The sequence below is a fragment of the Equus przewalskii genome, chromosome 8 (genome assembly GCF_037783145.1).
Source record: "Equus przewalskii isolate Varuska chromosome 8, EquPr2, whole genome shotgun sequence".
NCBI lineage: Eukaryota > Metazoa > Chordata > Mammalia > Perissodactyla > Equidae > Equus > Equus przewalskii.
Window position 1 is genome coordinate 54,676,911 of NC_091838.1, and position 72,089 is coordinate 54,748,999.

General features: G+C 37.5%; 1 protein-coding gene and 1 pseudogene across 2 annotated transcripts in view; one reads left to right on the top strand and one right to left on the bottom strand.

Annotated features, from left to right (window-relative positions):
- Positions 1–10,355: 10,355 nt before the first annotated feature.
- Positions 10,356–40,192, top strand: LOC103550452 (large ribosomal subunit protein uL13m pseudogene; annotated as a pseudogene).
- Positions 40,193–69,511: 29,319 nt separating this feature from the next.
- The window catches only part of TMEM74 (transmembrane protein 74), an 8,734-nt gene continuing 6,156 nt past the window's right edge, over positions 69,512–72,089 (bottom strand). For both annotated transcript variants that reach the window (XM_008519324.2, XM_008519322.2), the window contains exon 2: positions 69,512–72,089. This exon is cut by the window's right edge. The gene's annotated coding sequence lies outside the window, so the exon portion shown is untranslated.

Sequence of the window (72,089 nt, forward strand, 5' to 3'; positions counted from 1 at the left end):
TCAAGAGCAAAGTTCAAATTAATTTTCTTACATCAGCAAATTGCTCTAAATCACATCACATTTTAGTTAGTTTCCTATTTGGATCATTATTTTCATGCACATGTGAGAAGTTTTTGCTGGAGTTCCCAATTGTTTTCTTCCCATTGGCCAAAGAGGTAATTAGCTTTATTATGTTATTAAAATTTTCTGGATTTTAAAATGAAATTCTCTAGTGGGATATATTTTTATCCTGAAAATATGATTCCTAGAGCCTTCTGACCTTCTGTGGAAATGCAAATTTATTCATTTATAAGTGCATGACCATCATTCTGAGATTTATTTTCACTGTATTACTATTTTGGTTCCACTCCTGTTATTTCTTTTTAACTTTTTTATGACTTTCTCCTTCTTGCATCCCTGATTTTACTCTGCCTAGGTATATCCTCAGGATATTTTTTTTTTTTCAGAAAATGATGAATGGGATGTAAATTCTTCAGTGCATGCACATCTGAAAATTGCTTGGTTTTATTCATACCTGGCTGATAAAATTGGCTAGTAAAAAATTTCTGGATTCCAAAACATTTTGTCATATCTCTAAATGTATTTTTCCTTTGGCTTCTGGCATCCATTACCACTGATGGGACCATCTGATACTAATCTTATTCATCTTCTTTTATAAGTAAACTTTTATAAGGAATTTTACCCTAAAAGTTTTAAAATTTCACCAGGATGTGAACAAGTGTGTGTCTTTTTCCTTCTTTCCATTTATTCTCCTTGACCTTTAGTGGGACTTTCAATTTGAAGACTAAAAATTGTCTTTAATTCAGGAAAATTTTCTCTTATTTTTCCCTACCATTCATTACCTCTTTCCCCACCCCACGTCTTTTGGAAGTCCTCCTAGAAGGATGTTTTAAGGAGCAAGCAAGATAGCTTGAGACCCTCACAATTAACCAAAACAAACAAACAAAAAACTGCCTTATTCTAGATCTATTGTATAGATCTGAATTTCTCTTAGGATCTGCTCTATCTCTTTTTCCCAACTACAAGACCAACATCTTGGAGCCTGCCTAGGAAAATTTTTGAGGTTCTAACTGGGGTCAAAAGTTCTAGCTAACTACTAGACTGGAGGGGAGAGAGGCCAACTGGTCCAAAGTGTTCTTAGTTAAACCCTTTAGTGATTGATTCAAATTCCAAACAGAGCTTGGAGCCTAGAGCTCTATTTGGGGCTCTTCAAAGAAGATGGCTCCCTAGTGCACCGTAGCTCTGTAGTTTCCTTTGCTGTTGACTTTCCATTAATATGATCCATTGAAATTCTATCTGTGAGAAATGTATAAAAATCTCTAGTATGTACATGATATACTCACTCATTTTCAGTGCTGCCATGGATTTATTATTTTTATTATACTTTTTACTGAAATTTCAGAGTAATCTTGAGAACAAGGAGAGGCAAACAATATGCTCAATCTGCCATACTGAATCAGACATCAACACATGACAATCAGATGCATGGTTTTGTATAGTAATTTTAATATTGGGCTTTTTCAAAACTACATCAAAATCATTAAATTTGTCAGTATTTAAATTAGTAAGTAATATGTTCAAGACATACCTTCTGTCTGATCCCTGAGCTTTCCCTCAAGCTTCACAGGAACAGAAATTGAGTAATAGTGTGTCAAGACCTTCTGCTTTGTTGATTAACAAGAGCATAATCCTTGTTGAAACAAGTGATCAATTTCTTGGAGACAGAATTTGAATGGAATTATAAAGAGATAACCACACAACAGTGTGGTTAGTGCTATGATAAAACCAGAGCATTGCTTTTTCTGTATCATTTCCCTTCTTCACTTCCACAAATCCCCAAAATTTCTTTGCCTTTGAGGCATGTCCAGAACACTATTCTTCCTCTGCCAATCAAGTTATTCTTACTTTCTAGATTCTTATCTATCAAATCCTCTGTTTTCAGCTTTTTAAGACCTATCTGAAATCCCAAATTCTTCATAAAGTTTTCCTTAGTTAATTAGAAAAATAGCTAAAATTTTTTATCATGATGAGAATAATTTTTATTTTATTCTTTTAAAAAATAGCTTTAATGAGATATAATTTATATACCATACAATTTACCTATTAAAGTGTACAATTCAGTGGCTTTTAGTATATTCATAGAATTATGTATCCATTACCACAGTCAATTTTAGAACATTTTTATCACCTCAGAAAGAAACCCTGTACCCTTTAGGTATCACTTCCCTATTCTCCCATCCCTCCCACCACCAGCCCTAAGCAAGCACTAATTTACTGTCTGTCTCTATAGAGTTCCCTATTCTGAACTTTCACGTGAATAGAATCATATAACACATGGATTTTTGTGACTGACTTCTTTCACTTAGCATGCTCTTTTCAAGGTGCATCCAACTTGTAGCATCTATCAGTACTTTATTCCCTTTTCTGGCCAAATGATAGCCCATTGTATGTATATTTTGCATTTTAATTATCCATTCATCCATTGATGGACATTTGCGTTGTTTCTACCTTTTGCCTATTATGAATAATGTTGCTATAAACATTCATGTATAAGTGTTTGCATGGACATATGTTTTCATTTTTCTAGGAGTAGAATTGCTTGGTCATATGGTATCTTTGTTTAAATGTTTAAGAAACTGCTAGATTGTTTTTCAAAGCAGCTGTACCATTTTACTTTCTCACTACTAGTGTACCAAGATTCTGTTTTACCGCATCGTTACCAACTCTTGTCATCTGACTTTCTGATTCTAGGCACCTTACTCTGTGTGAGGTGATATCTCATTGTGGTTTTGATTTGCATTTCCCTGATGATTAATGACGTGAGCATCTTTTTATGTGCTTATTGGCCATTTGTTTATCTTCCTTGGATAAATGTCTATTCAGATCTTTGCCCATTTTTAAATTTGGTTGTCTTTTTACGATTGAGTTGTAAGAGTTCTTTATGTATTCTAGATACAAATCTCTTATCAGATATATGATTTGCAAATATTTTCCCCCATTCTGTGAGTTGTCCTTTCACTTTGGCATCCTTTGAAATACAAAAATTTTAAATTTTGGTAAAGACGAGGTTGTCTATTTTTGTTGTTGTTGCTTATGCTTTCAGTGTTATAACTAGAATTATTTTCCAAATCTAGCGTCATGAAGATTTATCTCTATATTTTCTTCTAAGGGTTTTATAGTTTTAGCTCTTATATTTAGGTCATTGTTGCATTTCAAGCTAATTTTTGTATATAGTGTGAGGTAAGGGTTCAACTTCATTCTTTTACATGTCACTATCTAGTTGTCCTAGCACCATTTGTTGAAAAGACTATTCTCTTCATATTGAATATTCTTGACACCCTTGTTGAAAATCTGTTGACCATAGATTCTATTGATTCCATTTTATTCTTTACTCCACAATATATATTTATCTCTTTGCTTGAATATAGTTTATTTCTGGAGAATACTAAAATTCTCTGTAACATTTAGCCAGGCAGATAATCTGGAAATCAGTTAGTTATTGCTGTGTAACAACCAACACAAATTCTCAGTTGCATAAGCATGTATTTAGTTTATGCATCTGGGGGTTGACTTGGGATTGTCTAATCTAGGCTGGGTCTGACTAGGACAACCTGCATAGGGCAGATCTTCTGCAAGTCTCTCTCATTTTCTATCTGGGACTAGTGTGCCAAACTGGGCATGCTTTTCTCACGGTGACAGCAGGAGCTCCAGGTAACAAGCACAACTGCATAAATACATTTCAAGATTCTCCTGTGTCATGTCTGCCAACATTTCATTAACCAAAACAAGTCACATGGTCAGGTCTAACATCAAAGCAGTAGGGAAGTATATTTCTCCCATGGAATTGAGGGAGAGGAAGTGAATATCAAGCAATAATTCAGGCTATCACAATGCCTCCCATTATGCAAAACTTGTTCTAGGAAAGAAATTGAAAACTCCAAACTTCTGTGTTAGTTACCCCTTGCAAAATTCTCTTATTATTTCTAGGAATTTTCTTTTCTCTCTTCCACAGAGTTTTCAGAATTCCTAGTCATGTCATCTATAAATAATTACAGCTTACCATGTTCTCTCCAATCTTCATGTCTTTTATTTATTTTTCTTGTTGTATTACCTGGGTTAGAATATTCTAGTTCAGTGCTGAATGGAAGCAATAAGATCAGGCATCCTTGCCTTCACATTTCACCATTAAATGTGATTTGGCCGTAGATTTTCTTTTATACATTTTATCATATTCAAGAAGTTTTCCACTATTTCAAGTTTGTGGAGAGCTTTTATCATGAATGGGTGTTAAATTTTGTCAAATGCTCTTTCTGCAACTTTTGAAATGATGATTTATTTTTCTTTTCAGTTCTCCTGAGATGATAAAGTATATTGGTTGATTTTCTTACAGCTTTATTGAGGTGTAATTGACATACAATAAACTTGACATATTTGAAGTGCACAATTTGATAAGTTATGGCATTGGTATACATTGTGAAATCATCATTGTGATCAAAATACTGAACATTTCTATTGCTTCGAAAAATTTCTTGGTGGCCATTGTAATTCTTCCTTCTTGTTTTGCCTTTTCCCTCACCCTGTCCCCAGGCAACCACTGACAATGGTTACCACTAGTTTTCACTTCCTAGAAATTTATACAAATGGAAGCATATGGTAAGACTATTTTTTTGTCTGACACTTTTCACTCAACATACTTATTCTGAGATTCCTCAATGTATAACATATAACAATTCATTGTTATGGAACATGATTTTGGCATTGAATCTAACCAATCTTTGCTAGGTCAAATATGTTTTCTCCTTTGTATTATACTAGATGTTTTATAGGTTTAGATTTTACATTTATATATATCATCAATTTTGAGTTATGGTGGACATTTGTGATTATATTAGGCCTACCTTGATAATCCAAAATAATCTCCCCATCTCAAAATCCTTAATGTAATCACATCTGCAAACTCCCCTTTTCTCTGTAAGGTAAAATATTCACAGGTTCTGGGGATTAGGACACGGGCATATTTTCAGAGTGGGGGGTGGTTATTATTCTGCCTACCACAGATGGATTCTCGTAAACAATTATCCTTGGGTTTTTCATGTGATACAAGTGACCTCCATGTTGCTCTAAAATGGCCTCATATGGTGGACAGCCTGGGGATGAGGCGAGAAAGACTAAAGATGTAAAGCTCTACTACCCAAAGCTCAGTCAATTTGTAGTGGAGACAGCTCCAGCCTTGGAGTAACCAGGATTTGGATGTGAATCCCCAGTTTCTCCATTATTCACTCTGTGACGTTGGACAGGCTAATTTACCCTCTATCTTCAAGTTTTTCACTTAAAAATACCTAGCTTATCTAATAGGGTTAATTTGAGGACTAAAGAGACAAGGTAAGTTAAAATGTCTAGACAGCACCTGGCACATAAAATGTATAATAATTTACATTTCTCCCAGAAAACTTTGCTTCCATTAGGCTGTATTTTTCTGAACAAAAACAATGCTTTATTTATTCCTGATGCTTATGTTATTGGTTTATGTGCACTGAAAACATTCATCTTCATATTACTATCACGGCTGAGAGCACATTAGTAGAGAAGTTAAGAGTTGTAGAGTTCTAAATCTTGCTGTCAGTATGCGCTAGCTGTGTGAGATCAGCTCATTTGTTTACACCTCGGGTTCTTATCTCCTGAATGAGGGGAGTAACAGGACCTCCCTACCTCAGTGTTGCTGTGAGGATAATGGAGGCATATGTAAACTGCTCATCACAGGACTGAGCCCGTGGGCATCCCTTGGCTGTCTTGGGTAGGCTTTGAGGCGCAGTAATTAATTTGGCCCCTAGAGGGAGCTCCGTGTGAGTGAGAATCCTGTGAAGCAGGCAGCAATGTGGTGCTTCTTTCCTTGGATTCTGTTTTTAGCAAAACTGATTAAGCGGTGATTTAAATCGCACAGATTCACAACCATGTGACATTATACACGAATTTTTAAAATTTTGAAGCAGAACATTAATTTAGGTTCATTCTAGGTTAACAATAATTTGAACTATTTCACAAAATGCTCTTAATGTCCTTGGCAAGATCAGAGCATTTAAATAATCTCACATACCAGAGCATCATTCAGTGGCTGACCAAGATTGTAAATCCCCTAATTCATAAAATATATTTTTGGCATATATTATATATATATATATATATATATATATATATATGTAATGATTACACTAAAATAGGCAAGGCAGCAATCATTTTGAATCTTTCAAACCATAACCTTTCAAAGAAATTAATTCTTCCTGTGACAAAGATTGCTAAGGCAATAAACTATAAATGGCTTTCACGGAAGCAAATCCAAATAGAAGAGTTACAATTAACATCAACACTCCAGATAACCCAGAGCAGCCCTAAACTTATTTTCAGCTTATTGAAAAAATGAAAATATGAAACAAGAAAGATGTCACACTCAACGCTAGAACCAGAATGCAATATTAATAAGTTTAAAAGAAGATGCATTAAAGGAGAGATTAATGTGAAGCTTACTCCTCATGTGGCAAGAAATAAGATAATGTAGTTTAAAAACGTTTCTCCTAAGAAATTATTAAATTCAATTTTTGAAGCAACTAAATAGGAACCATCTTAAAGTGAAGGAAGGAATTTCCTGTTTTAGACACTGTGAAACTATTTCACTGTGAACTTACTTTTGCAACAATACAGCTGATTTTCTTTAGCGTGGTGAAGCAGGTCTGAGCCAGAGCCCCACAGTAGGACTAGCTGTTTCCCTAACACACTTTGCACTTTCAAAGTCTCCATGATTTGCTTTGTGATTCCTTCCAGGGAAGGTTCCATTCTTTCTACCCTTGTTTGCTGCTCTTTGAGTAGAGCTCAAATATCTCATTTTCTCAATAATCCTCCCTAAACAAGCTTTCCACCCCTCTCTACTGCATGCAGATGTTTATTTCCTCATCATGTTTCCCAAAACACATGTTCTAGTCCAGTTATTGGTTTACAGTCTTGTCTCCATGCCTGAATTCTGAACTTTGTGTGAGCAGAGACTCTGCCTTATTTACTTCAGTATCTTCAGAACCTTCCAGGGTTCCCAGGACATATTATGAAGTGAAGTTGGACTTTTGTAGGGTTAGGTACACACAGTGCTATGTATTCCTGGGCAACTTTAAGTCTGTGAGATGAGAGCAGTAGTGATAATGATGGTGATTTAAGTACTTCGGGAGCCTGATATACAAAATTAAGAGACCATTATATCCTTTCCTTTCTTTCCAGAAACAAAAAACTTACTCATTATTATGTTCATTACAAGAAAATCCAATTTCTTTTCAAAATGAGTGCTTAATGTTTTAGACAAAAGCAGAACAAGATAAAATTACTTACACTTACTCAAGCCTCTCATTAGGTGTACTCAGGGAAATCTTAAGTACAGAGAAAATAGATCTTCATGATGTATTTGGAGGTGTGCTGGGCAAACTCCAGTTCCTACAACTTCCTCTTACCCCTCCCATTTGCTATCTGGTCTCCCCACAGAAGCCAGAGCAATTTCTTTTTCGAAGAGAAGAAATCAGACCATATCATTTACCTGCTTAAGACTCTCTGATGGCTTCCCAATCCACTAAGAATAAAACTCAGACTCTTTTCTTTGGCCTCCAGGTCCCACTGGGTCTGGCCTCTACTGACCACTCTCGTCATTTCTCACTGTGTTTTGTTTTATTCACAAGCTACAGTCTCATTCCTTTCTTCTCTTACTTGAAGGCACCCAGTTTAGTCCCACTTTCAGCCTTTGAAGAACCCTCTTCTCTCCTGGAGAGCTTTTCCCTCACCTCTTTTAAGAGACTTGCTATCTTGTTTGGATCCAGATTAAAGACACTTCCTAAGCCATCCCTGAGCGCCTAATCTAAATGGATTCTCAGATCTTCTAAGGATGTCATCTTTTTTATCTTTATTTGTAGCATTTAGCACCACTTAGCTATTTGTTTATTTTTCTATCCCTCTCCACTAGCTGGGACAATCCTTAAAAACAGAAACTTTGTTCGTTTCTCTTTCCCAGACTCCCCAAAAGGCAAATAGGGGCTCAAAAGCATTTCTTAAACAAAAGAATGTTCTACAAGGAATCAATTTCCCACAGCAACAATTCCTCAGTCCTCTTCATGTTTCCCCCTGGTATTCTTTTAAAATATTTCCCAAGGGAGTTGGAATTAAGAACACATTCAGCTAAGTTATCTTCAATGTTTAGAAAATTAGTAGATTAATTGAAAGGATCAGCATCTTGAGAAGCAAATGTTGAAAACACTCCTGATTTTGAGATATCCGAAGACAGGTGTGTCCATTCGGCTAGAACCGAGCAGACATGGACTATAGCAACTCTTCTAAGGAGTCTAGCTAACAATGAGACCAAAGAAAAGGTGAGAGAGAAGTTGGGCCAGGAGAAGTTTTTTCTTTTTTCTTTAAAATGGAAGAAGTAATTACATGTCTTTAAAAATGATGTAGTGGCAAAGATCATATTAATTAGTCGGAACATGTGTTATTGTAGAAATTTGAGAATTATTTTTTCATATTTAAGGTGCTATAAATTACCCAGAGGTAATATAGCATCTCCAAGAGGAGATGCTAATATGTAATTAGTGTCATAATCAGAGTGAAGTTGTTAGATATTTATGAAGGGAGGGATCAGAAAAGGATTTTGGTACAGTGTCTGATAACAAGCGAAAAATGCACTGGGTAAGTTTGGAGTATAATACATAATACGCTACTGTATTTATCCTGGATGTAGTGGGCCGTTTTAATTGGGCCTGGTTCATGGGGCTCCAACAGTGAGAGCCTGGGAAAAATCCCTTCGCTGCCTAGGTTTCTTCATTTTTAATATGACAAGAATATGTTATCATTTCTAAGAGTCTCTAACAGGCCTGAAAACTCTATAACTAATTGGAGCATTGCAGGTTTCAGAAGTAAAATGCACTGAAAGCAGGAGGAAAGTGCACAAAAGAGACAAGTGAAGGTAAAATTCATCTACTTCGCATCTCTGACTGGATGGCCTTATGTGCCACTCGGAAAGTGCATTACTTCTTTCTAAGTAGAGTAAATCAGTTAACAAATAGCACCGACAGGGCATGCCTAGCAATTTAAGATTGCAAAACGTTTCCTGGTGGAATACATTTTATAGATAGAAGGCACCTGAAAAATTATGTGATGTAGCTTTTTTTAAAAACTGTGGAATCCAAGTATTGTGAGATGTTAGTAGGTATTATGTAACAAATGAGTTCTGTGGCCAAATAAGTGTGGAAAACATTGCACACTATATTTGGTTGGGAGATTCTCAGATCTCATCAGTATATTAAAGGCCTTGAGAAATTCTTCAGTAAACAAACCCAATTAACTTTGAATATATATTTTATTCATTCAAGAAATATTTATTATGTACCTACTATGTGCAAAGCTCTGTCAGAGGTACTTGGGATAGATCAGTGCCAAAATAGACCAAGAATCTTGTCCTCATGAGGCTTGCATGTTGGAAGCTTGAGGTGAGGAATAAACAATAAACATAAGGATAAGTAATTTATAAAATATGATAGAAATGATAAATGCTATAAAAAATTAGAGGCATGTAAGGGGAATTAAGAGAGTTCGTGCAGGGATGGGAACAGACTTCATTCAGTATCTCATGTGGTGGTCAAGAAAGCCCTCATTGAGAAGATGACATTTGAACAAAGACTTGACAGAGGTAAGGGAATTATACAAGTAGATACTTGGGAGAATAGCATTTCAGTCAGAGAGAACAACCAAGGCTAAGGCAAGAGCAGGTCTGATGTTCAAACAAAAGTGAGGGGGCCATTGTGACTGAAGAAAAATGATCAAAAGGGACAGTCACAGGTGAAGAGATGAGAGAGGATAGCTCCTGGAGTTTTTTGCAGGCCATTGAAGGCTTTCGGCTTTTTCTCTAAGTGAAATGGGTAGCTACTGAAAGGTTTTGACCATAGAAATAACTTGAACATATGTAAGCTGTAAAAAGATCATTTTGGCTGCTGTGTTGAGAATAGACTATAGAGTTGCAAGGACAGAAACAAGGAAACTCATTAGGGGTCCATTGCAGTAATCCACGTGAGGGATCATTGTGATCTTGACTAGGAGGATAGCAGTCAAGACGGTGCAAGTGGTGCAACTTTTTTGCATGTAGAACCAAAAGAATTAGCAGATTACATGGGGAGTATGAAAGAGAGAGAGAAGTGTCAAAGATATCTTCCAGGATTTCAGCCTGAGGAACTCAAAGGATGGAGTTCTCATCAACTGAGTTGTGAAGGCTGTATGTAAAGCTAGTTTTTCAGGGAAAGATCAGGAATTTGGTTTTGGGTTTGTGATCTTTCATAGACATGGAACCTGGAGATGCTGGGAAGGCAGTCAGATGTATCAGTCAGAAGTTCAGGAGGGAGAGCTTAACTGGAGATACAAATCTGGAAGCAATCAACATGTCAATTATATTTGAAGACATGAAACTTGAAGAGGTCATCAAGATTGTGTCAGTAAAAAACAGAAATGAGTGGAAGAGTAAACCTTGGAGCCTCCAATATCAAGAGGCTGGGGAGAAGGGGACAAACCAGCAGAGGAGACTGAGAAGCAGCCAAGGAGATAGCTAAACCAGGAGAATATGGTGTCCTGGTGGACAAACGATGACACTCGCTCAAGCAGGTCACAGTGGCAATTGCGTCAAATGCTTCTAACAGGCCAAGTAACATAAGGATTGAGAATTAAACGTTGGATTTAGCAATGTGGAATCATCGGTGACCTTGACAAGTGTAATTTTGGAAGAATGATGGAGTCAAAACCCTTATGAAGTGGGTTTAGGAAAAAACTGGAAGAGGGCTAATTGGACATAAGTATAGCAATTCTTCCAAGGAGTTTTGTTGCAAATGGCATCAAAGAGAAGGTAGGAGGGAAGTAGGGCCAAGGGAAGTTTTTTTATTTTCCCTTTAAGATGTAAGAAAGACTCGTATACTTGTATTCTTATGACAATGATCCAGAAGAGTGAGAAACTGATGATGGAGAAGAGGGGGGACTTGCTACACAATTTTCCTATAGGCACAAGTAAGGTTCTGGCTTTAGATGGCAGCACACAGTTCATTTATGGTAACAGGTAGGAAGGCAGAGTTCGTGGGGGCAGATATTGGTAGGTAAGTGGAAGGGGTAGTGGGAGTCTATAAAAGTCCTCTTCTGATCACAGAACCCTTTTCTCTTCCTCCTCAGCCCCAACACAATACTTCTCACATAGCCAGGTGCACCAGTATGCCAGAGAACACTGGGAAACACTGTTTCATTGCCCCTCCTTCACTTTACCATAAACTATATCCAGAGGGATAATATGGCTAGTCCTAGCTTATGTATATGATTAATGTTAGTAACATTTCCTTTTTTTTTACAGATAAACTACTTGAGCACTAAATAATCTAATCACTTCCAATTCTTCTCCTAAAGTAGTTGGTGTAACCTATATTGATATCATCATTCACAGACCATTTCTCAGTACCTGATACATATAGACTCTCAATAAGTATTTGCTGAACAAATGAATTCATTAAGAACTCACGTGCTTTTCCAAACAAAGAGGAGGCCAAAATATGGCAATTCACTTATTTCACTCATTACAGTAAGAGCAATTAAACTTTTTAAGTTCCAAATTATTTAGAAATGGGAGAATTATACAGTCACTGCATCATTGTGTTAATTTTCTATTGCTGCTGTAACAATTTGCTAAAACTTTAGCAACTTAAAACAAAACCTATTTATTATGTCATAGTTTTTTGTGTCAGAAGTCTGACACCAGGGCCCAGCCCGGTGGCGCAGAGGTTAAGTTTGCATGTTCCGCTTCAGCAGCCTGGGGTTTACTGGTTCAGATCCTGAGTGCAGACCTACACACCACTTGTCAAGCCATGCTGTGGCAGGCATCCCACATATAAAGTAGAGGAAGATGGGCACAGATGTTAGCTCAGGGCCAGTCTTCCTCAGCAAAAAGAGGAGGAATGGCAGCAGACGTTAGCTTAAGGCTAATCTTCCAAAAAAAAAAAACAAGAAAAGAAGTCTGACACATATCTTACTGGGCTAAAATCAAGTTGTCTACATGGCTGCCTTCCTAACTGAAGGCTCTGTGGAAGAAACCACTTCCAAACTCATTCAGGTCACTGGCTTAATTCGGTTCCTTGGGTTCATAAAACTGAGGTTCCTGTTTCTTTGCAGGTGTCAGACAGGGGCTGGTTTTTGCTCCCAGAGCTGCCCAGGTGCCTTCGCTATGCTTTGCATGTGGCCTTCTCCAGCAATGGTGAGTTGAGTCTTTCTAACACTTTGAATGTCTCTGACTTCAGCCAAATTAAGTTCTTTGCTTTTAACGGTTCATGTGACTAGATTCAGCCAAAGTGGATAATAACTTATAATCTCCCTGTAACTTCAGTCACTTCTGCAAAGCCCCTTTGCCATGTGATTTATTCACAAATTCCAGGGATTAGGGCATGGACGTCTTTCAGGGGGAGCATTCTGCCTACCAAAATCTTTTGTCTAAAAGATTTAAGGTATTTTCCAAAAGATATTCCTATGAAATTATGCTTTGTCATGAGATGAGATTACAGATATTATCCCACTTAAAGAATCAAAAAGAGGCAAAAAATTTAATTAATTTCCTAAATATCATTCTTATCCTCTTCCTTTTCACTTCCACTTTATTCCATTCAATTCCAAAAACTTTGGTCAAATAACTTCTGTGTGCCAGTTGCAGTGGATATAAAGATGGAAGACATTTTCTTAGCTCTTAAGGAACTCACAGCTTACTTGGGGGAATCTCACAAACACAGTTTGCAGCAAAAGAGTGTAGTAAATGAACATTATTGGACAAAGAAATTGAGTTAGAACTGCTTAAAGTTACCTTATACCCCTTAAAGCCCCCTAATGCCATATAGAACCACAGGAATACTTCCAAAGCATCTAGATTTTCAAGGAGCCCCAGCAGTCTCTAAAAAATGTTTCTCTCCTTCACCTGTATCTTCAACTGCCTGAACAAAAATCTTTTGGGGCATTGCCTTCTGACTAAAAAAGAAAACATTTCAGGTTTGGCATGAGCCTGCTAGTCTTTCTAAAACTTAACTTTACAAAGTCAAATAAACGCCGTAAAAATCAAGGCTCCCAGTCATGATCAATAGAGTGGGGGCGGGGAGTCAAGCTGGCAGGCTGGGCTGGGGCCTGCGTATATGTCTGAATCCCCCTGGGATGCTCTTTGACCCTTTGGCAATCGCTCTTGCTGTGCATTGTAGTAGACTGCTGAAGCACTCATTGGCAAGGCTCTGAAGATTTAAACGGTAGCAATTTGTTATATAGACCCTGGCGTTGTCCTTCACAGACCAAAAAATGACTCAGTCTTTTATTAACACAATCAAGACAACTGGCTCCCCGATTGTCTTGCTTTTTGTTCCACTTTTGGATACCAATATTTCAAAGAAAATGTGGTTTCCCCAGCTCAGATAAAGTTCTTTTATACTGTGCATTGAATAATTCATTCATGTGTTCATTTATTCCTTCCTTTCGTTGTGCACCTCCAGAATGTCAAACTGGGTAAGCTTTAGCTTTAAGTGTATGCAGACTTCCTCAATTTTTTTATGGAATAAAAAACTTAGTTAGCTTTAGCACATACAGTTAACTTAACCATCAGTCTGTAGGGATAAAAGGAAAGCAGGTGTACCATTCGTATTTTTGAGCATCCAGTGAGGCCCTGATCGGTCCAAACAGACATCAGTCAGAGGTCTTGGGCAGCATCCTGGAGACATCTTGCTATACCTGGTATGGCATTAACTTTTTAGTTTTTGGAAACTGGGTAGATTGAGAGGGTCTTAGGTATCAGAGGAAAGGTCATATTACCAATTGGCAGGAAAATATTTAGATATTTATACAATTAGTATGGCCATACTAGTCATGAGAGCTAAATACCCATCCTGAGGGAGAGGGTGTTTGTGAATTAACAGTTGAGTTTCCTATGGGCAAATCTTTGCATAGTTTATTTGTTTTGTCCCATTCACTTCTTTAAAACTCATCTTAGAGAAATTTTTCCCAAATCTCCCTCTTTTTTAGAGTCACCCGGTGAACTTTATCTGTTTATTTATTTATTTATTTTGGTGGGGGAGATTGGCCCTGAGCTAACATCTCTTACCAATCTTCCACTTTTTTGCTTGAGGAAGAGTGGCCCTGAACTAATATCTGTGCCCATCTTTCTCTATTTTGTATTTGGGTCACTGCCTTGGCATGGCTTGATGAGTGGCATAGGTCTATGCTGGGGGTCCGAACCCACGAATTCAGAGCCATGGGAGGGGAGCCCCCTGGACCTAACCACTAGGCAATAGGGCTGGCCCCAAGCTTTATTTTTAATTTTAATTGTTTTTAAAAATTATTTAAAATAATATGTGCACATGGTGAAAAAAAAATCAAACTGTATAGAGAGCTAGAACATGAGAAGTAAATCTCTTGTCCTATGCGTCTGCGTGTAGAATCGCACCCCAGAAGAATTCACTTTTCACTGTTTCACTATTCAGTCCTTCAGTGGTTGCCTCCATAGCTAAACACAATAGTTTTATTTCTATGATTCTTAATAATTTTAAATAACCTTCATTTAATTTGGAGACCTTTTAAAAACACATAGACCACCAGGACCCGCCTTCCTAGAGTTTGATTCAGTAGTCTATGTTGGGCTTGGGAATCTGAAATTTTGAAAAGTTCTGATATGATCCATTTGTTCAGCCAGAGTTGAAACTAATTTATCAGAGAAAGTAGGGGATGGATAATAATATAACCATGTGTTATTATAAAGATCTTTGCTCAACCAGCACGGCCATGCTTGATGGAATTTTAGAACCTGCAAATTTCTATTCACTCAGAAAACATCTTACCTTGCTTTTCTCATCTTTTTCTATTTTCACATTTTTTTCATTCCTTTTCTAAATCTGTTTGCCTTACTATAAGCCTCATTTTTGTGTCCTAGAGCAGATCTGTTAACCCTAGATTCCCTGCTTTTCTATCCAGATGTAGGGAGTTGAATAAATTTCTGTGTTACATCATTGTCCAAAGAAAATGGACCTGATGAAAGATCATTAGAGTGGTAGACAGCAGAGTTCTCAAAAAAGATGTTCAGAATTTTCTGGGAAATTCTCCTGATCAATTAATAGGATACATGTTCTCAATAGCTGGAAACTCAGCATATTGATTTAACATAGCAACTTATATTTAGCAAAAATTACTCATCGTACTCAGGAGCATAAAATCTCTATGCTCATTTCTGCCTGCCAAAGCATTTAATGCCGCTCCAGTTGTTTATAATAAGGTTGGTGCTGAGTTTTCAAATAAAAATTTCTTCTACAGGATGCACTCAATCACTGGGAGTATTAGGTGATAGAGAGTACAAATACACACTCAAAATAGGGCATGGCATCTGTTAGGTTCTGCTTGCTAATAATTTTCTGTTCTTATGCTAAGCCTCTGAGTATTACCAATATACTTAACACAGGGAGCCAGCCTTGTGCTCTGGGTGAATGGAGCAACCAGGTTAGTTTGGTGTGTCATATAAAAACTGTTCTTAGTTGTATCATGTCTCAATATTTTGAAGTGTTGTTTTGTAGAAGATTTTAAGTTTAATCATTATTTCCTGCAGAAGGAATTGCTCTTCTCAATTTTTACAAAAATATCTATAGATATTCTGAGAATCTACACCAACCAAAACCAGAAGAAGGAAAGTATAAGGGAAAAAAACAATTTTTTTTTTATCCTAAATCAACTTGTTTCAGAATTTACCAGCAGATTTTTCTGATCCCCAGGATGTAGAGGCATAGACTTAGAATTTGATACTTTCCTCCCAGCTGCCTTAACTCCCATTCCTAACTCCTGTACATAGCGCTTCTAAGCTCCACCAGTTTTTCCTCTCAAATATGTTAGACAATGAATAATTAGAAGTTAAAACATTTTTAAATATCATTTACAATAGTGTTGAAACCATTACTACTAATGTATTAATTTAACAAAAGTTGCACAAAATATTGCTTTACTGAAAACTACAAAACAGCGCTGAGAGAAAAGGTAAAAGACCTAAGCAGGAGAAAGAAATACTATATTTATTGATTGGAAGACTCAATATTCCATTCTCCCCCCAATTTTATATATATATATGTGTGTGTGTATTCAATATAATCACAAATTATCTAAATTCCCTGTGGGCTTTTAAAGAATATAGACAAACTGATTTTAAAATGTATTTGGAAATGCAAAGAACTTAGAACGTCCAAAATATCTTTTAACAAAATTAGACATACCTGACTTCAAGATATGTTTTAAACCTACAGTAGTAAAGACAGTGTGGTATGAGTAAAATAACCGACAAATTAAAATATAGAATCTAGAAATAGACTTGCACATGTATGATCAAATAATTTTCAACAAAAGCATCAAAGCAATTCAATGAGAAGAGGAAAATCTTTTCACAAATGGTGCAAGAAAAACTGAATATCCAAATTAGAAAACACTTCAATTACTACCTCAATCCGTACTCAAAAATTAATTTGAAATGCATCATAGATTTATAAGTAAACGTTAAAATTATAAAACTTGTAGAGTAAAAGACAGTAAAATATTTTCATGAACATGGAGTAGGCTAAGATTTTGAGAAAGGATAAAGAAACCATACATTGGATTTAATTGTAATCACAAACTTTTGTTCATCAAAAGACACTGTTAAGAAAATAAACAGATTAGGGGAAAATATTTATAACAAGTACATTTGACAAAGGGCTTATAGTCAAAGTATATAAAGAATTCATATAATTCAGTAATAATAAGGCATATCATTGCATAAAAATTGGACAAAATATTTGAGCAAACACTTCACAAAAAATGCGAACGACTAATAAGCACATTAAAAACTGCCCAACATCAGTAATCCTCAGGGAAACGCAAATTAAAACACATTGACAAAAGATTGACAATACCTCAGCGTTTAGAGGATATGGAGCATCTGGAATTCTCTTACAGGTTGGTGGGGGTACAAAATGGTACAACTACTTTGGAAAATAGTTTGGCGATTTCTTAAAAAGTTAAACATATATGTACTCTATGACTCAGCTACACTCCTTGTTATTTACCTAAGAGAACTGGAAACATCCATCCACAGACTTGTTCTTGAATGTTTAGAACTACTATATTCGTAATAGCCCCAAATTGGAAACAACCCAGGCATGTATCAACAGGAGAACAATGATTACATAAACCAGATATATTCATACAATGGAACAACAATAAAAAGAAATGAACTACTGATACATACAACAACATGGCTAAATATCGAAAAACTCCACTTAAGATTTGTGCATTTCATTGAATGTAAAGTAGAACTTAATGAAAAATTTTGAAAATGCCTTCCAGATTTATCCATTGTGGCTTATTGACTTAATAACCAGGGAGTTTTTTAAATGCAGGACTGTGTTTTATTTATGTTGATATCCCAGTGAATGGCCCAGTGCACGGCACATTTTGTGCCTTAACAGAGTCCAGGCACGAGCCAGTTGCTGAAAAAAAAGATCTAGCTTTGCCATTCCACAGATATCAAGCATTATCTAGTCTGTTCATTCCAGAACTTCAAGCTACTTCAAAACCAGTGAATCTCTTCATTCTTCTCCTCCGTGTCATCCTTTGGCACCATTCAAAATACGAGTTACTTCAAGTATTTGTCTCATTTATCATCATCTCTGTTAAGTTCAATGTTTCCTCCCCTTTCCCCTACTCCAACTCATCTTTCTATTATTTTCCTCTGTGCTAAATTCTTTATAGCCTTTGGAACTTTTTTTGTTCCAAAAAAGAAGCAAGGAGAGAAAAAAGCTAAGGAAAGAAGAGAGAAAATCCTCCTGAAGGAGCCTGAATTTTTCACCAAATGCTCTAGGTTCATCCTTGCATTAATTGAAGCAGGGGACATTTGAGACCTTGAAGCTCTCTCAAGTGGAGGGTGTTTATTATCCCACTCTCACACCTGTGTAAGTTACCATGCATTCTTATTACTTCTGATTGACATCGAAACTATATGTTTTTTAAAAAGTTTTAACAAAGACAAACAACAAACACCATCTCTTTGTAGCTCAATGACATATAGTTCACTGCCACCCTTTCTGCTTATCACTGACGTCTGTTGAAATCCTAGTGACTCTCCTACATTCACTAAGGATTCTGGCATCTGACTCACTCTGTCTCTTTTAATCCCATATCATCCTATGTCAATGTCTATGTAGATGTCTCATTCCATATCTTAGTTTTCAAGTTCCTTGACCTTCATTTCCATCCCAGTTTAGCAGCCCACTTCCATGTCTTCATCATGGTCCCATTTATTGCCTACTTCTTTTTTATTAACAGTTTTATTGAGATATAATTCACATACCACAAAATTTACCCATTTAAAGTGTACAATTTATTTTTGGTTTATTCACAGGCAAGCGCAACCATCACAACAAGTCAATTTTAGAATATTTTCATCACCTTAAGAAGCAAACTTGTATGCTTTAGCTATCATGCTTCTGTACCCCCATTCCCCAACCCCTCAGCCATGAGCAATCACTAATCTACTTTCTGTCTATATAGATTTTCCTATTCTGAACTTTCCTGTGAGTGGAATCATGTAGTATTGAGACTGGCTTCTTTTTCTTTAAGCATAATGTTTTCAAGGTTTATACATGCTGTAGCGTGTATCAGTACTTCATTCCTTTTTATGGCCAAATAATATTCCATTTTATAGATATACCACATTTTGTTTATCCATTTGTCCATTGGTGGACATTTGCATTGTTTCCACCTTTTGGCTAATGTGAATAACGTTGCTATAAATATTCATGTACAAGTTTCTGTATGGACATATATTTTCATTTCTCTTGGGTATCTTCCTAGGAGTGGAATTGCTGGGTCATATGGTATCTTTATGTATTGCCTACCTCTTAATATCCAATGTGTCACTCTCTGACCACAAATCAGGCTTTGTCATTTTTCTGTTCTCTGCACACCTACTCTGCAACTATATAAAGATACAATTTCATTTTTCCCCAAACTATGTGATCTCTTCTAACTTTATTCTCTTACCTATATACCCCAGGGCCTATCACTTGAATCATTCACTTGACACAATTCTCAAATCTCTTGCCTTGTTTTCTTTCTGTTATCGCACAATATGAAGCCCTAGCTTTGAGTTAATCTAAGCATTTTCTGCTCTTAACAACTTCCTAGTTCAGCATCATTAAAAATTCCTAATCTATAACCTCAGCTGGGCTTTTGATGCTGTCTGTCAGTGCTTTCATTTGTCCTAAGTCAACATGCTATTTTGTTTCCCGTAACAGCTACTTCAAACTTTGACATCTTTTCTCAAACACCTATATGATCAACCTGTACTCATCCCTCCAAGCTCTTTCATTCCTTTTCTAGCCCTCTCCCCACATTCACTCTGCTCCACATCAGCCCCCTCCTTGTTTCTAATCACTCAAAGTATGTTCCCTCTTCAGGGTCTTTGCTCTTGCTGTTCGTTATGACTGGGAAACTTGTCTCCTTGTTGTTTGCAGTCTCGCTCCGTAACTTCATTCAGGTCTTTTCTCAAATGTCAACTTATGAGAGAGGCTTGTTTTTCTAACCTAACTAAATTAGTATCATCTTCCAACAACCCTCTTATCATTACTGTCTGTCTATTTCCCTGCTTTATTTTTCTTCTTAGCTCTTATCTCCACCTGACATTTTTTTTTTTATTCATTTATTTGTTGTCTGCTTTCCCCACTAGGATGTAAGTTCCATGAGATTAAGGCATTTGTCTGCTTACGGTCACTCATGTATTTCAGCAGAGGGAAAAACCTGGATATAGGAAGGAGTCAATAAATTTTGTGGAATAAATGAATTTTATAGAAACCTCCTATTATTCCACTTTCTTCCTCTCTCAGAAGATTACTGTCTCCCTCTACTCTCATTATCCATCCAATCTCTTCCATATGTACCTGAACTTTCTTCTTACTGTTCACAGTAGAATAGATGTCCCGCTCCTGTCAAAGAGAACCCTTCCACCTATGTTCTTTATCTCATCTTTGCCTTTTAATCTGGCAAATTCTATAATTTATTCCCTATTTTTCATATATCCTTAACCTCTCCTCTGCTGCCACTGCCTCTTTTCTTGGAGCCAGTAAGCACACTTGAATATGTTCTACTTTTAAACACTAACAAACAAAACCCACCACCAACTAAAATAATCTTCTCTAGAACCCACATTCCCCTTTTATGCTACTTTTTTTATATCTATATTTTCATTCACATCCAAGCTCCATGAGAAAGAATTCTATTCATATTATTTCCACTTTCTCGTTGCTCATGTCACTCCTCAACCCACAGTAGCCTGAATTCTTCTCTAATTACTGTACCAAGATTGCTTTTATATTAAGATTGCCCATGATCTTCATAAGGTCAAAATCAATAGACAGTGTGTTTCTCTTTCCTAAGAACTCTTCTGGGGCAGTTGACTTGTTGAGCATATCCATCTTCTTGATACACGCTTTCCTCTGTTATCGTGACACATTTTTCCTGCTCTTTCTGATTGTTTTTTCTCATTCTCTAACACAGGCTCAGCTTCCTCAATTTATCCGTTAAATGTTGATGTTTCCTAGGATTTCAGATGCATCCCTGACTCTGTCCAGTCACACTAGCCTTCTTTCAGTTTCAAAAAATGCAAACTCATCTTTTCCCTGTGCCTTTAAATTTGCTATCTTCTCTGCCTGGAACACTTCTCTTTTGTCCCTTTACTTGGCTGACTTCTTGTCCTTTAATTCTCACCTTGAGTATGACTATATCCATCAGGGTCCTTATAGGAAACATATGACATACTAAAAAGGGAGTCATTAAAGAAAATTTAAGAAAAATAGCATTTATAAAGGTATGGACAGGATTAAGGGAAAGGTACAAGGATGATAAAACACTCTAGGACTGGTAACAGCAGGATGCTGGCCATCAGAAGGAAGCACAGGCTACCAGAACTGGGTGGTGGTTAATGCTTTAGAAGAAGGCTGCCTGACAGAAGCTGTGTCCTTCAGAAATGCAGCCATTGTTAAACCGTGGTCAAACAAAAAGTCAGAAGGAAGAATAAGTACCCCGACTTGTGCTTTCCTCCACTCTTTAACTGGCTGAAACTATCAGAAGCCGGAGGTAAAAGGAGCTTGGTTGATGTTGCCTCTGTAAGTCATCCTCCAAGACTGAGAATGATGAAGAGTGGAATTGTAGGGCCAAGCAGTCAATACCCAGAACAGTTTATCCCCTTTCCTCCTCAGCATCCACTGTTGTCCTTTGTCAAGATGAAACTCCGTGCTATAACACAGGGGAACAGAAAGTTCTATCAGCTAACATGTCATTTTGGGGTGATGCCAATTCAGTCAGAATCCTACCTGAAACTTAAAATATTAGCACCAGTGTACTTCATATAAGGTAGCAGTAAAAAGGGTAGAGAGAATCAATTAATTAAAATAAAAATAAGCCCTACAGGGGCTGGTCTGGTGGCATAGCGGTTAAGTTCGCGCACTCCACTTTGGTGGCCCAGGGTTCACAGGTTCGGATCCCAGGTGTGGACCAACACACTGCTTATCCAGCCATGCTGTGGCAGTGTCACATATACAAAGCAGAGGAAGATTGGCATGGATGTTAGCTCAGGGCCAATCTCCCTCACAAATAAAATAAAATAAAATAAAATAAATAAACCCTACAGTCCCTGATTCTGCAGCTAGTCATAAGGACTACATATTTATATCTTTCTTCCTCCACCAATCTTTCTATGTTCCCCTGTCTCTTGGCACCTTGGCTGTTTTTATTTCCCCCTTTTTGCTGCTCCATACCTTCTTTGCCTCAGTGTACAAGTCTTTATTGATTGGTACAGTTTTTCTTAAACCAGTACCATTGGGCAAGAGAGTACTGAGAAATAGCTCAGTAAACCCCTGAATACCAGTCTTCTTTGCCCTTGCTGTGTAGCACTGATCCAATTTTCCCAGAAAATAAGTATCAATTATTCTGGCCAATATAATTTTCTCCTTCTTTGTCTGTTGGCTCAGAGTTTGAAAAATACAAAATAGTGAGGTGGCAGTTCCAACTCCCACCTTAATGGAAAAATGACTATATTCCTTGGTGGAAGCACTTCTCCAGGAGGCACTCAGATCTCCAACTCCAGATCCCAAGGTCATAGACAGGGGCCTCTCCTACCTCCATCTCTTTTCCCAGATCCATAATTTCTGGCTTTTCGTAAGATGTCCCCACATATTTACCACTGGTTTAAGTCATATAACAAATTCTACAGGACAGCAGCTCAGCCTTGAAGAATATTGGCTCCAAGCTCTCACCATATATAAGTTTTTCACTGGCTATTTCACTTATTCTATCAATTCAGCTACTTATTGGTTAAAATACTCTGTAAAACCAGTGAATTCTGTAGCTGTGAGCTCACTTCATCATTTCTTTTGCCAGCAAATTTGATCTGAAATGGCGTCCTAATGTAAATGATATAGTGATAAATAAAACTTTTTATTAAGATCACATTTTCACAGATGATGGTGTTGACAGAAGTACTGCAGTCAGAAAAGGGTAATCTGTACCAGAATGTCTACCTATTCCTGAGGGGACAGATAGCTTCACCCTGCTCACCACCTGATGATGGAAGGGCTCTCCAAAGTAATTCACGTGGCACTGGTGCTTGGGTGGTACCCCAGGGAATGGGCCAAGTGAAGCTCAGCACCTGCCTTTGCTGTTGGCTGGTCCAGTACTCACCTTTGTTGAGGGGAAGCCCATCTTGAGCTCATGAAGAGCTGCCACTCTTACCATCATGGCATCCTTTGCACATGGGCCCATTGAGTAAGCACTGAGATCGTATAGAAAGAGGCCAGCACACCAGGTAGACCCATTCATAAACCAGGCCCACAATTTGTGCTTCTTTGTTTTTGACCAGAGGGAACTGCCCATGAAGACATGGGTGTGGTGATGTTGTAGGAACAGATACCATGGGACTCTGAGTCATCTACTCATGAAGTTGACTTGTGTGTTTCACACACTGCTGAGCATGTTAAATTTTATGTTTCAATGGATTAGATAACAGTTCATGATGGGCAGTGTGGGTCACATATTCACTTGGTGTCTCGTTATCAGGTGTTCAGTCTTTTAGGGCCCAGTAGCAAATCTAGGTGTTACTTTTCAAATAGAAAATGGTGGTTAGAAGCAGGCTTGGCCTTCCCCCCAAGTTGTAGAGATTTATTCTGTGATTATTCTACTCACTAGTGCTAGCAGTTCCATTCAGGATCTCTTCTCCCATAGACACTTCTGATACCATTGGGTTACTGCTCATAAGATCCAAGTGGCAGGGCAGTTTGTAACACATCGAGAACCTGCTGGAAAGCCTTTTCTTATTCCAAGTCCCACCCAGAGTGGCAATGTTATGGGTCACCTGATAAGTGGGTTTGAAAAGCACACCAAGTATGTTAAATGTTGCCTCCTAAATCCAAAGAGTCCAGGTAATGTGCCTCCTTCTTGGTGGTGAGATGTGAGAAAGAGCAACTTGCAACTTGTCTCTCACATTAGAGGGCATATCTGGATGTGCCCACAGATCACTAGACCTAGATATTTCACTTATGTGCAGGCCCCTGAAGTCTTACACTTGTTTCCCACATTCTGCTTGGCTTCTATTTCATCAGGCATGTAGGGTGCTTACTATTCTGCTCAATGTGTCCAAGTGCATAATATTACCAATATAATGGACCAGCATGATATTCTGGGGGAAATTAAGATGAAGAAGGGGCATCTGGATGCTATATAACATAGAGCAGGCATAGTGACATAAACCTAAGATAAGATAAGGAAGGTCTACCACAGTCCCTGCCACATGAAGAAATGCCATCATTGTCATAGATTTTTGTGTTCAAAACACTCATATTACTATTCTACCCTTGAGTTTTAATTTCGATAATTTTGCCCTCCTTATCTGATTATTTAGTGATCACCACTTTGACTCTACCAGTTCAAGATCCCAATATTCCTACTGAAATCCAAGAGCCCAATTTCTTTGAGGCATCCCTCAATGCCATCTCTGGATTACAATTAACACAGAGTTTTTCGAAGATACTAATATCCCTACTTGCCATTTCTTAATGTGTTGATGAGGGAAATATCTTCTGATCTTGTATCCTAGGGGATATGGCTAAGGTTGCTACACAGTTGGCACATAATAGGTTAATTTCCATTCTTCTCAGCCTTTTAGACTCCCTCTATCTAAAATATGCCAGGGAAATGTCAGCATTGCTCCATCACTTGTTGCAGCCATGATGGAGTCCAGGCTTCAATTAATCAATCTAGTTGAAGAAGCCACATGCCACTTCCACGTGCCTGAGCTTCCAAATTAAATTCTGAATCCTAAAAATGTGCTCCCATGTCAGTAAATCAGCCTGATATCATCTTATGATTTGACTACCAAGGTCTAAATCACTTAGAATCTAGTCCAATACATGTTCTCAGAATTCTGCTTACATGAGTTAGGAAGATTCCGCCACTCCTTCAGTCCTTGAATTTCTCCAACTGTGCGATGCTGGACCTGGAGGCAATGAGGAGTAGTGAGTGTGCATCCTGAAAAGAGACAGCATGTCCTTGTAAGCCTCTCCCAGGCCTGGCCAATTAAAATCCTCCGGGTATGATCCTTCATGAGCTTTTCTCTTTCACCCTCTGGATGTTGCCACCTAGGGTTTCCTTGGAGCTATGCATTGAGTAGCAGAGCTTCCATTGGTCTCTAAAAGACTGCTTGGAAAGAACCCCATGCCACCCTACCTTACCCTCCACCAGCAACCTGGCACCACCAGTGGACCGTTAACATAAGATAGTAACTCTTTTGTGTTTGATCCATTTTATATTTGAGAACTGCTTTTTATAACAGTTTGCTTACCTTAAATTATACAAGGCTTTTTTTACTTTCTTTTTTCTTTTTACTTGAAGTGTGGCTTGTAAATTATTTTAAGAATGGAAAATTACATGATTCTTAGAATTAATGTCATAGATAGTCTCTTCTCCCTGATGGTACTCCTACATAAATTTGTAGATATGACAACTTTAGTGATAATTAGACATTAGTCTGCATGCCACTCTTAGAATGTTATTTCTTCTTTCCCATTAAAGAAGCTACATTCTCACTGTTTTATAAAAGCTGCAATTTTCATCTCCAGGAAAATCTAAAACATATACATAAAACCTTTAATCTAAGAAAAATATCAAGTTGATAAGCAAAATGATCTGAGCAGCTACCAAAAGGGATCTTGATGCAGGACAAATGTCTTCATTGTTTTAAATATTTAGCAGTTAAATAACCTTGAAATTTTTGGCCTTGCAAAACTTTCACCAGACCCCTGCTTACCATACATATCGTTTGTCATGCAGGTAGGTACACTATTGGGCTATGTGAATAGAACCTTGAGTTACTTTTCTAGAAGAAATGATAAATCTACCTTGATAATCACACTCATTATAAACAAGGACATAAATTTGTAAATGACCTGATTGTAACATAGGCCAATTTATTCTTTATAGAATTCAATATCATACTTCATTACAGATGCCCTGTGGTCAGATTATTTCTGAAAACATATGCTTAATTCTATAAAGTAGAATAGAAACATTAGTAGTTTATTAAAAGCCCCTTAGACCTCCTGCGTATTTTCTTTGAAGTGTCTACTGTATAAGGCAGAGTGGTACAGTAGGAAATATGCTGACCTGAATGTCAGAAAGCTGGGGGTTCGTATCCTGGCTCTGCGACTTACTTTATATGAACTCCTGAGTAAATTACTGAGGCCTTAAATTACTTAAGCCTCATTTTTTCTCAACCTCCAAATGAAAACTTCTTAGGGTACTGATGAGCAGCTAATATGTATAAAGTGCCTGGTACATAGTTCCTTCTTGTCCCTTTATTTCCTTTGGCTCTAGCCTGATTCTTCTTGATTGAATTAACATGATTTCTCAGTGACTTGCATATCAAATCAACTTGGCAGAATTATCATGTGCTCCAGATACGATATCACTCAGAATATTTGTCCTTTGGATCTGGTTCATGCATTATTTAAAAAGCAAGCATAATTTGTTTATGAAATTAAATGTGTGGAATCTAAATATTAAAATATATTCAAATTCATCATTTTACATCAAAGGCAGTCTGACTTTGAAATTCTCTTCTAACATTGGCAGAGGACACTAAGCTACACTCACCTCTTGGGACCAGTAAAGACAGGCGTCTCTTGTCTGGGCTAAGCGTGGATCCCTGTAGGTATAAATCGATAAAATTTCAATACAATCCACTACAATACAATACAGAACAAATTCAATAGAGGAGGAATTTTCTGAATAGTATTTACTCAAAGCAATGTTCTTCATATTTGTAAGAGGATATGAAAGTATTTAGAAGCCAACTTAGGGTAGAGGAGGCTGATGTATGCTAATCTACCACACACCTCTACTTTCTCATTTTCCCTTCAGTCCTCAATTCCCTGTAAACTGGTTTTGGTACTCTCTGTTTTGCCAAAACCATTCTTGATAAGTAGCACATAGTCTCCAAATTAATAACTACTACGAGCACTGTTCAGTTCTTATTGCGTTGTATCCACAGCTGCATTTCAAACTAAATGTAATTATTTAAAGTTTCCCGTCATCATTTTAATAAACTTCCCTCTCTGTTTTTACTATTTCTTTAACTGATTTCTCTTGATGTGTTTCGGAGTCTCTCCCCTACACTCAGCTACTTTTCACCAGAGGTTTCACCTTCAGCCCAATAGTCTTCTAAATGTATGTGCTCTTTCTTGAGATGACTCTAGTTTGACCCACAGCCTGTGGGACTACTCTATAGGTGTATTCAGTCCTTCCTCGCTACTGAAGCTTAATATATGTTTGTAAATGGATCTTAGCTGTATATCTCCACTTAGGATGTATGTTAGGGGTCTGTATCAGACAGCTGTTAGAGTTTCTGCCGGGTTCAGAACGCCTTCTTTCTAAGCACGGCTCCTGACACACTGTTGTGGCAGATCTTGCTTGTGGTCTCCTTAATCTCCATTTCTTCTTCTATCCTACTAATAGAACTTTCATTTTATTTGGGGTGTCAGTGTGCCCAGCTAGTAAATTAAATGTCAAAACTTGACCAATGAGACAGAAATGACATCTTCTATGGATTCTAGAGAGTTTTGCTTTTCCTAATATAGGAAACACCTCTTCTTTTTTTTTGCAAGGAAGATTGGTCCTGAGCTAACATCTGTTACCAATCTTCCTAAAGATTATTGCTGAGCTAACATCTGTGCCAATCTTCCTCCATTTTATGTGGGATGCCATCACAGTGTGGCTCGATGAGCAGTGCTAGGTCTATGCCTGGGATCCAAACCTGCGAACCCTAGGCTGCTGAAGCAGAGTGTGTGAACTTAACCACTACATCACCAGGCCGGCCCCTCTTCTTTCTTTTCTTTTACCTGGAATGCAAATGAAAGCTGAAGGAGGAACAGCCATTTTGCTACAATGAGGTAGCCTTAAAGATGAGATCCACAAACTGAGAGTGGTAGACAAGACAGACAGAAGCAGCTGGAAACACTGTTGACACTGGAGCTTCTGAACCACCTCTGGACTCTTGTATTATTTAGAATTAATTTCAGCTGTGAGCAAAATAATAGTGGCATAACAAGATAGACATTCATTTCTCTTTCATGTAAATTACGTCCAGGGATGGCTGATTCCTTAGCCGTTAGGCACTCAGACTCCTTAAAAAATTTTGTTGCTTATGACTTTGAGAATAAGAAGGCAGCTAGGCCATATAATCCAGTTTTTATATCCACATTTAATTCATGAGCAATAAGAAGGACATAATGTCTCCCTTTAAAAATACTTTCTAAAAGTCACATAGGACACTTCTATTTGCATCCCTCAGCCAGAAATTAGTATATAGTCCCACTTAGCTGCATGGTAGCTATGTGTTCAGCTAAAAATCATTAATGCCATGGCAAAGGAAGAAGGTGACGGGAATTGGAGGCAGTAACTAGCTGTCTCGGCCCCAACTGCTTATCTTCGAATTCTTGCTATGTCAAAAAAATAACTTCACAATTGATTAAACTTTTAAAATTAGGATTCCCTTACATGAATCCAAATGCAATCTGTAATTGAATCAGAATTTGGATTCTAAGAGGGTGCTAAGAGTAATAGAAGATAAAATATGGAATCGACTAAAGGAAGAAAGTAGGGCACTGGACAATATGGACTCGTGTTGCATACTAGAAAACTGGTGATGATTGTTCTGTGGAATTAGGTCAAACTGTTGTCTGTTGTATTTTAGACCATAAGACTTCTGAGGCTATAGTATTAGGAAAAATGGTAGGGCAATTCAGTCTATTAGAGTGTATGAGTTACTTGTTGTCACTATCATCAGACCATTCTACAAGCAAAGATGGAAGAGTTGTTTTAATGATCTATTGCAGTGTAATAAACTACTTCAATACTATCTGATTCAAAACAGTAATTATTATCTCTTTGGTTCTTATCGGCTGACGGGGCTCAGCTGTGTTATTTTCTTGTAAGATCTCTCATGTGATTTCATGTCAGATGGTGAATGGGGCTGGAGCTATCTGAAGTGTTGACTGATCTGGACATCCAAGAGTCTTTCTTCCCTTACATGTCTGATGCTTTAGCTAGCATGTCTGGGAGAACTGGGAAGCTGGGATCTCTCTCTCTGCATGCAGCCTCTCCTCATGGGTAAAGTGAGTTTCCTCACAGCATGATCATCTCAAGGTGGTCATGCTTCTTACATAGTTGTTAGCTTTCCCCAGACTGAGTATATGAGAAACCGAGCTGTAAGCTACTAGACTTCTTATAATCTAGCCTTGAAAAGCATGCAGCATCACTTCTGCCACATTCTATGGTCAAAGGTGAATTACAGGGCCAACCTAGATCCAACGAGTGAGGACTACACAAGTTTATGAATACCAAGAAGCATGATTCATTAGAGTTGGAGTACTATCTTTGAAGAGAATACAAACTTGCTAAGAGAGTTGCTTTATGCCTGTGTTCTGAGATCTAAATTGGATAGTAAATTTGGATACTGAAAAATTGTGAAAATCAATTGTTTTTGTATTCTAAACAAAAGAAATTTTAATCACGGCTGTGAGAGCCTTAGCGAGAGCAAAGACTGACCCAAGTAACTTTTCTTGAGAGTCCTCTATCAAAGAAAGCTTTTTAGGTCAGCAACATGGCAGAGCGAGCTATCCCCTTTATATCTCCCCCTTCAAACTACAACTAAATGGACATTCATTGATCAATGGAGGATACCCACATAGCACAACAGGATACCTGAAAGACCCACACAGCTATACATCTGAGGGTGGATGACTACCCCCAGGGAGGTGGTGGAGATAGGTGAGCACTCTCTGGACCCCCAGTAGCCCTGTGCACGGAGCAACTGCTCTCCTGGCTGGCGTGAGTGCCCATAGTACTGCTATGGCCCCAAAGGTGGGAGTGCATCTTGGAACAACTGTGGGAGCAGGCAGTGGTCGACCTGAGCCCCCATGTGATCACTTTCCTGTCCAGCAGGAGAGCCTGCAATGCTGCTGCAGTCCCAAAGAGTGGCCCAGGCTTGGAGCCTGTGAGGAAACCCCACCCACCAAGTATAGAGGCCGGTGCAACCTTAAGAAGAGGCATCAGCACATCTACACATCCAGGTGAATGCTCTCCCAGCTGGCCAAGCATCCATAATACCCCACAACTTCCAGCAGATGGGGCGGGATCAGAAATACAGCTCTTGATTCTCCCCAGTGGTAACAGGTGGAATCTTCAACCTGATAACACCACAAATGCCCTGGAAAAAGATTAGTTCATTAAACACCACGAGAAACTGCAGCAACAATTCAGAGCAGAAGGAGAATGACAATTCTCCAGAAACCAACTCTGAAGTCACAGAAATTTACAATCTAAATGACAGAGAACTCAAAATAGCTGTCACGAAGAAACTCATCAGGTTATAAGAAAACTCAGAAAGATAGTTCAGTGAGCTCAGGAATAAAATTAGTGAGAATAAGGGATACTTCACCAAAGAGATTAAAACTATAAAAAAAAGCAGAAATTCTGGATATGAAGAACACAACAAATGAAATAAAAAAATAATCTAGAATCCTCAAAGAAAGCTTTTGATTTTGAAGGAAAAGATGGAGTTAATGCTGTTGCCATCCAAACAAAGACTTGTTTTAAATTGCTTCAAGATAGCTGCAATAGACTAAGGACTACCAGGATGTGCAGAGCAGAGGCCAGTTGGTTAAAGAAAGGACTCTTCAGGTTCAAAGACTATATGTCAGCAAGATCATTAGTTCTCATTTTACATACTTAGAACTGATAGACTGGAAGCCTACTAAGTTTTTGAGGAAATCATTTGTCAAAGAAACTCAAGGCCTTGTAGGCATCAACCTGTGATTTTTGAACCCCCAAGGTCATCCCTTGCAAAGGATTGACAGCTCCTGGGATAGGCATTTTACTCAGAGCTATGGACCAGTGATTGCTATAGTTTCTTATTCTCCATTTCTCCAAATAGAAGAGATTTGAAAAATTTATTTTATTTTTGTTTATTTTATTTTTGTGAGGAAGATTGGCCCTGAGCTAAACATCTGTGGCTAATCTTCCTCTTTTTGCTTCAGGAAGATTGTCGCTGAGCTAACATCTGTGCCAATCTTCCTCTATTTTACATGGGATGCTGCCACAGCATAGCTTGATGAGCTGTGCTAGGTCTGCACCCGAGATCTGAACCTGCAAACCTCAGGCCACCAAAGCAGAGCCTGCAGACTTAACCACTATGTCACTGGGCCAGCCCTATTTTTGTTTCGCTTTAATCATGATCTTTCTACCCACTCTTTACTTGGGGCAGAAAGCTTCTCTTTATGTTATAAGTAGCTGGCCCATGAGGAGTCATATCTGGAACCTGTTAGACAGAGGAGTGCACATTAGCCAGAAATTCTTAAATTTGAGTGAGATGCAATAACTGGCTGAGACTTTGAAGTTAGTTCCCTTAGGAAGAGGCTGTACGTGATCTATGCATGGGAAAAAAGGTGTTTAGGGTGTGGGGTGGACATCGTGGTAGCCATTGCTTATTGCCTACTCCATATTCATTTTCTTCTTTCTTCTTCCTTACCAGTAGTACCCCAATATTGTTGTGTGGAACTATGGATACTTTCACTACTGGTTAGGGTATAAATTGGTATTAGACTCTTTGGTAACCAATTTGGCACTGTTTTGTAGAGCTGATCATATGCATATCCTAAGAACCAATAACTTCATTCCTGTGCTTTGGAGAAACTCTTGCACATGTACACTGGAAAGATTTGCAAGAAATTCCACAGAACCATTATTTGCAATGGCAGAAAAACTGGGAACAACCCAAACATCATCAAAAGAAGAATGAATAAATACACCATGGAATATTTATACAATGGAAAATTACCTATCAGTGAGAATCAATGAACTACAGTCATGTGGAGCAATACAGATGAAAATATGAAGAGAATGTTGAGTAAAAAAAAAAAGCAAGTTGCTGAAGACCTCATACTTTACAATCCTATACTGTAATACAAAAAATAAGCAAAATTATATAATATATTGTTTGGGTATATGTGCCTATGTGATAAAACTAGTTTTTGAAAAGCAATGGCATTACTAACATAAAATTCAGGTGGCTGTTACCTCTATGGAGGAGAGGAAAGGGATGGGAGTGGACACACAAGTGACCTGTCTATGTGTAAGGTATAAAGGTAAGATTTGAGTTCTTAAGTTGAGTGGTTTGGGATTATGCTTTAAACTCACATATATGTCACAACTCTTTTTATGTATGAAGTAGTACACAATAATGAAGACACACTTTGTGTGCTGATGTGGGATGGTGTCTAAGATAGATGGTTAAGTAAGGCAGCTATATCCTGGTTTGCATGGGATGTCATGGTCTGCACCTAGGGTCCCACATAATTGTTAATTGCATCATTTTCCCCCTCAAATAGGCGCAATTAAAATGATATTTACATGTTCATCCTATTGTTAAGTAAATAAAATGCAAGGTGCAGAACAGTGTTTATATCATGCTCCACTTTGTGTAAAATGACACTCAAAAACACATAAATTTAAATTTAAAGAACCAACAAAAGAATTAATTACAGCCAACGTTTTGAAAAAGAGGAGGACTTGTGGAAATGAAATACTTGGGAAACAGGGTACTTTACAACTGGATAACAGTGGATGCCTGTGGAGCAGAATCAGATGGTTGAAAGACAGGGATGAGAGACTGACTTTTCTCTGTAAACCCATTTGACCTGTTAGAATTTTGTGCCTTATACATGTATTACCTATTTAAAAAAGAAATTTAAAACAACAAAACTCATTTTCAATATAATGTGAGCCACGCCAGGATAACTATTACCGTACTAGCTTCCATTTATTGGGTTCTTGCTTTGTGCAAGGCACAGTTCTAAACACTGTGCATATGTTAGATTAATTAATCCTCACATCAAACCTAAGAGGTAAGTGGCACTACTACTAGTTGTGTGACTTGGAAATGTTGCCTGATTTCTTCGGGTAAAACTATTTTTATTCTATCCTACGTATACTATTCTTATTCTTGCTCATATTGTGATATCACATATGTTAAATGTCAAATGTTTGCTAAATTAGTAGCTATTGTAGAAAGTGTTCTGGATTAGAAGTCCTGAGCTCTTTTTCTTTCCCAGTTACTTATTTCCTATATAAACCTCATCAAGTCACTTTGCCTCCTCCCTGAAAGAGCCTGGGCTTTTCAGTGTAGCTTGGAAACAATGTGCCTTCTCGTTTCACAGGCTACTGTGAGGATCAAATGAAGGCATACAAGTTAAGGCGGGTTGGGAACCAGAATGCACCATATGAATATGGGTTACTATTATTATTAATGACCTACTATAACACTTCAATCAAGAAAGCCATAAATCAAAGAGATGTAACTGAAAACAATTTGAAGACTATTTTCACTTTCAGCACAAGTGGTATTTCCTCGTTGCGTGTTGCTTTCTATAGCCCACAGTTTTATGCATAGCACAGCCTTGAAATGGATCAGCAAGAACATAATGATCGTACTTTAGGCAGGAAATGTTAAATGATCCTTGTATGTCGTTATGGGCTAAGCCTCGATTAATTCAGGAGGTGGATTTCTCAGTGGAAAAGAAAGCAAATGACCTCATGTCATTTACTGTACATGAATAAATTTTACATTTGGGGATAAAATGGTAAGATAAGTTGAATTTATGGCTTTTTCTCTTAAGAACACCCTGGCAATACTACACAGTATTTACTTAGCTTCACTGTCTCTTCTTTTGCATAATTTGGGAGCAGACTCCTTTCCTCCTCCCCCTGCTCCTTCTTCCTCTTTTCAGGAACAAAACAACTATGTAAAACACTATAAAATAACAATAACAAAAAAGCCTTACCAGAAATTAAACAGAGAAAAAGTAGAGGAATTTGATTTTATTAAAAAATAGCATCTATGAAAACATATGCAGAATATTCTACAGGGTTTTCAAATTAAAAATCCTTCAGAATGCCAGGTATATAATAATGGGACAGTTAAAGAAATGAGAGGAAAGGCAAAATATATAGCTGTGTCGTTTTTACAGCTTTGTGAAGTTGCCTGGTAGACTTGCCTATGGTTTGGTTGATTTTAGTTTTTCTTGGCTCTTATAAGAGCAGAAACCCAGAAAAATCTTCTAGAGATCTTTATCTCATTGGTGATAAAAAAAATTCATAATACCAATAGGTTCAGACAGCTCAGTTTATTCCTGCACAGAAATTTTATTTTTCTCTCAATAATGTCTCATCCTCCCCCTCTTCTCCATAGAGCCTTTAACCTCCCTGCAGTGACACTCCACTGAGCCGCTTTCCAAGGGGAGAAAGAATGTTTGAAAATGTGGGGGAAGATGCGAACAGCAACCCACATGAAAATCTTTATTTAGATAGTTTTTATCCTGAGATTTAAAAAATGCCCACCAAGGTACTCAATCCTATTTTCTTAGCAAAGGGAAGACAACAAAGGAAGAAGGTGGGCAATGCTAATACACCTGCACCCTGGTTGGAATTCAACATTTCCTCTTATTTAGTGCTTTATTATTTTATTGTTAGTCTCTATCCAGAGCTCACAGCATCAATAGGCAAGAGCTTGCTGGGTAGCAAATTTGAGTGTGGGTTTTGAAGTCAACTTGACTTCACTTCAGATTCCTTGAGTATTTTTAGATCTGATAGTTTAACTGCGTCAGCAGAAGTAACCAGAAATTTTACCCTACCCAAAACAAACAAAACAAAACAAGACAAAATTTGAAAGAGTAATAGTAACAACAATGAAAGCAAAATAGCCAAAACGTATGTTTACTGTAGTGGAAAGAGATTCTATTTGAAGTCAGGAAATCTGCATTTAATTTTCTAGAACAAACACTCACGAGTGATGTGAACATAAACTCCTTAGCCTCTTTCTTCATCGGTTCAATGGGAGTGACTACTTGCCTAACTTCTCTATAGTTCGTGTGCAGACCGAACAATGGTATATCTCAGGGATCAGTAAACTTTTTTTGAAAAGGGCCAGAGAGTAAATGATTTAGGTTTTGTGGGTCATTATGGTCTCTACAACAAATACTCAACTCTACTGTTGTAGGGCAAAAGCAGCCATAGACAATACAAATGCTAACAAATGCATCTGTGTTCCAATAAAACTTTATTTATGAACACTAAAATTCATACTTTATATAGATTTCACGTTTCCAAAAAATTCTATCCTTTTTTTGATTTTTTCTCCAAGCGTTTAAAACTGTAAAAATCATTCTTAGTTGCAGGCTGTACAAAAACAAGCGGTGGGCTGGATTTGACCCACAGGCTATAATTTGCTGACTTTGATGTATATCAAAGCGTTTAATAACCTTCCATAAGTGTAAGTAGTTGTTACTATGTTGTGTAAGATCACTGAGGTACATTTTAATGACAGATTGATTTCCCTGTGTCACCTCAAACTTGGTGAGATTTCTGCTTGCCATCTCTGCAACATTTCAGTGTTGTTCCAAGAAAATCACTTAAGAGGGGAGGATCTTTTGACTAAAAAAGTTCCAGGATGCATTTCCCACCCAGAGAGAAATAGTTGTAGAGTTACTTGGCATTTGAAATTAGATGAACTATTGAATCATCTCAGAGTGAAGCATCCTGGATTTCCCTAGACGACGTAGGCGTTCATTTTACACCTTGTACCTGCCCCAATATACAACCCCATCACATTGTATTGTAATTGTCTGCTTAGGTGTTGGTCTCCCAATGGATTAGGAGCTTTGTGAGGGTAGAGACTGGGCCCCAGTACCTACTAAAGTGTCTCACAATATTATTTGTTTGTTTATCTATGCCCCTGTCCAGCTAATAAAGAATCGACAGAGTTTTCAAAAATACTTACAGAAAAAAAAACATATAAAATAGACGAGGAAATAGGATAAAGGAGAAATATGAGAGTTAAAATTATAAAGGGGAGGTAAGAGTATCACAGAGAAGTATGTTCCACTTGGGGCTGTCCGTGGCTCCACATGGCCAGCCATCTTGCCCCTGTCATTTCCAGCAGCGGAAGCCAACTTCTTTTTTTTTTTTTAATTTTATCTTTTTTTATTTTTTGAGAGGAAGATTAGCCCTGAGCTAACTGCTGCCAATCCTCCACTTTTTGCTGAGGAAGACTGGCCCTGAGCTAATATCCATGCCCATCTTCTTCTATTTTATAGATGGGACGCCTACCACAGCATGGCTTTTGCCAAGTGATGCCATGTCCGCACCTGGGATCCGAACCAGCGAACCCCGGGCTGCTGAGAAGTGGAATGTGCGAACATAACCACTGTGCCAGCAGGCCAGCCCCAGGAAGCCAACTTCTGATTACCCTGATCTGCAGATAGACATGGAGTACCATGACTGGTCTGCAGACGTTACTAAGGGAGAAGGTGGTCACAGCATTTGAGAGATGATGCTGGATTAGTAATTGTATATCTATATTCTCTGGCCTCACAAGATTATGTCATTAGTTCAAAAGTGAGAATTAGGCAAAATTTGAAAATGTAGGCAAAGTTTATCTTTAGAGTCTCCCTACCTCTCCTTTCATCCCCCTTTTCTGTGCAGGTTTGCACCCTATTCCACACCCCGCAGGCCTTTGCTCTCAGCTCTCTATTAGCTAATTACTGTTGATATGGGTTAGCTCCTGATGCCTTTCAGCAGCACTCTCAACATCTTAAAATGTTCTAAGGGAAATGCAAAGGCTCCATGGAAAAATAAGTTTGAAAATCTAGCTCCTGCCCTGAGAATTGCAATATAAGTCCTCTTGAGAATTCCACAGTAAATCCACCTGTGTAAATATTGCTCAAATGGGTTTGATTATGGAATTTTTTTCAGATAATCTCTAATAACATCTGATGGATTCATTTTCTATATATTTCAATTCACTTCAGTTAAGCAAATACATCATTTAGAGAAAACTGCCTAGTGAATCGAATACTTCATAAGTAAGAAGAGTAATTCTTCCCTTCATGGAGCTTATCATTATGAGCGAGGAATGACCCACTTTGGGGACAAATGCCTTATAATATTATTCTTGGCAGTATGTGAACTTTAACAGAATTGTTTGCGAGGGTTAAACATCTTTCAAAACCCAAAGAAATGATTCTTTAGGGTTGAAACATTTTAGGACCCACAACAAGCAGCAAAGAAGAGAAGATATTTTTAGGAAGGGGCCCAAGTTCAGTGTCTCATAGTACATACTATACAAGATGCAGTCTATTCCATATACTCATAAATGCAATTTGCAGCATGGTAGAATGGCATCGAACTTGGGATCAGGAAATGTGAATTTGAATCCCGCCTCTCTCACACGATCTTTTTTGTTCTGGAGCAAAATAACGCCATGATTACATATTTAGAAAACACAAGAGAGTATACTCACAACTACTAGAAATTATATGGGGCCAGCCCCATGACTAAGTGGTAAAAGTTCTGTGTACTCCACTTCAGTGGCCCAGGTTCCCGGGTTTGGATCCTGGGTATAGACCTGCTCTACTCATCAGCCATACTGTGGAGGCATCTCACATACAAAGTAGAGGAAGGCTGGCACAGATGTTAGCTCAGGGCCATCTTCCTCAAGCAAGAAAATAAAAAAGAGGAGGATTGGTAATGAGTGTTAGCTCAGGGCAAATCTTCCTTACACAAAAAAAAATAAAAACTACTAGAAACTATAAAAGAACCCAACATGATCATTGGTTACAAAATTGATATGTAAAATCAATTGCTCTACTATATACTGACAATAACTGGTTAGAAAATTTAATGGGAGAGAAAGCTCTCCTTTATAAGAGCAACAAAAAAACACAAAATAGGGCTAAATGTAACAAGAAATGTTCAGAACCAAAATTCTGCTGTGGGAGAATAAATTTTAACAGACAATTTCTGGTTCCAGAAATATCTTGGACAAATTTGCTTCTGACCTCCAGCTTTTCTGATGTGAAATCAGAGTTCATTTGTATTTTTGTTCTGCTTCGTATAACCTCATTTTTTCCTCTGGCTGATTTTAAGAATATCTCTGTAGCTTTGCTTTTTAAGAATCTGACTATGATATGCCAAGGGGTTTATATTTTTCACCAAATTTAGGAAATTCCTCTTCATCCTTTTTTGAAATGTTTTCCCTCCATTTCACTCTCTCCTTTCTTTCTAGATATGGATATTGGACCACTGTTAGGCTATTGTTCCGCAAATACTTGAGTATTTCATTATGCTTTTCAGTCTTTTCTTTTTTTCTCTGATAATCTGTTTGCATACTTGTGACTGATCTTTCCTAACCTTTCTTTATCAACTTTTCTTCTTCAGAGCTGCATTTACAGTTAAGTCTATCCTGTGATTTTTTCATTTAAAATGATGTACTTTTCAGTTTCCAATTTCCATTTAGTTCTTTGTTATACTTTCAGTTTTTTGGCTGCAGTCTTCTATTGGTTTTCTCATTATAACTTTTTTTAAAAATTTAAATCTGTATTAAAATAAATAGCCTTATATTCTGTTTTTAAATTGTCGGCTGCTAATTCCAGAGTCTTGGCTGCTAATTCCATAGCTGTTTCAACACATTTTTTGTTCTCTAAATTGTGGATCACATTTTCCTGCTTCTTCGCACATCTAATAATTTTGAATTGTATGCTAGGCATTATCAGTATGTGGAGGCAGGGTATAGATTATGTTGTCTTATTCCAAAAGGAAATTTTATTCTGCCATATAACTAAATGAACTAGGTCCTTTTGATCATGTTAGGATTGATTTTATGCTGTGTTAGGATAGAAATATTTCAGTTTTGTCCTCAGTCCTATGACATGGCCCTAACTCTAGGACTTGGTCCTCACTCCTAAACTCTGGCCTTTCAGGGGTTTCAACTGAATGTCTGAAGTGTTCAGTATGGTCTCTTCACTTTGGGATTGAATCCTACCTTCTCCTAACAATCTGAAATCTCCATTTATATCTTCTGTATCTCCATGTATCTCTCAGATCCACAACAATTGCTCTGTTGCTCTTCATAGAGTCTTGTTCTGCACAAACTTATCCCATCTGTAAGCTAAGGTATCAAGCCAAGAATTCTACCATGTAGAATTCTGGAGGCCCTTTCTGTACATTTCCCTCCTCTCTGCTAACCTGCCCCTCAAATTTAATCCACCTCACCAGACCTGAACTCTAATCTCTGCCATTTCAAGTCAGTAAGACTACTGCTCTGCTTGCATTTCATCTTCTTGTACTGAAGTCAGGAAAGTGTCCCCAGGCTGATTGCTGGGAAAATGTGAGTTTAACCTTGTGGGTTTGCCTTCTGTCAAGGATCACATTTCTACTGTGTTTATTATCCAATGCCTGAAAAACAGTTGCCTCATATTTTGTTCTGTTTTATAATTGCTTAAAGAGACATGATAAGTTTTATACCATTTTCTCCATCACGGCTAGAAGTGGAAATCAGCACTTTTTTTGTATTTGTAAGTCTGCTTTACATCAGTGAGTGCCAACTTTGGTTGTGAAACATTCAAATTGCCTGCAATCATTTTAAAGGTACTGTAAAACTTTCATAACAATAGCTTTGTAAGATCAAGAGTAGGCATTACTATAAAATAATTTTTAAAATACAGCAGAAGAAATAAGGTTGAAAGTCTCACTTAAAGCTGTATAATGTCGGTGTGCCATCAACTGAGATGGGGAAGGCTGAGAGTGAAGTAGGTTTCTGGTGGAGGAGCAAGAGTTCAGTTTTGGATACGTTGCTCTGAGATGCCTCTTAGCCCAGGCCTGCTCCAAGTGTGATTCCTTCCTTGGACAGTTAATTGTCCCTGATGAGCAAGCACTACTTTTGTTTGAGTTTGGTATCTCTTAGATGGGAAAATGCAGCCTCCTGGGAAACTTGCTGCTATGGCATCAATGAAACGTCAAGGATTGCATAAACCTATGTACCATCAACTGAGTGACTGTGGGGATCATGTTGTCATAATGAACACAAGGCACATTGCATTTTCTGGAAAAAAATGGGAACAAAAAGTATACTCCTCACATACTGGCTACCCAGGTGGATTTAAACAAGTAAGAGCTGCTCAACTTCACCAGAAGGATCCAGTGGCAATTGTACAACTGACTATTTATGGCATGCTGACAAAAAACCTTCACAGAAGAAGTCTGATGCAGAGGTTGCATCTTGTCCCAGTTGAGGATATACCAGAAGATATTCTTAAGAATTTAGTGGAAGAGCTTCCTCAACCACGGAAAGTACTCAGACATCTAGGTGAGTGTACACACAAGAAGAAAGAGGCCTTCCCAAGAATGTGGTCTCCACCTGAAGATTATTGGCTATAGACGACTAAAAATTGCAGAAAATAACAATGAGGTGATTGAAACTTTTTCCTGGTGAATTTCTCCTAACTTACAGGGCAGAGGGAACCAAGGGCTGCATTTTGACAAGAAAGTTGTTACGAGTGCTGAAAATTTGTGGAGAAAGGTCAGGACACGTTCCTTCAATAGGAAATTGAAATAAAATACACTATTTTATAGAATTATTTTATTATGTAATCTGATTTGAATGTTATAAATGATGATAAGAATAAAATTGCTTACTTGGTTAAAAAACTGTGTAATATCTTTCAAAACTTAAGTCTAAAGAGAACATTTTACGCTGTAATAGAATTGTTATTTGGCAGCATTGATTTTGTTCCTTCAAAGGCCCAAGCCTAAGATTTCTACATTAAACTAACCAATCCAAAAACAATCTGTACCCTCACAGATTGCTTTTTTTTTTTTTTTAAATATTTTTTCTCTCCAATTCTTTTTTTTTTTTTTTTTAAAGATTTTATTTTTTCCTTTTTTCTCCCCAAAGCCCTCCGGTACATAGTTGTGTATTCTTCGTTGTGGGTCCTTCTAGTTGTGGCATGTGGGACGCTGCCTCAGCGTGGTTTGATGAGCAGTGCCATGCCCGCGCCCAGGATTCGAACTAACGAAACACTGGGCCGCCTGCAGCGGAGCGCGCGAACTTAACCACTCGGCCACGGGGCCAGCCCCACAGATTGCTTTTTTACAGGAGTTTAAGGAAATAAATCATTGCGAATTCTGGTAACGATTGGCTTAATTAGCAAATAAATGCCTAATAAATAAATTTCTTTAAGATAGGAGACTCACACAAGAAAAATAAGTACTATAGTTTGATAAAAGTCACATTTGAACTAAGGTCAGAGTGGAAGTTGAATATTAACAGCAACATAAATTTATTACCAAATTAAAGTGAACTTAAGGTTTACATGAGAGAGGATGGGCAAACAGAGAAAAAAGGAGAAGAAAAAGTCTATCAGGAATTGGGAGATATAGGAATGAAAAAGAATAAATTATTTTTTCCTTTTTGGTGTTTTTCATTCATTCAGTGCTTAAAAGGGGTCTTAGGATCAAGGGATTATTTTCTACTCACTTGAAAGCAACAACAAAAAACTGTGTAATGAGGAAGTAAAGTGTAATTGAAAATTAGTGTTTGGAATGAATTTGTTTCTGAACTTTTAAAGTAATTTGTTTTTTTCTATATTAAATTTTTAAACTATTTGGTTTTTGTCCACCTCTAACTAAATGGAAGGCAGTGTTCCAAAATTTGGGAGTATAATGTACCTGACGATACAGAAATTGAGTTTTACCATGTTTATAAATCAGAGAACTCTTTTAATGTATGATACAAAGTGATTCTACAGAATTCTTGGATCCCTCTCACCTGTCTGTTTCAGTAAATATCACAAGAGAAATCACTTGATCTCCTTGTTTCCATTTCTATTTTAGAAATAGATGGAAGGGACTAAAATTCGGGATCTGTTACAGTATGCTTGTGTTTTTGTTTTTTTTTTTAGGTAACATTGGTTTATAACATTACATAAATTTCAGGTGTACATCATTATATTTCAACTTAGATATACTCTGCATGGTGTTCACCACCACAAGTCTAATTTCCAACCATCACCTTAGCCGGATATATGATAGGTCTATTTTTAATTTTCGAGGAATCTCCATACTGTTTTCCATAGTAACTACACCAATTTACATTCCCACCAGTAGTGTATGAGGGTTTCCTTTTCTCCACATCCTCTCAAACGCTTATTTATTGTCTTTTTGTTTTATTTATTTATTTTATTTAATTAATCTTTTTATTGAGGTAACACTGGTTTGTAACATTATATACATTTCAGGTGTACATCATTATATTTCGATTTCTGTGTAGACTATGTCGTGTTCACCACCCAAAGTCTAATTGCCATCCATCAACGTACACATGTGCCCTGTCACCCCTTGTCCCTCCTCCAGCCCCTCTTCTCCTCTGGTCACCACCCATCTATTCTCTGTGTTTAGGTATGTGGTGGTGGTGGTTGTTTTTTATCTTCCACATATGAGTGAAATCATACAGTATTTGGCTTTCTCTGTCTCACCTATTTCCCTTAGCATAATGCCCTCAAAGTCCATCTATGTTGTCACAAATGGCAAGATTTCAACTCTTTTTATGGCTGAGTGGTATTCCATTGCACGTATATACCACATTTTTACCCATTCACCTGTCAATGGGCACTTAGGTTGTTTCCAAGTCTTGGCTATTGTGAATATTGCTGAAATGAACATAGAGGTACGTATGTCTTTTGGAACTAGTGTTTTCATGTTCTCTGGATATCTCCCCAGAAGTGGAATGGCTGAATTATATGGTAGTTCTATTCAATTTTTTGAGGAATCTCCATACTGTTTTCAATAGTAGCTGCACCAGCTTACATTCCCACCAGCAGTATATGAGCGTTCCCTTTTCTCCAGATCCTCTCAAACACTTATTATTTCTTGTTTTGTTAATTATAGCCATTCTGACAGGCATGAGTTGATTCCGCATTGTAGTTTTGATTTGCATTTCTCTAATAATTAGTGATGTTGAACATCTTTTCATGTGCCTCTTGACCATCTGTATATCTTCTTTGGAAAAATGTCTGTTAATATCCTCTGCCCATTTTTCAATTGGGTTGTTTGTTTTTTGTTGTTGTTGAGTTGTATGAGTTCTTTATACATTTTGGATATTAACCCCTTATCAGAAATATGATTTGCAAATATCTTCTCTCAATTGTTAGGTTGTCTTTTCATTTTGTTGATGGTCTCCTTTGCTGTGCAGAAGCTTTTTAGTTTGATGTAGTACCATTTGTTTATTGTTTCTTTTGTTTCCCCTGCCTGAAGAGACATGATGTTCAAAAAGATACTGCTAATATCAACGCCAAAGAACTTACTGCCTAAGTTTTCTTCTAGGAGTTTTATGGTTTCAGGTCTTACATTCAAGTCTTTGATCAATTTTGAGTTAATTTTTGTGTATGGTCCAAGATAATGGTCTACTTTCCTTCTTTACATGTGGCTGTCCAGTTTTCCCAACACCATTTATTGAAGAGACTTTCCTTTCTCCATTGTATGTTCTTGGCTCCTTTGTTGAAGATTAGCTGTCGATAGATGCGTGGTTTTATTTCTGGGCCTTCCATTCTGTTCCATTGATCAGTGTGTCTGTTTTTGTGCCAGTACCATGCAGTTTTGATTACTACAGCTTTGTAGAATATTTTGAAGACAGGGATTGTGATGCCTCCAGCTTTGTTCTTTTTTCTCAGGATTGCTATGGCTATTTGGGGCCTTTTGTTGTTCTACATAAATTTTAGGAGTCTTTTTCTATTTCTGTGAAAAATGTTATTGGGATTGCATTGAATATGTAGATTGCTTTAGGAAGTATGGGTGTCTTAACAATGTGAATTCTTCCAATCCATGAGCATGGAATATCTTTCCATTTCTTTGCATCTTCTTTGATTTCTTTTAACAATGTTTTATAGTTTTCAGTGTAAATGTCTTTCACCTCTTTGGTTAAATTTATTCCTGGGTATTTTATTCTTTTTCTTGCAATTAAAAATTGGGTTGTATTCTTAATTTCTCTTTCTGCTATTTCGTTGTTAGTGTATAGAAACACAGCGGATTTTTGTAAGTTGATTTTGAACCCTGCAACTCTGCTGTAGTTGTTGATTATTTCTAATAGTTTTCTGATGGATTCTTTAGGGTTTTCTATGTATAGAATCACGTTATCTGCAAATAGCACAAATTTCAGGTCTTCCTTGCTAATTTGGATACCTTTTATTTCTTCTTCTTGCCTAATTGCTCTGGCTAAAACCTCCAGTGCTATGTTGAATAGGAGTGGTGAGAGTGGGCACCCTTGTCTTGTTCCTGTTCTCAGAGGGATGGCTTTCAGTTTTTCACCATTAAGTATGATGTCAGCTGCAGGTTTGTCATATATGGCCTTTATTATGTTGAGTTACTTTCCTTCTATACCCATTTTATTAAGAGTTTTTATCATTTTATTAAGAGTTTTTATCATAAATGGATGTTGGATCTTGTCAAATGCTTTCTCTGGATCTAGTGAGATGATCATGTGATTCTTATTCCTCTCTTTCTTAACGTAGTATATCATCTTGATTGATTTGTGGATGTTGAACCATCTCTGCATCCTTGGAATAAATCCCACTTGATTGTGGTGTATGAGCCTTTTAATCTATTGCTGTATTTGGCTTGCCAATATTTTGTTGAGGAGTTTTGCATCTAAGTTCATCAGTGATATTGGCCTGTAATTTTCATTCTTTTTTTTTTTTTTCCTCCCCAAAGCCCCCCAGTACATAGTTGTATATTCTTCGTTGTGGGTCCTTCCAGTTGTGGCATGTGGGACGCTGCCTCAGCGTGGCTTGACGAGCAGTGCCATGTCCGCGCCCAGGATTCGAACCAACGAAACACTGGGCCGCCTGCAGCGGAGCGCGCGAACTTAACCACTCGGCCACGGGGCCAGCCCCTGTAATTTTCATTCTTAGTGTTGTCCTTGTCTGGTTTTGGTATCAAGGTAATGTTGGCCTCATTGAATGTGTTAGGAAGTGTTCCATATTCTTCAATGTTTTGGAAATAGTTTGAGAAGGATAGGTATTAAATCTCCCTTGAATGTTTGGTAGAATTCTCAAGAGAAGCCATCTGGTCCTGGACTTTGTTTTTGGGGAGGTTTTCAATTACTGTTTCAATCTCTGTGCTTGTGATTGGTCTATTCAGATTCCTATTTCTTCTTGATTCAGTTTTGGGAGGTTGTATGGATCTAGGAATTCATCCATTTCTTCTAGTTTATCAAATTTGTGGGCATACAGTTTTTCATAGTATTCTCTTATAGTCCTTTGTATTTCTATAGTGTCTATTATAATTTCTCCTCTTTCATTTCTAATTTTATTTATTTGAGCCTTCTCTCTTTTTTTCTTGGTGAGTCTGGCAAAGGGTTTGTCAATTTTGTGTATCTTCTCAAAGAACCAGCTCTTAGTTTCATTAATCCTTTCTACTGTTTTTTTTAAGTCTCTATTACATTTATTTCTGCTCTAATTTTTCTTATTTCTTTCCTTCTGCTGACTTTGAGACATCACAATCCCTGACTTCAAAACATACTACAAAGCTGCATAGTACTGGCACAAAAACAGACAAACAGATCAATGGTTCAGAATTGAAAGCCCAGAAATAAAACTGCACATCTTTTGACAGCTAATCCTTGACAAAGGAGCCAAGAACATACAATGGAGAAAGGAAAGTCACTTCAATAAATGGTATTGGGGGCCAGCCCAGTGGCGCAGCTGCTAAGTTCACATGTTCTGCTTTGGCAGCCCAGGGTTCGCCAGTTCAGATCCTGGGTGCGGACACGGCACCACTTGGCAAGCCATGCTGTGGCAGGCCTCCCACATATAAAGCAGACAATGATGGGCACAGGTGTTAGCTCAGGGCCAGTCTTCCCCAGCAAAAAGAGGGGGATTGATGGCAGATGTTAGCTCAGGGCTAATCTTCCTCAAAAAAAAAAAAAATGGTATTGGGAAAACTGGACAGCCACCGGCAAAAGAATGAAAGTAGACCATTATCTTGCACCATTCACAAAAATTCACTCAAAATTGATTAAAGACTTGAATGTAAGACATGAAACCATAAAACTCCTAGAAGAAAATATAGGCAGTAGACTGACATTGGTCTTAGCAGCACCTGTACAAATACCAGGTTTCTTTCTTTTCCTCTTCCCCTTCTATGTCTTTGTTGTCACAAATTATCCCTTTTTATATTGTGAGTTCATCACCAAAGTGAAGTAGTTATAGTCATTATTAATGCTTTCTTTCCCTTTAATCTTTATGTTATAATTAAGTGTTTACTAACCTATTCTGATATAGAGTTGCAATATTCTGATTCTGTCTATTTATCACCTCGCTCAAAGCTTTGTATTCCTTTGACTTTTTGTTTCAGGTCAGAGAACTCCTTTCAACATTTCGTATTTCTTGTAAGTCAGGTATACTGATGATGAACTCCCTCAGGTTTCGTTTGTCTGGGAAAGTCTTTATTTCTCCTTCATATCTGAAGGATAATTGTGCTGGATAGAGTACTCTTAACTGACAGTTTTTATCTTTCAATATTTTGAATATATTATTCCACCCTCACCCAGCTGTAGAGTTTCTGCTGAGAAATCTGCTAATAGCCTAATGGGGGTTCCCTTTTAAGTTATGTGGTTTTTTTCCCTGAATGCCTATAATATTTCTTCTTTGTCATTGATTTTTGACAATTTTATTACCATGCGTCTTGGAGAAGGTCTTTTTGGATTGAGATAATTGGGTATTCTATTACCTTTATGGATTTATATATCCAGTTTCTTCCCCAGGTTGGGAAGTTCTTGGCTATTATTTCTTTAAATAAGCTCTCGGCTCCCATTTCTCTCTCCTTATCCTTCTGGGATACTCATTATCCTTATGTTGCCCTTTGTAATGAAGTTGGATAATTCTCATAGAATTTATACATTTTTTAAAAATCTTAGGTCTCTACCTATCTTAGTCTCTCTACCTTAGTTCTTAGTTTTTCTACCTGTATCATTTCCAGGTTTCTATCTTTGAGCTCACTAGTTCTCTCTTCCATATGGTCTGTTCTATTTCCAGTGCTTGCTAATGCATTCTTCATCTCATTTATTGAGTCCTTCAGCTCCAGAATTTCTGTTTGGTTCCTTTTCAGAATTTAAATCTCTTTGGTAAAGTATTCCTTCTGTTCATTGATTTTATTCCTGACCTCATTGAATGGCCTTTCTGAGTTTTCTTGTAGCTCGTTGAGTTTCTTTATGGCAGCTATTTTGAATTCTTTATCAGATCACAATCTTCTGTGACTTTATGTTTGGTTTCTAGAGAATTGTTATTTTTTTCTTGTGACACTATGCTACAATCGCCTTCTGTGGTGCCTGCTGAGTTATTCTTCTGCCAGTACATTTGTCATACCAAACAATTTTCTTATTTAGGTATAGCTTTGTTTGTTTTGATTCTAACTATTCAACCAGTTGGTGATTAGAGGCCTTTCTTTTGTTTTTCAATAAGTGGTGCTATAGCCCAGTTTTTGGTTTCTCTTACCTAAGGTGCCTCTGGCTATATTTGAAGACTGACACATTCCACCCTCCACATGTCTATTCAGGGTATCACCAGTACTCTCGTCATTGCCACCTGTGCCTTTGGGTGGAGGTGGGGGTGGGAGACACTGATGCCTTGCTTTTGCTGGTGCTGGGGGCACAGGGATGGCTGATATCTCCACTGCATCCAGGATCACCTGGGTCAGAAGCTCTGTCATGTGGCATGGGGAGGAAGGGTGGAGAGGGAGCTGGGTTCATGGGGCACTGCCTCTGCTGTTGCCCATTACCTTGTGGCCACAAGGTGCAGCTGTGGTTGGAAGGTCAGAGGCATGTGCTCACATCTGTTGCTGCTACCAGGCTCTGAACCACAGCTGGGGTCCCAGGATCATGGGGCTTTTCTCCCACTGCTGCTTTGCTCCCAATGCCAGAGTCACAAGCATGCCTCCACAGCTGCCCACCAGATTCTCTGGAGCTGGGGACAGCTGGCTTGGTCACTGTGGCTGGGGTCTAAGATCCTAGGCACCACCTCTACTGTTCCTGTGGTTCACCTCCTCTGTGTGCTCCAATCCACCCACCTTCATATGTAACAATGTGTGGATATCTCAGTGTCTTGGTCTGTTGGGCAATGTAGTCTTGTTGGGTTATGGCTGTTTTACTCACTATATGTTGAAGGAGAGAGGCAAGGGGATCCTCTCATGCTGCTACGTTAATGATGTAATTTTATAGTATATACTCAGTATATTTAACATTAGTGCTTTATTGTGCTTCTGAATCTTATCTCACCTTAGGCCAAATCAACATGTTCGTTTCTCATGACCTAAGATTCATATCTGCAAATTTAAAGAAACTGAATGAGATCACTGTATGAAATAAAATCAGTTTTTCCCTGTGAGAATAGATCTGCCATCTCCTTTTAGCTATGTTCAAAATGACTGGGTTTGTACATGCTGCAGGAACTCCAAGGATGATGTTAAACTGGGGAAAGTTTCTTTTCACCTGTAATAGCATAAATTCTGATCTTATGGTGCCAACACTGATTATTATTCCCAGCAGACCTCTGCTTTGACCACAGAACTCAGTGATTCCATTAATTATTTTTGTTTCCTTAAGAGCTAGGAGACTTTACCCAAAGGAGCAACAGCAGAAAAGGATAAGATTATATACTGTTCTTTCATTTCCTAATTTGGAGTCTACAAGCCCAGCATTTAAGAAACCAGGAATTTCTTACTGTTGGCAATAACAGACAGTGATGCCTGATCAGGATTATGCACGCTAAGTGGTTAGGATCATCCTCAATGTGGATAAGTTAAAGATAACAAATAGGTAGCCTTATTTTAATGAAGTCCTTTTTAAAGAAGATATAACATTCTTTTTGTATTACTGTATTACCTTAGATTGTATACATCAATATTTATCTCAACACAGACTATTCATAATAAGAAAATAAAATGATCAATTTCCAAATATTATAATACTCTAAAAATTTATTCTTTTGCTGCCCTTTTTAGAATATTCATATTCTTCTATATGGGCTGAGCTAATTAATTACTTTTATCAGAGAAAGGATCTTCACAAAGCTGATTTATGTGCTCGCTGCTATAAATTGCCTCACCTCTATTTTATTTATTTCTTTTTTTAGTGAGGAAGATTGTCCCTGAGCTAACATCTGTGCCAATCTTTCTCTATTTTGTATGTGGGACACGGCCACAGCATGGCTTCATGAGCAGTGTGTAGGTCCACACCTGGGATCTGAACCCATGAACCCTGAGCTGCTGAAGCAGAGCGTGTGAACTTAATGACTATGCAACCAAGCTGATCCCTCCTCTATTTTATTTTAAACCAACAAATTGCTTTTATTGCCTCCAAGAAGCAGCCACATTTGTACTTTTAAAATTTACGTAGTTGTTACAGAGAAAATGAGCTAATGATGCCAGAATTAACAACACATTTGTGTGCTACATTTCCCTATGACTTCCTTGGTCACGTCTTCTACTTTGCCCTTATCAAATCAGGAGCAATTTCCCCTTAGTAAACGCTTTGCAACTTACTCTCAGGTCTATACCATTACTTGTTTAGCACTGAATCATTTATGTACTGAACTCTGTATATTTCACTTTTCTGTTGAATTGTGGTTTTTTTCTTGTGCTATGAAGAGAGGAGTTAAAGTTTTTTTCTCTCTGAACATTTAAAAATGAGGTTTTTAAAAGCAGAACATCTTTCAGACAATCATGCAGCTGCTTTCTTAGAGATATCAGTAACTAGGCTATATCATTTAATGAATTCTATAAGAATTTTATAATAACCTAAAAGTAAATCTAACAGAAAATTGCCAGTTGCAGGACTAGCTTGGACAAATTACCCTAAAAATTCCTATATAAACACACACACACACACAAAGTAAAAACAGAACAAATATGCTTTCAAATGTAGCACAGAAACCAAGGGAATGCAGAAAACCAGTGAGTGAGCATTCAAGCTGAGACTCCTGCATATATCCCGGATCCCTAAGGTTTATAGCCTCTGTGAAGGGAGGTATTAGAAAAACCCCACCCACCAGGCTTGACTCTCTTGACCTGACTAGGGGGAAGGATGTAAAGACAATTCACAAAATAGGAAATGCAAATGGCCAATAAACTTATGAAAAGATGCACAAGCACCTTAGTAATGGAGGAAAAGCAAATTAAGACAATAAGTACAATTTCACCTCTATCAGATTAGCAAACCTTTTAAAGTTAGACAATGTTAAGAGCTGTGGACGATGTTAAGTATTGACAGTTCTACTACACTGCTGGTGGGAGAATAAATGGGTTCAAAGTGCCATTATTTAGTAAACCTGAAGATACTTACACCCTCTGACCTAAAATTCCATACTCCTCTGGGGAAATTCTCAGACCAAAAAAAAGAGACTTGAACAAAATGTTCATTGCAGTATTGTTTGGAACAGCAAAAAGATTAGAAACAATATAAATTCCCCTCCATAAGATAATGAAAAAATAAGTGGTGGTATGTTCAAACAATGGGTATTGGACACCACATAGCAGTGAAAAATGTGAAATAAATCAAAGCCATATAGATAAACATGGATATATCCCAAGAATAAAATGTGACAAAAAAAGTCAGCTGCCAAATGACAATGACATGATATTACACAATTTATATAAGCTTAAAAACATATGTATACACAGTATATACCATATTTATAGTAAGTATATAAAATATTTGTAACATTTCAAAACGTGCATACAATCCATATATGAGAAGTAAAAGTATAAAAAACTTTGTGGGAATGATAAACACCAAATTTGAGATAGTTGTCATCTCAGTGAAGAAAGGTCTTGGGGAAAGGTAAAGGGAGCTGCAATTCTAATCCTTAAGTCCTTGTTTATTAAAAAAATAATAATTTTTACAAAAGTTGGAGGGATGGATTAAGTATCAAGAAAAGTGAACAGTTTTATGTGCTATTGGTGTCCTTGGAGGCAATTTGATAATGTTATCAAAATTTAAAGTGCACATACCTATCATTCAATAATTACATTTCTAGGGATTTATCCCACAGATATATTTGACATATGTGTAAAGGCACATATATAAAGATGTTTATTGCAGCAATGTTTGTAATAGAAAAAATTTTGAAACAACTAAAAGGGTACTGGTTGAATATATTTATTTATATCCATATATAAATATATATGGATACGCTGATTGCAGTATATCCATACAATGGAAAACATACAACCACTGAACGAGGTAGCTCTCTAAGTACGGAAATGAAAAGATCCCTAAGATAAATTAAGTGGGAAAAACAAGGCATAGAAGAGTGGAACCGTATGCAGATGTGGTTTTACTAGTTTAAGAGACATAGATGCTTAGAAATACTTTTATATAGCATATGCATAAAAATAGTTAGAAGTTTATATAAAACTTTAAAAACAGATTCTTCTGTGGGGGAGAACTAAAGAGAAATGAAATTTAATTGTGTATTCTTTGAGTTTTTTAACACATACATTATTAACTGATTTCAACAGCTGGTTATATTTTTCAAGGGCGAGAAGTCTACTGGTAAAAAGAACTGCCAGATTTTTTTTCCTTTAAAAAAATCATAGGGATTCTGGACCTTAATGCTGGTCTCTATGGAAGCTATTTTGATACTATCAAGCATTACAATAAAAAGGCAAGGTAAGGATAGCTTTCCCACTATTATGAACCAAAGGATCAAATAAAAAGCTTCAATGGTTCTGATTATCAGAACCGATTTGTTGTTGGCTCCCTAATCAGTACTACAATTGAGAATTATTAATTTCAGCGTCTTTTTATAATCTATCAAGAAACATGAGAAAATAATTTTAAATATGCTTCTGAATACTATTATAGTCTTTTTGTTTCATATCTAATCCTTATTTTAATTAATACAATTATGTTCATATTTTCTACAAAGGTAGTGATGATGTTGCCGGTATTTATATGTATCATTTTAACAATTATTATCAAATAATTCTTTTCACCAGCTTAGTTTTGCTGATAGGAAGAAAAACAACACTTTACTAAGTACGAAATAGAATATAAGGTTAGTCAATGATATTAAGGATTCTTAACGGATGTTTGATGTTATATAGCCAAATAATTAAGTGAATATTCCTCCCACTCCCACCACAAAGCACACATATTCTACAAATGGGGAAAGTTCGGGTCCTGAGCTGGTAAGAGACGTTTTAAGGTCACGTAAATTATTAGTGGCAGATATAAAGCTGGAACTCATGTTTCCTGACTCCTGATTTCATGTTAATTTTATCTGTATCTAAATGACTCAAATGGTAAATCAAAACCAGCTATAACAGAAGAAAGAATGAAGAAGGATAGAAACAGAGAAAGAGAAAAGGGAGAGGGTGAGAGAGACAGAGAGAGAGAGAAGAGAAGGCCACCATTTGTTGGAAACCACTATATACCAGGTAGTTTTATATAGTTCTCTCTCTCTTTTTTTTTTAGTATGGGTAAATCTTTATTTTTTATTGAGGTAACATTGGTTTATAATATATAAATTTCAGGTGTATATCATTATATTCCTATTTGTTTTGATTCTTATAAGCACCCTCTAAGGTGCAATACTGCCATAGCTATTTTATGGTTGTGGAAACTGAGGCTTGGTTGTAGTGAAGGAGGCAAGTGGCATTAAATAAATAGCTAAGGGATGAGCAAATACCCTTTCCCATCTTCTACTTACTTTAAGCTATGCACTCAGTGGTTGGAATTATAAACAGAACACAGATACTATTCCAATATATATGTATATTTGTACAGTCAAAATGGGGTGAGATAAACGTGTTGAGTTGAACCACTATATATTTTGACCTCTAACAAGAACAATTTTATATGGCTTAATTATCTAATATGCATGATGCAAAGTGCTGCTTAGAAGGCTTCCACTATGACATTCAGGGCATGCTGACATACAGACCCCATGATGGATCTGATGATTCCGAGTGGAACAGACAAGCAGCTTAGATAAAGCAGAACAAGGATCAAACCGGTCTCTTGGGATTGGCGATCTAGGTTCAAAAGCCAAGTGCACCAGGGAAGCAATGCTGTTTCTCACAGGCTTTGCTGGTCACAGATCCTATCTCAGGAGTTGAGCTGCCAGTAGCAGAGCCAGATGATTATTAGCAAGCCCATTCTGAGTGTGGTTTTGACAGAATGCATCTGTTGGCAAGAGTGTGCGAGGCAGCAAATGCTTGTGGCTTGTTCTTGCTCTGACTGCAACATTAACTTGTCTTAACCTTTACTTGGCTGAGTGCCTGAAGCTCTCCTTAGAAGAGAAGCAATTATCCCCTTGCCCTTTTCAAAATTCTCTCCATGTTATTTTTTAGTCTGGCTGCAGCAATGTCATACCCGATGACTGATATGAGCCTTAGCCAAAGGTGTCATTACCTGAAGAGGGTACGGGGATGTAACCGTATACTATGATCTATAGTGAACTATCCTGTAAGTGCTACAACTCCAACAGCTTTTCCTGGTTCAGCACTCAAGCCAAGCTGCAGGGCAGAAGGGAAAGGAGGTGATTTGTTTGCTTGAGGATTGGGTCATAGCTGGCTGGGCTATGTCAATTAAAGGGCTTCTTCTGATTGCAGTGTTCTTTTCCTTGCAGCTCTGATACCCCAGCTCCTGAATTACTGAATGAAAGTGAAAACTCAGGGCTCTGTCTCACTCTGTCTCTGTCTCTGTCTGTCTGTCTCTCTCTTTCTCCCTCCCTCTAAATACTATGAGACACTTCTTTGAGAAGAAATCCACCTATCTAGCAGCTTTCCTGGAAGGTTTTTAACCACTCTTCACTTGTATAGGGTGCTTGGTGAGTGGTTTTGCTGTGTGTGTGTTTGTATGTATGTATGTATGTATGTATGTATGTGTGTGTGTGTGTTATTTTACTACAGTCGAAATCTTTACTATTTTATTTTTTCCTTTGCAAGAGAATCTCATTGAATTAACTTACCTTATTTTTGCTTCTATTCATTCATCAATCCATTCCTCCGTCAATCCAGTAAACATCTTCAGTATAACTGATATGATATTAGGCTCTGGGGATGAAAAGTCATATGCCACAGTGATTAAGAACATGTTTTCCTGGGTTAAGAGCCCAGTCAGAAACCTGGGCTCCAGTCCAGGGTCATCCACTTACTAGATATTACTTTGGTTTTCTGATCTCTCTACACCTCAGTTTTCCCATTGTTTAAATATAACCTACCTTAAAGAGTTGTTGTAAGGATTAAAGGAAATAATATAAAGAGATCTGCACAGAGGTGGGAATACAGTAAGTATCCAATAGATGTGAATTCTTATTAATAATGATCTATAAAAATTGTTTACGTATCTTTTAAAATGAGACCATAGGAATAGTTCTGCAGCTAGCTCAGGCCTGAAACAAAGATGCCTTTGCCATCTTGGAGGATATTTTAACAGCTTCTAAACAGATCTTCATATTCTTCTCCAGGACCTGGAAACTGATAGTCTCACATCCAAGGTCTTTGTTGACAGAAGGTACAGGCAAAAGAATGTTACCGTCTTCCTATTTCCCTCTCTATCCAAATTATATGCAGCCCTAAAACTCTTCCAGTGGGCAACAGAATTCTTTCTTCTGTTTAGTCCTTATATGAGGACATTCCTTAACATCAACCAAACCTTCCAAAAGTTAGGCAATTCCTTTATGAAATATATTTTAAGAGTTCATTCTAAAAAATATATACAAATAAATTTCACTTCCAAAAAAAATCAGTCAATCACTATTTCCATCAGATCACAACACAAAACAGATCTAACCAAGGGGTTGGTGCCTTTCTGAACGACTTTTTGGAAGAGAGGCCAGTAAAGAATCCTTCTCTACCTAATGCAATGCCTCCTACACTAATGAACTAATCAGAACTCAATCCAGTAATGTTTGAAAATGATTCACCAATGTTTCATTCTACTTGCTATCCAGACCAAAGAGGAAAGTTGGTAGAATGGGCATCATCTTTAATAGGGTTTGGGGGAGGAACTAATTGTGCTTCATGAAGGAAAGCCTCTTTGCACACAAAAAAACCCAGCAGAGACTATAATCTCCCCCATCTCTCTAAGAATAACTGATTAAAATTTCAGAGTCAAAGAATAAAAGTACTAATACACTCTAACATGAAGGGTTGCAGCCTCCATCATGCTGGATTTACTCCAACATGAAGGAAACTATCCTGAATTATTTTATACATTTTCCTAAGGATAAATATCCTTAGGAGTAGATACTCATGAATAGGCAAAAACCTAAACAAATTTAGCAATACACAAGTTCAGGGCTTAATGTTGGCTCCTCATTTTCTCTAGTTTCTTAATATGTTCCTCTTTTCAGACTCTCTCATGAGTATTTAGGGATTTTAAATTCAACCCTGTGGGTACAACCTATCTTGATGATGTCAATGACCTGAATAATAGCATTTATCTTTCCACCATAATCCACCTTCAGGTCTCAGCCCCAGTGTCACTTCCTTATATACATTTCCTTCCCCATGATACACTCATATCTATCCTTTTCCTTTGTTTTACTTATCATCAATTATAACTATTTCCATATGTGATAATTTGATTCGTATTTGACTCCTTCACTAGATTAAAACTCCTTGAGGATAGGTAGCTTCTGGTTTGGTTTTTCTTACCCTTATATTCTGTTGCCTAGCAAAATTCCTAGAATATAGCAGTCAATCAGTAAAAAAATTATTGAACGAATGAAAGAATTTATAAGAATAAATTTCTTCCAACATGTTTTATTTTTCCCTACCACAGTCTTTCAGTCTCATCTTGACCTAATCCATATTTCTCATGGAATGAAACTGTCCCATGTATCTGGCTGAATCCTAAATAAACCTTTCTTCTATTCCTAGTGATAAACCTAAGAAACCAACCCTTTTCCCCATTGAAACGCTCTCAAATGCCTCAAACTAGCTCAGATAAAGTAGGTGTTATGAGTCAGCCACAACGAACACCAAGCCAAAGCAATTAAGGGCAAAGAGTTGCATTTTAGATAATTCTGAAATATGTTAACTGTGCTTCTAAAGCACTAAAAATCCTCTCCTGGAATTTAGCTATGTAAATACAAATCTAGGCAAGAGACAGTTTGCATAGCATTAGAATGTTTTAAACAAAATAAACTCCAATAGTCACTACTTTTGGAAATTTTATAAATAATATAAAATGGACAATAGACCATCGATGTTTGAACTTGGTATCTGTGGTTTAGATTACTTGGGAATGATCATGAAGGTCATCAGAAAGTATTCATTTATCACTTAAGTAAGACTGTCTCCCCTTACGGTATTTTGAGGAATAAATACATATCAACACCTAGCACTCAAAGCAGATGTGCAGGGCACTTCTCTAGTAAAAAGCTCAAACTTTGCTGACCAATATCTTTATTTCAACTAATGAAATCTGTATCTGAATTCTTGAATCTGCATTCTTGAATGGGAAATTATAATGATCTCCAGAGTTATCCCACAGGCAGGTATGAGTTAACTGACTATTTGCATAATCTCAGAATTAAACAATAATTCTTCCACATAGTAATATTATAGGTTTCTGATTATTTAAATATTCTTTCACACCTGCAGTTTAACATAACAGTATTTAGGAAAAGAAAGTGGAAGAGTTATTGAAAAAGTGCTTAGAGAGAAAGCAACTGGTAAGACATGAATTTTACTTACTTTTTTCCTTTTCCTTTTTGTTTCACCTCCAGAAGATGGAAGGTGTGAGAATAAGTGAGGCTTCAGAAACTTCTCTTCCTATGCTTAGAGAGAAAATATGATAGCATTTTGGGGGATATCTCATTTCTCTCTTGACTCCACAACACAACCAAGATAAAGGAGAGGATATCTAAATGGCAAGTCTGGGTGACAGCAACATGGCAAACCAACTGCAAACAATGGAAGAAGAAAGACTAATTCAGCAGTACAGATGACATCTATAAGCCACAGAGCTTTTTCTGAATTTCAGTAGACTTGACATTTTCTATAATCAAGACAAAACAAAACAAAACAAAAATAAAAACAACACAAATTAAAACTCCCAAATATTTAGCTTGACTAAAAAAAGACACTACTACTTTCCTAGAGTGATAAAGGGAAGGTAAAGATGAATAAAGGAGAGAATAAAGTTCTGGTTATGACAGATGAGCAGGAGAATGGAGGTTGAGTAAAAAAGTGAATTACTAGATGCCATATACATTTTCTCCTATTCTGAAGTAGGGGTTGCTTTGAGTGTAAGATGAAGAAACTTCACTATCCCTTCTGTATGCATGATAAAGTTAGTAGTTTAAGACAAAGGCCATATGGCTGCCTCATCCTGCAGATGCCATGCAAAGAGACAGGGCATTTCTCTCTGCTGTGCTTGCTCTTTAGGCTTAGCTGGTGGAGGTCATGTCTGAGTGGTGACAGAGGGAACATGAGCTTGAACTGCTGCGAGAGGAGCAGTGCCTCTTCCTCCGGTCCATTCTCACTCTGCTTTGATCTCTGCTTCCAATTTACTGGATGCTAAAAAGGCTTGTATCTGACCTTTAAGGACATTGTGCATTCTGCTAGGCACCTGTAAGAATAAAATTAGTCCCAGTTTTGCCAGAGATGAACTCACTTCCTCATGTTCTCCAGCTGCAGGAAATCCATAAGAACTCATTCAAGCTGAGTTTATCAGTCTTCATCCACCTGCTCTCACATATTTTTAGGGCTCTGATGTGCCTGGGCCTTGCAGTCTCTTTCTCTTCAGTTTTCATCATATTAAATCAATATAGTTATCATTTCCAGGTACACAACTCAACACGTTCTCTCAAGCTTGCCTTGCCCGTGGTTGGAATTGGATGTAAGAGTTGAAGATTGTATAGTGTACGTTTGCCATTCCTACACTAATGTTGGCCTTGATACTCAGTTCCAGGTTTGAACTGGAGATCAGAGCTTAGCCAATCCTGAGAGCAGAGGATCAGGTCTGCCAAATCTGCCTAACCTGTGGTACTCTTTTCCCCAGCTATCAGTGATACTGCAATTTTAAGTCAGTCTTCTTCAGAGCCCTCATTATCCAGGGCTTAACGAGGTGGTTATGAGCCTGGTGACCCCATAGACAAAACAACCTAGCTAAGGTCTTAACATTTTGGAATTATATATATATATATATATATATATATACATTTAGCATACTAGGACATGAAATAGAAAAATCTAGCAGAGGGAACAGAGATGATAAATGGGAAAGAACGGACCTGGTTTTAAAAAGTTTATTTCTGCATGTCCAATGTTATGGGATTCTTTCTTAGCTAATTTTCCAGTAAAAAAGTTTGATAAACATATAAGTAGGCCAGCTAGAACAATTTCATTTCACATTGATGTTCGACTTTTGACCCGATATGGTACATATAAGAACATATTTCTTAGAAACCTGGTCCAGTTTGGAGTTCAGCCCCACCTGGAAGGGCCCTATAGAGGCATAGAACGCCCGCAGTATGCTGTGCTTCAATCCGACAGCCTTCTGAGCCTTCACTAGGATCCATCTGCAGACCACCTTAGAGGGATTTCAATACCATGATTAGCAATGGTTCTACTATGGTTCTACTATGAACTATCATTCAGAGGAAAATATTGTTTCCTTAAAAGCCATTTCTTCACAGACAGCCTCTTGTATCAAAACAGAAAATACCTTATCAAATTCATTTATTAATGTAAATGATAGTCTTTACTTTTACCACTAAGAAAAGCCCATGATTTCTTGAATAATTCACAATCCCTAGAGGTAGAGCTTTTAAATACATTGACCCTCTATATTTCTACCCTAAGTCCTGACATTTGACGTATAATAACCGAAATGGTGTATCCTCTTCTAAAGTCTAAAGTGCTCCTAGCATTTGGACCAAACCTTCTTTTGGGGGGGTTTCTCTCTATGAAATTTATTTTGGAAGAGTTTGTAAGAACCAGCTTGTTTGTTCCATATGAGAGTATTATGAAAAACAGCAAGCACATTGGCAGATTGTTTTTAGTAGTATTAGCATAATCTAATTAACAATGAGAACATTTGCATTCACTGGCATTCCCTAATATTTAAGTAGGCAATGCTCAATGACCTTATACAGCAGGATTTTAAAAGAGATAACGAAGGTGCCCAGTGAAAGCCATAATGAAAAATAACTATTATTATTATTTTTATTATTAATTATTGGGTTATTTTATTTGGATCTTGTGGGCTCTTCAGGTTGTTCTCTACAAAGGCAATGAAGAGCTTACCTTTTTGGCCAAAGTAACAAATTACCAACATAAACATTCAAAGTTTTCAAGCTAAAATCATACTCTCCACCCTTTATGGTATGAAAATTCGGAGTGAACAAATTCAAAATAATTTTCCAAGTTAGAGGGACTTTTGCAAGGTCCCCAGTGGCTCCCATTCAGAGAGAGGGTAAGAACTTTCATATGGGTCACCATAAAAAGGAGCCTCTGAAATCTTCACAACAGAATTTCAATTCTTCCCCTATAGGTCTGACACTTGAGACATTTGAAATTTTCTTTCATCCACACACAAAATATCAACAATCTAGGAACTCATCAGAGAATTCCACAACAAAAGATCAGAGGTTAACAACTTTGTTAGAAGCTTCCTTGAAAAATCCAATATTTGAGAGTTAGAGAAGCATGTTAATTTTCCAGTTCTCAAGAGAATTTCAGCTCCATTCCTTAATTAAGTTCTCATCAGAAAGCAACAGGGAGAGCCAGCCCAGTGGCGCAGAGGTTAAGTGCGCACGTTCTGCTTTGGCGGCCCGGGGTTCTCTGGTTTGGTTCCCGGGTGCAGACACGGCACTGCTTGGCAAGCCATGCTGTGGTGGGTGTCCCACATATAAAGTGGAGGAAGATGGGCATGGATGTTAGCTCAGGGCCAGTCTTCCTCAGAAAAAAGAGGAGGATTGGCAGCAGATGTTAGCTCAGGGCTAATCTTCCTCAAAAACAACACCACCAACAAAAAGAAAGCAACATGGGCTATAGTAGCTTAGTTTTCTGAAAAGGTATCCTCCCTTTGGTCTTAATAATATGTCCTTAGTTTTTAATATATTTCACATATATAACTATTTAACAATATATTAATATATTGGAAGCATCCATTTGAAAAACATTTCTGTACTTTGGTAAACCTCTTTTCCATTATGTTACTCATTGTCCTTTATGTAAAGATCCACGCAATAAATTCTTCTTAGAATTTTGTGCCAGGAGGTGTTTCTCCCTCTAAATTAATATCTAGACTTTCTTTTCATCAATACTTTGTAACTATGAGCCAATATTCTTCACTTTCTTTATTTTGTTTAATAGAAACCTTACGGTTAACTTAAACTTTTATTGTGATTATCGACTAATTTCAGGTATACAGTTTATATTCTCTTTTCTTCCTTGTGATTGACTTTAAATTATTCTTTTTTATTGTTAAGCTTTGGTTTAACATCATAAATTGCATCGATCCTCTTTGAAATTTTGGATGAGATTTAAGTATAGTGACCATATATCCAGGATTTTCCAGGGACATTTGATTTCAAGTGGTTTTATTCTTTTACTTAAAGATGATTACTTAGCGGGTTGGCCCCGTGGCCGAGTGGTTAAGTTCGCGTGCTCTGCTTTGGCAGCCAGGGTTTTGCTGGTTCGGATCCTGGGTGAGGACATGGCACCGCTCGTCAGGCCACATTGAGGTGGCATCCCACATGCCACAACTAGAAGGACCCACAACTAAAATATACAACTATGTACTGGGGGAGTTGGGGGAGGAAAATGCCGAAAAAAAAAAAAGAAGATTGGCAACAGTTGTTAGCTCAGGTGCCAATCTTTAATTTAAAAAAAGATGATTAATTAAAATCTAACAATATGCTTCCACATTCTTAGATTGTGAAATTTTTCATGAAAGTAATTTCACTGACTATTGAAAATTTGAAAGACCTTGAGCCCCACTTTTGGGTTGAGAGAATATTGTCACATAGCTTAATATCATAAATAAACCCAACCTCATTCCAGTACTCCAGACCCATATTTCCACTGACCACTAGACATCTTCGCTTGGATGTCCCCATAGTCCTCAAACTCAGTGTATCTTTTCTGCCAAACCTAGTGCTTTTGCATATGCTTTTCATACCTTGGTTAGTGACAAATTTTTCTAAGCAATTTCTCTCACTGCCCCCATCCCATTCAAATCAATCATCAGTTTTATTTTTTAATCTTTGAAATGCCTAACTTATTATCTGTTTTCAGTTTCTTCCTTCACTCTTCTAGTTCATCATTTCTCCTCGACCTCTTCCTATTGCTTCCCAACTGCCCTTACCCACTTTCCCAGTCTGATCTCTGCCCTGTCATCTGAGGTTTTTTCTAAAACTGAATTCTGATTACGTCATTTTTCTTATTAAAAAAATATCAATAAGTCCTCCATTATCTATAGAATAAAGTTCAGTTTACATAACAATGACATATAGTTGTTGTCTCTTACCCCAATTTCTACCATTTATTCCTCTAATGCAAGTGTTGGCAGTGTTCACCCTTCACCTATCCTCACTTCCTTCCCCTCCCCCCATCACAACTCTTTTCAAGGACCACCTTTCTCCAGTAGGTTTGAGAGAAATTAAAGGTGAGTCAGTGCATACCAGAGCCTGCTTTTCTGCTACTGCCAGCAGCTACCTTCTGCTCTTAGATCTGGTTCAAACTTTCTCCTGCTTCCCTAGAGATCATGAAATTCTGGAACAACCATCCCCCTCAGCTGCTAATGCCTCCAACATGTGGGCTGCAGCAGAGGGGTAACACCAAGGGCCTGCCCTTCTCTTCTATGCTCCATCCTTAAATTCCCCATGGCTCCACCAGTAAGAGGCTATTATATATGGCTGACTTACATGAAAGGTTTGAATACATTGAGAGAGAACATACTGAATAATCAGGAACAGGGAACAGCTTAATATTAAATACGTAGATCCCTGATCTTCAAGCTTCAAGACATCTTTGCAAACAAGAATTTGTCACCAAGTAGACTTTTCCTCTGAAGCTTCTAACCACTTTCTTGGCCCTCTCCCTCTGCTCTTTTCTCCTCTGTCCTTCTCTTTTCTCCCTGGCTGCCTATGTCCAACCATCAAGTTCCTCATTATTATTACGTAGAGTAGTTTTACCGTCCCCTCCCCTCCCCTAGGAGGAGGACGTTCAATCTGTGAGTAAACAGCCACAAAACGGGTCCACTGTTATAAAATGGGAAAATTCCTTTTTTAAAACCAATATGGTTTAGTGCAGTGAGAAAATAAATTAGTGATTTTTCTACTAAACTGTTTTCCTTTTGCAATTGGATAGAAGTCAACAATAAAAACAACTCAGAATAACTATAGTTCTCTTAGCAAATTAGAATATTTTTTGATTGTTAAACAGATAATATTTCTTTTTTCTCTGACGTATATTCTGACACAAAACTTCAACCCAGAAAAACCTCAAAAGAAGAGGAAGGAAAACTGATGAAGTATACAGTTCAGCACAAATAGTGCCATCTAGCTACTACATAAATTATTCATGGCAGCTATTTATGTGGTGCAATTCCTATACTTACCTGACAAGATGCTGACAAGTTCTTCTTTCTACTATATTTTCTTCAATCGACTTATTCAAGTCTGAGAAGAAAGGTAAGAGAACAGTGCACTCTCTCCCTTTTCTTAGAAAGTATTTAGATTACATTTGTTATTCTAAGTTGTAGATAAAAAATATCAAATTATTATATTTACAGGAAGGAGTGTCTTGTCTATGTGGCCCCTTTAAAGGATGAGAATATAAATGTAATTAGGGGACAAACTGGGTCATCCAACTCTGCTGTATTATTTCATGAATCACTGAATCACAGGCCTGGCAGGGACCTCGGGAGCCCCCTTTCCCCTCTCAGCAAGAACACATTTCCTACACCAGATGACCACTCATCCCATTTTTATGGCCCCACTGAGAAATTCCCACATTTTGCCTTATGGCTCATTCCAGCATAATAATCCAGGGTATCAGAATAGTTTTCCTGATGGATAACTAAATTCTTCACATTGCTTTCTTATCTTCTTATATTAGCCCAGGGAGGTCAAGATAATTAATTCATAATTTGTTATTTTCTCCAATTAAAAATTACTTTATTTTGTTTTCTGGTTTCAAAACTTTTTCACAATCTTTTGAATGGGCTCAAATCCTTCTTCCACAACTTACTAGGCGTGTGACCTTGGGGAAATTTTTAAGCCTCTCTGTGCCTCCATTTCATCGTCAATAAAATTGAGGTAACAATAGTACCTACCTCATAGGGTTCTTATGAAGGTTAAATTAAATGAGTTGATATTTGTAAATCTCTTGAATCAATGTTAGCATTAGTAAGTCTTACAAAAATGTTTGTTAAAAGGTTAAAAGAACATTTATAAAATAAAATGGAAAGAAAAATTTAGAAAGTACAACAAAAAAACAAATTACCAATAACCTCACTCTCTCTATATAGAACCTAATATATAAAATTATATATATAACTGTACATTTTAATGTTTCCTTCTTGTCTTATGTATATATAAATCACATATATAGCATGTAATTGGAATGATGCTCTATTTGAGAAAAAATCTGTATCATAAACTTCTTCACTGAATTTTATTTTATGAACATTTCTCCATATCCTTAAAAATCTTTGAAAATTACGTTTAGTGATTTTACAGCAATCCATTTTATGGGCCTACCTCATTTTGGCAACCCCCTTATTGTTGAGCTATGAGATTGTTTTCAGTATTTCACTCATTTAGCTAATACAGTAAAAAATATCTTTGTAAACAAACTTTTATCCATCTATTTGAATATTTCTGTTCTATGTTTCTTTTTTTTTGTTTTTTTGAGGAAGATTAGCCCTGAGCTAACTACTGCCAGTCCTCCTCTTTTTGCTGAGGAAGACTGGCCCTGAGCTAACATCCATGTCCATCTTCCTCTACTTTATATGTGGGATGCCCACCACAGCATGGTGTGCTAAGCGGTGCCATGTCCGCACCCGGGATCCAAACCAGTGAAACCCGGGCTGCCGAGAAGCGGAATGTGCAAATTTAACCACTGTGCCATCAGGCCAGCCCCTATTCCATGTTTCTTAAAGTGGGATACTGGGACAAAGGATATTTTGAAGACTCCAGATACATACTGTTAATTTGTGTTCCAGAAAGACATGTATTAATTATGCTCCCATGAGGTAATGTACGAGATAGCATTTTTCATGGCAACATTGTCTTACTTTTAAAAAGGAAAAAATATTCCCAATTTGATGATAAAAATTATATTCGTTTAATATTTTAACTTGAATGTTTTGATTCCTGGTGAGAGTGAATGATTCTGCATATCACTTATTAAAAATGAGTGACTTTTTATTAGGTAGTGCCTTAGCCTTTGGCTCTGCAAGAGGAATTCATTGTTCTTTTACCTTTTCCCTTGCATCGTGGTTTCTTGCTTTAATCCACTTCATGGCTCTCCTCTAGAGGGTTTTTCCTTCCGTGGGTTCTTTCCTTATGATGGAAATCAGGATAAGAGGCTACGTTAGTATTGTAGCCAAACTATTTGTTTTTGGCATAATGGGAGAATTCATCATGTTCCTATTTATGCAAGTCATGAACGATCATCAAGAGGCTGGTACAAATTAGTATTGATCTAGGTGCTACAGAGATAAGAGAGGGTCCTTGCCCTCCCTGAGTTTAAAGTCTAATTGGAAAGAAAAATCTAATGCATGAAACAATTAGTGATCAATATAAGGCAGTTTACACTGAGTGCATTGTGTAATACAGATACTAAGTGCTACGGTCATTTAAAGAAGAGAGAGATCAATGATGGTGTGAGTAATCATCAGTGAGGCTGGCCTTGGCAGAGGGAAGGACAGGCAGTTAAGGCGAAAAGAACTACAGAAGTAAATGGCAGCCTATTATAGATACAAACAGCAGGGATCTTTGTGTCAGAGCTGGGTGAGAAGTCTCAGCTCCATCATGTACTAGCTTTAACCTTAAGCAAGTGTATTAACCAGTTAAACTCTGGGTTGAATGTGAAAACCTCCATGCTGTCTCTTTTTCTATGCTAGCTAAATATTGATAACCAGGGTGACCTTGGAAGCCACGTGCTGAAGATGACAGAGCCTCTATCAGCCTAGGTTCCTGAATAACAGTGGAGAAGGCAGCCCCCCTAGCTAGGCTGATGGAGGCTTTGACATCTTCATTGTGGCTTTAAAGCTCTTCTTGAGAAGTGTGTCAGTCCGTGTTCTCCAGAGAAATGGAATCAATAAGAGATAGATAGATAAACAGAAATAGACATAGATATTTAAAAACAGACTTATGAGAGATTGGCTCACACAACTACAGAGGCTAAGAAGTCTTACAATCTGTTAACTGCCAACTGGAGGGCCAGAAAAGCTAATAGTATAGTTCCAGTCCAAACCCAAAGGCCTGAGAACCAGGGAAGCTGACGGTGTAAGTCTCAGTCGGAGTAAGTCTCGGCGGGAGCCTGAACGCCCCAGAACCAGGAATGCCAGTGCCAGAAGATGGATGTTGCAGCTTCAGGAGAGAGCAAATTCACCCCTCCTTTACCTTTTTGTTCAGGCTCTCAACAGATTGGATGCTGCCCACCCACATTGGTGATGGTGATCTTCTTTACCCATTCTCCCCATTCAAAAGCTGATCTCTTTTAGAAACAACTTTACAGACACATCTAAAAATAATGTTTTTACAACTGTCTGGGCATCACTTAGCCTAGTCAAGTTGACACATAAAATTAACCATCAGCTTCATCCTACCAACAGAAGGGGGAGAGAAGCAAATAAAGGTATGCAGGTTTCTTGACTTCAGTCAAGGAGTGACACACATCACTTTGCTCACATGCCATTGGTGCAAATTAGTCATTTGGCTCCGCCTAAATGAAAAGGGAGCTGGGAAATGTAGTCCCTAATTAGACCACTGCTCTCTAGCAACAACTCCATACCAGGGAAATGGGGCATGATCTTTGTTAGGTCTGCCATGGTTTATCCCTTCTCCTTACACACAAAGCATACTCAACTCCCAAAAAGGATGACTCAAAGATCCATCCAGATATTGCCTCCAGTTCCAAGTCCAAGACCTCCAGGATGTGCTCATTCTTCTTCAGAAGTCTGGATGTCTCTTTTTTTGGAATCTAGAAAACTATAAACAAACAAGACAAGTTATACCTCATATACAATATAAAATGATGGGACAGGGACATTATAACCCAAGACAGCATTGATCCACAGAAATGCTGAAATTCTGTCCGGCAGTCATTACGCAGTCCTTCTGCCCTGGGAGTGGGTAAATTTCTTGATGAGGCTGTTCTGTTTTCTGGAAGAAACTCACTTGTCCATTCTTCCATAAGGCCCCTGTTCAACCCTCTAGGAGTTTCTTCCTTGTCCTTTATTCTCCATCACCACATCTAAACTGGAGATTCAAGAGTATGCCCTCCTTGGGACCTATACAAATTTTTAGGTCTGCTTCCTAGTAGTACAAGTTTTGGGGCCCGAGTGTTGTTTTTTAAGGCTCAAATAGTCAAAGGCTTCTTTGGCAATGAAATTCTTTCAGAAACAGGCTTCTGTGCTACACGCTTCCATCAGTTTCATGTGCAAAAACCATACTCAAAATTCTCCTGTCTTTAGCCTGAATTGTTTCTTTGGTTCTTGACCCCTGGCTTCCCTTTCTCAGCTTCATAACGTCTCTTTTGACATTATCCAAAACAGCTATGCCCTGAATGTGATCTTTGACGTAAGGCCGTGTCGTACATGAACCTCTCTCTCAAAGTCTCCCTTAGCCTCATCTATTCCCGTTTGGATACAGCAACAGTCTCTCCCAATCCCCTTTCATTCTGTTTGCAACCAGAGAATTCTTTTCTGAGCTCATCACTCATATAAGGTATGATTTAATGCAGGTCCTGGCTTTGCCCTCTTCCGTCTCTGGTGCCCCTGGTTTCTCTGCTATGGATCCACTTAGCAGCAGGGGGCATTGCTGACTATGCCATTTAAGTACCAAAGGAAAATGAATTCAATTTTTAGCAATTGTCCTTACTGTCATCTGTATTCCAGCAGTTAATTTTGCTAATTTGGCAGAATGTGGGCAAGGTTAAATAAAATTCAGAGACAAATTCAATATAAGTGCATGAACTCTCCGGTCTGGATAAATGGCACTGAAGGAGAACAGCCTTTTGCCAGAGTGCTCACTGAATGGAATCTTTTAAGTTTTAACACTACGAATGTAACAAAAAAAAAAACAACAAAGATTTTCAACCAAATAAAAGGGTTTTGTTGGACTTTTTCTATGATGAAATTCTTCTATTCAAAAGATAACTGAGTTTTCTGCCATATAGCATGCTGATCATTGGAGCTGTGGTCCCGAGGATTCAATGTCTGGAGGATGGATTACGGCACAAGATATTGGCACATTGTACCTCACAATTAAACAAAAGACAGCTTTCCAGATTGATTTTATGTCTCATGGAGAGAAATAAGTTTTCTCTCTTGGACATATCTATGATGGTGGAAATAAGAGCCCTCCAAACGAACAGTTTCCACATAGATGATGATGATGATGGAAGAGGAAAAGTGAAGGGAAAAAGAAGAGAAGGAAAAGTAGAAGAAGAAAGAGGAGGTGGAGGAGAAGAGCAGAAGGAGGCAAAGGGGAAGGAGATTATTTTTGATGGTGATGATGGCCCAGTTCAGTTATTTCTCAGTCAGTACTTACTCAACATGAACATAGTGCCCAAAAACCCAGGTTCTGCTGTTACAAAGTAGCCCACTTAAGATAATGCTGGATCTAACGATGGCACACCAGGCAGGATCCTCTCCCAGCCTTCATCTCATTTATCTCATTTAAGTTTAATCAGAGTCCTGCAAAAGCAAACAGTATTATCCCTATTTTACAGATGAAGAAATTATGTCTCAGATGACTTGATAAGAGTAGAGGAGCGGGCAGGCATTCAAACCTCAAGTCATTTATTTCCGTGGTTGAAGCCTTTCTCATATCATGTATTATAAAGATTAAGCAAGACACTGTACATGAAAGCAGAATGCCTGGCACCAGTAAGCATTCAAATATGACTTTCTTTCCATCTTTGGATTCCTTATTGGAGACTACATAATCCTAGAACTATAGTGCACGTAGGAAGAATTTTATTTTCTCTTCAGCTCCAAGAAATGTCAGCGCAGGCTTATCTGAACCTCAGTGAGGGCAGTGAGTAGGATGGCTGCTAGTTTTGATAGGTTTAATTTCGTTTTATAATTTGACAAACAACTATATTATCTAAAAGCAAAATATTGGTATGGTTTCCTTATAGAAATAGTTCTCAAATCCCACGACTGCCATTTTATTTTGTAAAATGATAAATTATAAAATAAGATAGCTAATATAAATTGATTTTCTTTTGCAAGAAGGGTAATATTTCTTCTAACTTAGAATAAATGGGTTTTTAGGGAAGCAGTCCTAAGTTTCAATCCTTTCTCCTCTGCTTTTACTTGCATAACTTTGGCTAGCCATCTAATATCCTTGAGCTTCAGATTTCCATTTTGAAAATGCAGATAAGGGGGAGGTGACCATTACGAAAAAAATAAAATAAAATGCAGATAATAATACTTGTCTTACAGCAATGTTGTGGGAGTTAAATGACTAAGGTATAAATTGAAGAATACATGGTAAGGACTCAAGAAGGTACTTCCTCTTGCCCATGAGCTGAAAGCACTGGTTACTGACTTATTTTAATATCCTAATTTTCATTATAAAATACTACAACAAAAATCATGTTGATAATATTAAGGTAAATTGTGATCATTTCCCTATTTAAGCATTTTTAATAAAGAACTATTAAATTGTGCTTTTTATGGAGCTGTTTTAGAATAAATTTTTTTGCCCTCAATATAAAAATATCAAAAATAAATTGATCAAGTGGTCCTTAGAGAATGTAAGATTGTTTTATGTTCATTGATACACAATGGGCTTTAACAACACAAAGACCTTAGAAATTATGGGGGTCATTAGTGTCATCTGCCAAACAGTCCTAACTGCCCCCATTTCAGGGCATGTGTTGGAACCGCATTTCCCGGCTTGGGTGGAACTATGTAACTAGTTCTGGCTAACAAGTGGTGAGGAAGTATAGTGCCTGTTCCAGACCTTTCAGACTCTCTTTTTCCCTTGACAACCAGCACAATTTGAAAAAGTAGCTGTGTCAGACTGGGTCCCTGAGAGCCTGTCTGCTGACCTGTAACGGTCAGAGAGCAGGAGCCTGGAACTGCGGCAGCATCATGTAGCTCGTTCCCAATGATCAGAGGCGGTTAACCAAAAAAAGAGTCTTCTGGCAAAAAATATATATATGAAAAAAACCCACTAGATTTTCTTCCTTCATAGTAGATAAGAATCTTGATATAACTTTTGTTTTAAATAAGTGGAGCAATATATGGGGCCTCACTTCAAATTGTCCCTTTAGAATTCTCAACCTTGACAGCACTCCTACATAATAAGGATAAAATTCTCCTTAATAATATAAATTATGATGCATCCCTCAAATGAAAATGGAGATCAAATTAGATTAAGAGATATTTAAGAGCAGGGGCATAAGCTGATTCAGTATTTGTTTCTCACCTAAAAGCTTTCTAGATTTTTAGGTAAGTGTTTTTAAAAGTATCTTTTCATATATTTTTTTCCTCATCATGCAATTCACACTCTAAATTCAATACTGAGTAATTTAGAGAAACTCAAAGAGCTTTGACTATTTCATGTAAAGTAAAAAAACCAAAGCATAGTTTACTTTGTTTATGATAGGTAGCAAGAAGAATATTCTACTTGAATTAAGGGCAAATATTACTTTTAATTTGGGGGCGCAGATAATTTCAAATATTATTTTAAAAGATTAAATAAACATCACAGTTTTACTTAAATAAAATTTAACAAACACAATAAAACATCTTAATAAATAGTTTTATTTTAAAATTATATCACACACTTGCTATTAACATAGGATCAAATACACTAAGAAAAGCCCATCACTTTAATAACTGCCCTTTTAGAATATCAAAAAACACATAATCGACATCAAATTATTTTTCTTGTGTGGCAAGAAAAGTAAAATTAAAAGCACAGCGAGAACCATAAAGTAAAAACTCTCAATATACTATATAGTAATAACCCATCTTTGCCTTCTTGTACATTTGTTTGGAGCCTGGCTAGGAAGTACAAAGATGGCAGCGGGAAAATAAGAATGGCTATTCCTGAAACAAAGGAGACTTACTAAAACTGGGAGCAAAGGAAAATGCTGCCTGCTGCCCATATTTCCCTGAAATAAAATAATAATACATGGTAAAATAATTTCTAAATAGGTCACACTCTTATGAGCCTACAACTGAGACATTAAAAAAATAAATCAAGGGTTTGTGGGATGCTGAACAACCAAAATAGATCTATACAATTATGGCATCTCATTACGAGGTTGATTCCAAATTCTTCATTCATGACCTGTGAAAGACTTCTCTTGTCCTTGAAGTCAAAATTAAGGCATGCCAAGTTTCCTATAAGAAAATTATTCTAACAATAGCTTTGGGTATTACAGTTCTATAATTATAAAATATTCTCCTAATACATACATAGACTTGAGTGTACATAAAGTGGCACACTAACAAACACAAACCACAGGTACACTCTTAAATGTAAGCCATGGATTTTTGAAATCGCTTTAAGTATTTAAAATAACATCTTACTTTTTACAGTGTCAGTGCATGAGTCAGAAAAATTATTTCCCAAGGTTTATGCCCATAAAAGTCAGAAGGAGAGAATGTTACAGAATACCATGAACCATAAAATGATATGGCTGAAATCAGCTGAAAGACAACGATATGTTAATTCTCTTTCTTATGAACACTTTTATACTGAGAAAAGCCAGTGAGACTTCATTATAATTCTTTTCATCCTAGTCATTCTTTATGCCCAATTCTGGGAAAGGTTGGACTCCATTAGAGAGAACTGGAAGGATCTGTCTTGTTCCTTTGTGACAGTGGAATCTAGCTGCTGGTATTAAATCTCACTGCACAGGTGACCATTGGTAAAGGTCGTGAATCTCTTTTGTCAGACCACATTTTTGTAGTAGCAGTAACTGCTGCAATGGAATCTGACCTTCAGATTGAAAAGCCTTTTCCTAACAGATAAATAGAAATTTTTTCTCTAACTTTAGATGATTAATCCAGGTAAGGTTCTGCATGCGCCTGTGATGAAGGCTGAAATGTTCAAATGCTCCTGCCTAGAAACTTTGCCTGTCACAAAGAACTGAAAATAAGTAGAGCCCCTTGGGTTCAGACCCTTAATTCCCAGTATTCAACTGGCACGGTGCTCACTCACACACGTATCCTTCCCCCTGGGGCAAAAGGAAGGCACAAATGAATTTGGTAGGAAAGTCTGTTTGTCTTAATTTGCACCTAGAAGGACATGGGCCAGCACTGGTCCAACTGGATCCATAAAATAAATAAGTATGAGAGGGATGGACTAATATTTTAAGCAGACAGCAAAGCATGTGATAGTCATATCAAGAGAAGTATCTAGATAGTATGGAATCAAGCGGCGTAGCAGTCATGGGGGTAAAAGCACCCACAGCCACCAAGAACTTCAGGGGTCCAAGCAGTCCTGTACTCCTCTAACCTATAAATCGGCTATGAAATGGAGAGCCTGGAGAAAAACATTCTTCTTATGAGGAGGCCAGGACATCATATTACATGGTCTGCTTCAGGAGCTCCACATGGTTGGGAAGGACACGTAACATTGCAAAGAAAATGCTTCAGCTCTGCCCAAAAACAGTTTAAGGGGCCCTAAAAAGGAACAGTTTATTAAAAATGTCCATTAGCAGCATGTATACCCAGAAGCAATGGAGAAAGGCAGCTTTCCTTCTCATACTCACCCCTTTGCGCCATATTGCTGAACAATGAGCTGCCTTCTTTTCAGATTACGAAGGTGACTCTGAGTTTAGTTTTCTAAAACCTAGTAAATAAAGACCTAAACTACAGACCTCTGAAAAAGGAGTTTTGCTTCTACAGGTCTAGCAATGAAAACTCTCATAGCTAACAACCAGCCCCATGTTAAAGAGATAGAAATTAGGTCATATATCTCCAAGAAGGATCCAAGACCAACACCATGGCTATCATCCGTTCAATGTCTGTAAAATTTGTCACCTGATCTTGCCAAAGTAATTCTAAATAAATATATTTAGAGCCAAAAAACCTTTTTATCTGACTGGAAACAACAGTGTCTAAAGTTTAGGGTTTCTTGTTGTCTGTTACCATGGCCTTAAATTCAAGTAATCTGCATCTTGAATTCAGGCACTGACAGGATGGATTAGGGCTGCACAACTGAAGACCCAGGGAAAAGTGGATTAAGGCAGTTATCTGTATTATGTCAACACAGCACTAAAGGACGTATCTGGTTGATTTTCTGAATTGGTTCTTTTTGGTGTAATGGTCAGCCCTCATAAAAGTAGAATCTTAAAAGAGATGTGCC